Source organism: Dufourea novaeangliae, unplaced genomic scaffold, assembly GCF_001272555.1.
Source record: "Dufourea novaeangliae isolate 0120121106 unplaced genomic scaffold, ASM127255v1 scaffold254, whole genome shotgun sequence".
Lineage (NCBI taxonomy): Eukaryota > Metazoa > Arthropoda > Insecta > Hymenoptera > Halictidae > Dufourea > Dufourea novaeangliae.
Window position 1 is genome coordinate 181,637 of NW_015374127.1, and position 72,089 is coordinate 253,725.

A 72,089-nucleotide genomic window follows, 5' to 3' on the forward strand; every position below is an offset into this window, starting at 1 on the left:
GTTCCAGTCAGTCCGACTAGAAGACTCGGGAGGTTCCGACTCTGGCCTACACTCAATTTTCTACGACCCATTGGCAGACACTACTTCGCGGGTTATAGTGGCTCCTTTAGGTACTCCTTTACCCTGGTCTTCCTACCTTTCACACCATCCTACCTCAACCACCTTTCCTTAGCGGAACCTTCTGAGTCACCTAAAGACGTACCAACGTTCTTTCGTGGTCTCACCACTACTGTTGTAATTTTGTTATTAATAAATTACATTACAGAAAATCTCGATTTCTCTTTTTAACGAGTAACCACCATCCTTCTCGTTAGATATTTTTATAACGTTTCTTTTTCAATAACACTGTTGAACACGTAAAATTTTTTGCAATTGTCAATAAGCGTTTCTGATTGATCTTTATGAGCTAAATACGAGTCTGCAAACCGTTTCTTTTCAGCACATCCAGTTCTTGAAACAATAAAATTTGAAAAAAAGTGCAAATTTTCATCTTTGAAGCTGTGTTGTGCTTTTACAATAATAGTTCTTCAGTTTCTTTTTACACGAATTAATTCCCTAGACTCTTGCGAACAAAATGATATAAATTGTTATTAGATTATAGGCATCTAAATATGTTTAAATAGTGTTCAAAGTGAAAAGCACACCGAAAATGTACCACTTGACGCTGATGTTCTTTAATTTATTTAAAAAATTAAAAGTCTAGGAGAAAATCTAACCATAGCGCGCGATAGAGCAGACCTTTCTGCTCAGGAAAATGTTAACGAAAGTTACACAATCTATATTGTTTTAAATAGGGAAGCAAAATGGTTCAGCAAAACACGCGGCGGCGACAGTGGTACTCAATGACGGCAGTCGCCTTGCCTACCGCTCAGCGTAACGACAGCGCTAGGCGCGCATAGCTACCACTGTCGGCGCCGCGTGTTTTGCTGATCTCATTCGCTTCCCTATTACAGATTATATATATTTATTAATATATTGATATATATTGATACACATATTATTAAATTATGTTGTGGCCTTTTAATTCTACGATTACCGCGAAAAATTTGGAAAATTATGAATGGCCCTAATTTTTTGGCCAGGGAATGTAAGGTTACATTCAGTTTCGACTCTCACTGTATATTTTGCCCGCAACTATTCTAATCGTAAAATCGCGTGTGCTCGATCGCGCATCACTACCGATAGACTTTTTCTTCGTATTCATTCAGGCAGGTACTTCTACGACCATGAGTAGGATACTCGCAATCAATCGAACGAAAATCCTTTACTCCCACTCTATCCTGTCTGTGGGTATTCCTGTTCCCTCGATCACGAATTCAATCATTCGCGTCACAGCTAAAAAGCTCTCGAAGCTTTGCTCCGGAACCCGTGTGATCGACAGATTATAGAGAGCCCGTCCCGTAGCCGAGTGGCGTTCAACGGTGTGCCTTCAGTGTCAATGAGCTTCGACAGTGGTAGAAATCTCGTGGATCGAGTGAACCGGCCCGTGACAGCCCAACAGGTTCCCGAGTACCGAATGTCGGGGATTCTGTTTTCTACAAAGCCTGTTTTTGACAAAGACCGTTCATCACGCGCGTCGAGATCTATTATGGTCCGATTTATGCAACACCGCTCTGTTCCTTTCTCCTCTTAATGTTAACAATTTCGGGGTTAAGCCCTTCTAAAACATATAGTGTGCCTAAAATTTCCTGTCGAATAGATATATGAGGTTTTCGATGTAATGAAATCTTTATAAATACATTGTATTGAATCTGAAATACGTGAAGATAATCGAAGATATAAAATAATATATTAACGAAATTGTATTATATTTGAAACTGTATCTTTCAATATATTATTTGAAAAAGATATTTCAACAGATGAATACTTGAGAGAGATTAAAAGATACAAATTTAACACGTTTGCGTTGGAAGATACATATATGTGCGTCATGAAGATCTCCTATTGTGTGTCTAATCACGCAGATATATGCGTCATGGCTCCTTATAGTAAACATTTTTTTATTGGAGGAAGAGTTTTCCAGATAAAAAGCTGTGTTTTTGTACATGTCTTCAATACGAGATTTACGATCAGTAGGTTCAAGCCGTTTTCAATTTTGGCTTCATTTATTAATGTTAATTGCACTTTTTCTTATCTTATTACTACTGCTATCGATATTTTTAGCCACTTTCTTTATGAATATCACTAATATTATGTCATACATGATGATAATTTTGTATCAATTATGTATAAATTTCGACAACAATACTTATTTTATTATAAATTTATAATTGTTTCTTGTTAGATTCGAAAACTTCACCAACACAATTCAAACGACGTAAGAAGAACGACGTGAAGAGAATTGAATATAACCAGACGAAATTAAATGGAATTGTGGGCTTGCCAAACCAGATTTGTATCATGTACTTATCTAATGTTCGTTATGCCTTTTTGCCTATGAAAAACTGCTTATTTTCTTCTTTCAAATAGCATAAATGGATGCATTTTATAAAAAAAAATATTATTCAGTTAGCTGATGGCTGATTTCGATCAAGATACTTAGTTTGGTATAAGATCTTAGTGCTCGTAACATTTTCATCACACGCACGATAAACAATTATCATATCGCACTTTTCTCTGTTACTGAACATCTTGCGTTTACGTTTAGTGAGCTACTAAACAGCTACTAAACTTAGCTACATTTCGTATTGATGATGTCTAACATGTAATAATGAATGTGTTTACAAACATGAGTTGTCGTAAACGAAGTTGTGTTGTCACATTGACTGAACATTAGGAAATATTTACAAATACAAGAAGATTACTGATGTGAGAATATTGTGTATATATAATTGCTTGTGTGTGTGTGTGTATGTAATAGTTTATACATATATACAAATATATGTATAAACTATTACAAGTTTGAAACCAAATTTTTTATACTCGTAATAAGTGTATTAATAAATAGACAACACTTCATTTATGTCGAATATTTCGATCACTGAAAAAAAATTCCTAAAAACTGACAATTTTTCAGGGCCTCACAGTGGCAAGACAATGAATACTGTCGTAGGTAAATCACTCATCGAAATACTAAATGGAATACTAATAGATGCGTGACGTACCTATGTGCGTGCAGTAGTTTTTTTACGATAATTATATTTACATTGACGTGGTAATAACCGTGCGAGCATATGCTAGTCACGGATCGCAAATGGTGCAGTGTGTAGAATTAATTAGCACATTGGTTCATGCCGGTGCATTCCTCCCAGAGTTAATTATGCAGCGATGCTACGGACAATATTTCCTGCGTTATTACCCACTAGACGGCAAGAATAGAAATTGACATTAACACAGCCAAGTTATTGGAAAGCTCCATTTCTGCTTTTTCTCCTGCCTTCCAGCGCAGCTGTTTGCTAGAGTTACAAAGGTGGTACCTACAGCTGCTAATTAAAAGTGGACCTCGCTTAATTCCGGGTGCATTTTCTTGCAAAACTTTGAATCAATTCGACAAATTTGGAACAATTTGCAATAACTGTATATAGAAAAAGTAATTAACACATAGGATTAATCGGTTATCAACAAGGTATAAAACACAATGATTTTGATTTTTAAAGTACGATTTCTTTTTAAATGCGACTATAACATTTATTCTCTTTAACACTGTAAAGAAACTTGAGAGAAATTCAATGATACCAAATAATGTTACCTTTATTCATATATTTTGCTCTAAAAACATGTTTAAAAATCAGATGGTCTTCCATTGGAAAGATCTTTGGTAGTCAAACGTAAATGATTAAAAAAAAAAAATATACATAAACAGTGGAATGAATTAAATGTATTAAAAGTATATTATTTCATGATTAATGTTATGAATTGATGGGATAGGAAATGTAACAGTATTAGAAATGATCTAAAATGCATAATGTTAGATAGTTAAACATGAGTCTTCTTTTCTTTAAATGAAAAATAAATTTGATTGAAAAGTGTTAATTATTCTACGTTAGAATAAAAAAATTGATAATGTACTAACTGGAGAGGACGTATTTGTTAAAATTTAAAAGAAAACAACAACATTAATGTGGAAGTGAAAATACGTCCTTTCCACTCGGTACAGTATAAATACACAGAGTGTTACTTACAAACAGCAGAGAACAGTAACGTTATATCAAATCGATTCGTGCAATGAATCACCACCGGAGTTTAATTAGCAGCGAGTACGTTAAAACAAATAACACCGCTGTAATGGACACTGAATCAATAATTAGAAAATACATTAGGCACAGGAGGTAGTGAAATTAGTTACCAAACTGCAACTATGACACAAGTGTACAGAGCAATACCAATTTTGTGTTTTACGTGGAACGGAAATATCTGTCGAGCACATACATACTTTGATTGGATAGTGGTATATTTGATTACTTTTCTTATTATAATGCTATTGTAATCTAAATGAAATATGTGAAACAATAATAATAACAAACGATTCATCCGGTAACGCTCATTTTCCTCGTGGTGACTGTTTATAGTTCTGTAACTATTTTATATTTCCAATGAATAATACAAGTGACAATATACAAAATTATAACTATTTAGTGTAAATATATTATTTTCTCAGCTTCTGGCTCCCATCTCTGTTATTACGCGCATGTGAATATATGTACTCATTAACGACGTACTAGATCCTCCTACTAATTGTACTTTCTGTTGTATTATGTGTTGAAAAAAATTCTAGTTTCATTCGTGCAGTCTATAACCATCCACTGCCGAGGGATCATATTAGGGACGTAAAGTCAGAAGTGAAGTCTACGAGACTCCTGAACTTTATTTAACGTTATTTGTACATAAATACTAGGGATGTGTGGATCTCGATACTCCGGTAATACGTATTCCGCAGACTATCGACAGTGTACGAAACACGTACTAATACGTGTCCCGTGTTAAGAAGAATTTGCTTATTTTTCTATTGAAGTGATTTTGTAACGGCAATTCTTTCTTATTCTCGTCTAGTAGGATAAGTCTTCGGTGACACATGGACGGAAGTATAAATATAAGACTGCCACTGTATAAAGAACAATGTCTCCTTTGATGAAAGGCATCGCCTCCTCGGTACACGGATACGGCGATATCGATCACGAAACGGTTCGAAAACGGCGACCAGTTTCGTTTCGGAGATAGCCCCTTTCGTGTTTCTATTGTCACTGGTAAATAAATCCACGGAAAGTCCAGACGAAGTTCTCTTGCTTCGACGTAGGGCGATCGATGATCCTGTCGAGGATGTTTTTCTGACCCCCACGAATTAATCTCTCGTGCTTACCCCGCCAGTATCGTAAAATTCGGACGTGTTCGTGCCACGTGTACAGGTTTACTTTTTATTCCCCTATCCCCGTTCCATTCCGTTCACAGTTTGTTGCTTCTCCTGAATCGAGTCGAAAGGAACGTATCAGAAAATGAAATTCCGGGCGAAGTAATCGATAACTACGTCGATCTAATTATTGAAACTGTTTAATTGATTGTTCGATTGTTGTAAGAATTGTCATGCGTCGTATAATGCTTCGCTATCGAACTTGTAGAGAAAATTTTGCAAACTACAATATTAGGTGTGATTAAATTGAAAGAGAATTACACTTCAAATCTGAAGAATTATAATTAGTAAGGTCTTACCATCGATGTTCCATCATGATTTAATTTTATTATTCCGAAGAAATTTTTCTAAATATAATAGTTCTGAAACTAGTTATTTGGCCCGTACCTCCCTTGTGGGGGAGGGGGGGGGGGTGAGTGGGTTAGGTAGTGAGAATAAATGTGCCACTTAATTTTTGTATTGTTTTCGCAGTAAATATAGAAAAGTATATATTTATTGCCTACAAAGTGATAATACATGTACAGAGCTCTCGCGATTATAGACTCTTCGTGGATATGCGATTATTGTCCAGGCGTCAACCCCACTACTGGGGGGGGGGGGGGGGGGGGGGTAAAACTGGCAACCCACAACCTTTTTAGCGTGCCGAGACGGCTTCCCGTTTACGAGGCGACGACTGAACGTTGAGAGCCCACAAAAAAGTTACATTCCCGGGTGTCGAGGAGACAATACTAATGCAACGATAAAACTCTTTTATTTTTGGTTCTTTATTAATGAAACTTTTATGATCATATTGGTGAGATTTTTCTGATTCAAATGATACCAAACACGACACAACTTCGGTCATATTTACTTACGATTTATCAGAATCGCTAATGAACTAATATGAACTATTAACACTTCTACATAAGTAAATATGATCCAAATAATGTCATATTTGGTATCATTTTAATCAGAAAAATCTCACCAGCATACTAGTAAAAGTTTCATTAGCAAGGAATAAAAAAAAAACATGTTTCATCGTTGCATTAGCGTTGTCTCGCGTGCCGGACAACAATGTATGCGCTCGATGGACTCGACCAACGGAGCGGGGGAATGTACGATGTTCAGTCGAAGTGTTCAATCGTCAGCGACTGCCCAGAGAGCTGTCGACGAATAAAATGTAGCTGGATCACTTCCATTCACACGTATTTTTATTATTGGCCGAAACGGTGCGCACACATTCGGACTGTGTGGTCGGCTATAATGTAACCATTGGTCGGCGAGAGCGTTGCAGGCGGGCCACGCAGCAGAGTCGAGTGGGAAAAGAAGATTTCTCTCTGTTTTTTACTGGCTTGTCCTTTTCTACGTTCGGAATACTACAAAGGCGAGTGCCGAGGCTCGAGCTTCGGGCAAAAAACGTATCCACGGGGGTCAGAAGCGTGCGCATAGTCCACGATTATCGTCCCCTCGCGAACCGGTGTTAGGGACAATAATCGAGAGAGCTCTGTACATAGAAGTAATGAAATGAATAAATGAAATAGAGAGCTTGAAGGAATAACATAATAAACATAAAACAAAGACTGTGATGGAGTAACACAATATACATAAAGATATTGAAAACTGTTAACTGAATTTTTAACGCAGATTTTCAGAATTACTCAAGTTAATATCGAATTTAATAACATTCTGTGTTCTGCTCCTACTAACTACGTTATTTGGTTACTTCTGACACATACCTCCCGCGACCGAACGTTCATAGTAATGCACCTCTATTACCTAAACTACGTGTTTTAGGTTCTAATTTGTAATCTACAATATAATTGTTCCTGAGACACAAGGTCAACTATTACAATTTTTACCAACACGAGATATCTTACAGTGGCTGCCCGTTTATTACATATTTCGGGGCTGTAAAGGGCCAGAATTCCAGGAATTATGCAATAAACGTGCGCCAATTACCCGAGTGCTTTCCCCACCACTCAGCCGTTCAGTTGTGCGACAACATATACGGTAGGCTGGATATACTCACTTTATGGACATCTTAATTAACTCCGTTATTTTTAGAGATATCAGAAAAGTTTATTGACAGAAGTTGCTTAATATGGAAAAGACTATTACTTAGCAGTAGCAATTTTTTCGTAAGTGGCAGATCTTCATAGTTTTCAAGGTTAATTATGTTTTCTCTTTAATGATACTAAAACATTAGGTATAATATTTTACTTGTGACTCATAACCAGTCATTTTGATATACTCATTATTAAATTTTCATAATATGTTTGAGATATTCAGTCCTATTGTTCAATGACTTAATCATTGAGAACCATCTGTTAATGTTTTCAACTAGAGATCACTGGACAAAGAATAAAATATTTATTCACATTTTTATACATATGTTCAACAGTGTCTCAGAAGTAAAATATTTTAAATAACCAATTGAAGACAATACACTTAAAAAATTAATTGCTTCTTAAGCTAAAATAGTTGTAGAATTATAGACAGGTTAAATTTTTTAAATATTGCATATATGTAATATTTATAGGAATAATCATTTAAAACAGTATTATTGGTTCACTTTTACTTTGTACTATTTTAATAAGTCAAGTATTATCACACCCTGGACATGCTACGAAGTGTAGTTGATTATAACTGAAAATATCTATGTAAAAACATTGAAACCTTTTGTGAAAACAATATTCTATATACCACACATTCTGTGATGAAATATGCGAGTTAAACGTGACACCGTATGTATTCCATCCTGGCGACAGAGTGGGGTACGCGCACGTGTTTGGGAAATACGTGTGAGTCAGGGGCGTTGCCAATATCCAATAAGAAGGAATCCGATTAACGAGTGGCCACTGTATATGAACTTTATAGTAGGAATTTATTTCTGTTAGCAATTTGTATTATACTTACTATGAATATGTCTTTCTACAGAGTCCTCTCGATTATCGTCCCTAACACCGGTTCGCGAGGGGACGATAATCGTAGACTTTGCGAAACGCTTCTGACCCCCGTGAATACGTTTTTTGCTCGTAGCTCGAGCTTCGGCAACTCGCCTTTGTAGTATTCCGAACGTAGAAAAGGACAAGCCAGTAAAAAACAGAGAGAAAGCTTATTTTCCCACTCGACTCGGCTGCGTGGCTCGCCTGCGATGATCTCGCTGACCAATGGTTACATTGGTTCAGCTTTCCGGGCAGTCGCTGACGATTGAACACTTCGACTAATCATCGTACATTCCCCCGCTCCGTTGGTCGAGTCCATCGAGCGCATACATTGTTGCCCGGCACGCGAGACAACGCTAATGCAACGATGAAACATTTTCTTGTTTATTCATTGTTAATGAAACTTTTACTAGTATATTGGTGAGATTTTTCTCATTAAAATGATATCAAATATGACATAATTTGGATCATATGTACTCATGTAGAAAGTGTTAATAGTTCATATTAGTTCATTAGCGATTCTGATAAATCGTAAGTAAACATGACCCAAATTGTGTTCTGTTTCGTATCATTTGAATCAGAAAAGTCTCACCAATATGTTTATAAAAGTTTCATAAATAAAGAACCAAAAATAAAAAAGTTTTATCATTGCATTAGTATTGTCTCGCCGAATGTAGTCTCACCCGGGAATGTAATCTTTTTGTGGGCTCCTAATGTTCAGTCACGTTCAGTCGTCGGCTAGTGAACGGGAAGCCGTCTCTGCGCGTCGCGTCGCAGCAACGAAGTATGCGGTTGCAGAGTTCTACGACCTCCCCCTCCCCCCCCCCCCCAGCGATAACGTCTGCACAATAATCGCGTATCAAATAGAGTCAATAATCGCGAGAGCTCTGTATAACTTTGTTAACAGTTAATACGCTTTATAAGGGCGATTCGGGATGTTTCGATGTCATGAAAAAATCGATATTAAAATCACCAAAATATTAAAAGGAAAATAACGATCCCAGTATCGCAAACTGTGAAGTATCTATATGAAACAATTGAGGTAAATATTAAAGACTATGTATATATATCTTACGTATTGTACAGATAGACCAATAAAAGAAATTGTTATTGTACAAGCAATTTTCAATCGTTTGTTGACCTTCTTCGAATTAAAATGTGCCCGAATACAACAATTCCATATCGCGAAACATAAAAGTTTGTCTCTCCTGCAATTGCGGACGAGTCATTTCGCAATTCGATGTCGTTCATTGGACTCTTTGAACGAGCTGTTTCGCATTTCTGTTTACCAATATGTACAACACAAAGTACGTATTTATTAAATATCCTATCTACGACATCGCAAAATAGTACAATGGAAAGACTCGCGAGATATCTCGTCCATAGATGCAAAGGGGTTAATACGTATTGTAAAAAAGTTCATTTTCATTTTGTGTCACAAGTACCTACAATGTCCAATATTAATTTTTAACATTTTTCTTCCTTCTAACACTATCAAATAAATTTCAAATTTTGTCTGTTTTGTAGTACGTATTAAATGATTTTATCGTTTTAAAAACCAGGTCTGAAAACCTTTCTCTTCTGGTCTCCTATTTCCAGGATATTTACACTTTACATGCGCCATTTAAAGAAGTTCTGTTTATACCAAAACAGTCCGTAAGAGGAATGTAATTGATGTTACAAAACCAATATTTTATTGGATAGTATAATTATGTTTTCCTATAAACTAATTTGACTGAATTTTCATTGTAAGGAAGCATACTTCTAAAAAAGTTGTTTCCAATTGTTTTGAATAAATATTTACTAAAAATGGTTGTCCAAATGTGTTGTTCCCCAGATAGCACCATACATCCTAAGGACGTCCGTTTTATGTCCAGTTTATATCCGAATGTCCTACATCCATTTTGAACATCCCTAGGACGTTCGTAAGACTTAAATTTCGGATGTTCTAGAAACGTCCGTCCCAAAAATCCTACGGATGTTCTCAAGAGTTAAATTTTGGATGGTTTCGTTTAGTATTTTTGGCAATGTCATTCCGTGCAAGGTGATGGAACCCCATGAACAAGGTGTCAGTCTTTAAAGAATCAATAGAGAAATGTAACGACACTAGTGGTTTTGTGCGAAAACCTCAAGAAAGTTGAAAAAACATGTTTTTTCTAAAACTGTCTCTAACCAAGACCGAATCAGAGCTTTGCTGTGAAAATAGAATTAAACAAAATGTACTTGGAAATCATAATTCCCAGATCTATATTTTCATTATAATTCCTTATAGGAAATGTAACTTTTTATTTATTAATAGGAACTAACTAGATCTAATTTCTACTAAGTGCGGAAATCGCAGGAAAGTTAATCTTTTATTTGTTAAACACAAAACAACCTAACCTAACTCTTGTTACCTTGCACAGAATGCAACCTAACCGCAATTTTAAACATTTGGGAAACGTTTCTTATACGTCTTTTAAGACATTACCATAGCGTTTTTAAAATCTCTTTAAACGTTCTCAAAACGTACAGGCAAAGTTATTTTTACACATTCGGGAAACTTTCTGAGAATGTTGACACAGGACGTCCTCAGGACGTTTCACTTTGTAAATAGGACCTTCCTAGGACATTTAAAGATCTTAACGAGGACCTAACGGGGACATATGGACCCTTTCGGGACATCCTCCGAATGTACAGAACGTCCGGAACGTACGTCGATCAGACGTACATAGGACGTTTTTGTGGTATTTGGGTCGTTTAATAATGATTCGGAATTTGTAATAAATGATACTATCGACGAAAATTTATTTATTTGAAATAAGAATTTATATATTTATTCGCATAAAACCTTATTCAAAAAAAAAATTTGTATTCGCTAATAATGAATAAAATGTTGAATACAATTGTATTTAACTATGCTGCCTGCAAACTCAAAAATGTTAGATCAATACGATATCATAGCACCTGTACATACAGTATTATGTCCGGTTTAATTGTATACACGCTATTATTTATGTAATTATTGAATATGCAAATAAATGTTTCATATGAACGTTGTTTGATTTTATGGAATAAATTTAATAAAATATTTGAATTTTTTTTAATTGTTATTTACAGAGACCTTTCTCTAAATTCCAAAGAGATACTCCTCGACCACGACACAGTATAAGTTTAACCAGTATGGTCACTTCGTGTCGGGTCCTTTGATGTTAGCGCCGAAGAGCCACCATGTTGTTGGTTGTATAGCGCGCTAATATTTAAATTTTGAAAAAGCAGACAAGTACCTATGAATCGATACTTTCATATTATTAGACTACGGATTTTTATGCAAAATGACATTTTATGAAGTAATTTATTCAGACAAGAGCAAATGTAGGAACTTGTTTTCTCTCTTAAGTATCTTATTGTGTTCAGAATAAACCAGAAAACACATTGTATCTGATGTAACTTTTGTCCTTTATTGGATTTCGCAGAGCCCTATAGACTGTACGCTGTAAATGCATAAAATCAGCAGTCTACATATTATATATGTATATAAGTAACCGCAACTCATATTTTTGTAATGAAATATTACAAAGTTGCAAACATGGTTGTCTTGTAAATTCGTAACATTTTAAATTATTTATTTTTTATTATTTGAGTTTCTTTTAGTAAAAAATCATGAAATTGACTGACAGATCATTGTTTCTTCATATGAGTTTTCGGCATCTGCCAGTCAATTTCATGATTTTTTACCAAGAGAAGCTCAAATATTACAAAATGAACAATTAAAAGCACTACTAGCAGTAATATTGAAGTAAAGCTAGATGTCTACTTGATGGTTCTTTACGATAATTGCTCTCGAAAGTAAGGGATACACAATTTGAGCGTAAGTTCGAGAAGTTTTACAATCCAAGTGCCAGTATGTAATAAAAAAACTCGTCGAGAGCTTATTATCAACTAGAACTTTCAGAATCGTGTCCATTTCAGATTTAGCTATGATCACGTTCTGTAGTTCACTTTGATATAGAGGGAAAATAAGATGTAAGCATGTAAAAAGGTGAGGAAAATATATTACAATAATATATTTAAATATATACAATTCTCTCAATTCCATTGAGAATAGCGCCAAGCGATCCAAAAGTCACGTGACTGTCGCCATGTTCTTGATTGTATAGCCATAATGCGCAGACCGCATGTGCGTTAACACTTTTACAACGCGATTTTCGCAAAGTGACCATACTTATATTGTGACCAGGAGGTCCTTTCGTCGTCGTCAACAGAAAACTTCTCAAGGGTCCGTGGCTAATTTACGACGTCCGTGGCGTCGCGCTATCGGACCCCGTTCCTGCACTCGCCTTACTGTAAATATTGCAGCAGCCATCTGGGCGTTCGGTCGGCTCTATTCGATGTTTATAGGTACACCGACGAGCAAACTCGGCTTTCCGCTAGGGGAAAAGTTGATGTAGGAGAACAACCTACCATGCTCTTACCCATTGGTATTTGGAATTACTGAAATTTATGCCAAATTAATATTCAATTTAACATTTATTTCTGTACCTGGAATAAATTTACCAAGTGGTAGAAGACATTTATTCTACACCGCTTTTTCCCCTAGCGGAAGCCGAGTTTGCTCGTGGGTGTACATATATGCTGAAATTCCCAACACCGGCGCTGGACCCTCGGCAGCGCATTTATTCGCGCTGGAAAAAGTTATTCGAAGGTTTATTGGAAGTCTTCGATTAGAAACGATTATATGTATGTCTTAATATTGTAATTATTAAGTGTTAAATATACATGGGAGTCGTATAAAACAAGTTTTGTTCTTTCAATTTGTAAAATGTGCAGTTTTCAGAATTGTCTCTGTTTTATAACTTAAACATCATCTCTGCCTAATAAACAAAATGAACCAACTTAAAACATACAAAATCAAAGAAGTAAAATTTCGGACTTTAATTAATTCTTTTACAAGATTGGTTAAATACGCTTAAGCTAATATCTCGTCGAAGTGGCCTTAATTAAAAAAAAATGCATCGCTCTACGTTAATTTGTTGCACAGAAAACCTGAATTTTCCCGGGTCCGCCAGATAAAACGCACGAGATTAAAATAAAATACATACTGCAACTTTGGGATCTTTATGAGAAGCCACTGAATGGATTACATAAATCGAAAACTAAGGAACAGATAATTTAACTCTTCCTCCAAACTTTGTTCAAATTTCAACTCTTAATGTTAAAAATGGACGCCACAATGATGTAAACAAAAAATTATCGGGACTCCCGATTAAGTTAGAGTAAAATATTTTGTTTTAAAATTTGTGGACAAATAGCAGTTATCCAATGGTCAATACGGCAATTCGATGCAATCAAAAATGAAGATGTTATTCAAATTGTTTACAAGGAAAAAGGTACTTACTCTTTGAAGCGATTTTTCAGTGGTTTAATTTTAAAGATACATTTCGTCTGGAAGTCTATATGATAGTACAACTCTCAAAGAATAAAAAAAGAATCATGCTGTTTGCTGTTCGACTTGCCAAAGATGGAGAAATTAACATTTCCGGAGACGCGTTTGGGATAAATGAATGGCTTTTTGTAAAAACGAGCAAATTTTACTGGTGAAATTTGACACACTTTTTGATCATAATGGAGATCATATTTTCCTAAAATTTCGAAGCTCTATGTTCAAATCACTTCAAGTATGAAGCAATTGCAAGAAGAGCTTATTTTGAATTTTAATTCTTTTGCAACTGAACATGTGTACCGATTTAAACCTACTATATCCCACTTTGTATATATTAAAAATACCTCGTGTTTTATTTAAAAACATATTATTCATACACTTTCGAATTTTTTTAACAGTGTTTCCCAACAATTCAGGAGTCTCAAACGTATACATTTCATTACATAACCTTCCGAACCATTTCGTACAAATAGCTAATTAGATTTATTTTTTGTTCAAAGTCTAATTCGACTTGATCATTATGACCCATTTATACGCAATCGGACCTGCGTCCGATCCGGGTCCGGGGATCATTCCGAGATCTACCGAGAGATCATTCGAGACCAATCAGGGATAACTGACTGGGCGGACGCCAACTTTGCATATCAATGTACATACATACATACTCAATGTTTCATACATGTACATGCTGTAAATTTCTATGATAATATAATTTGATTTTTATGCAGATGATTTGATTTATGCGTGATACGTATATACATACATATATCACTAAAGACTACGACATATCCTACTTTGAAGAAAATCCATAATGTTACTCCAAAACATGACCGACTTCGCGTGGAATAAGCCACTTGCGTCCCGTCCCTGCATAAATCAATTTTGTAGATTTTTATAACGAAGAACAGTTGCCGTGGGAACTGCATATTGCAGTGCTATCCAGCGTGGGAGCCCGTCAGGCGCAGATTTGGGCATTATTCGAATTGTTTTGAATAGATATTTATCTTATAATTCTTTGCAGTCGAATATTTTATCTGAATAATAATTATTTATCATTCGCAACAAATTATTCCTTCTATTTATTCCAATAATTCATCATTATTTATTTGAGTTAGTTATTGGAATAGATTTTAACTTTCTAAAGAAAAAGAATCAACTTTCTAGCAGGGATATCAAACCGTGATATTTTTTTGCCTACAGGGGTTTAGAGTTGTCTGGACAGTCGTCCAGGCTTACGATTAGAGATGGGATAAAGTAGAATGCAAGCAGGTTCGAATCTAACTGGATAGTTTCGAACGATTGATAAATTCTTTGAAAAAGGGAAGCAATACTTTCAAGTAGACTCGAACCTAGATAAAAGAAGTTTGAACCAAGTATACAGGAACGCTGGCCGAGTAGTTTTGAACCTTTTATGAGTAGGTACTTCGATCAGAAGTTCTCCATTCTTTGCAATTATATGTAGTTTAGTGAAATTTATATATAAATGGTCTAAATTGCATTTATTTACCTATATTTTTTTGAACAGAATTAGTTTGTTAAATATTAAATGCCCGATACAACGAATGACAATGTTTCAATCAGTTATTCGCATTTCACTGAACACTTAGATTTCGAGTACTACTTCTAAAGAGTTCGAATCTTTCGAAGATCAAACTACTTACAAGTGCGTTTTCAAATCTCAAGGTATTCATTCTAGAGTTCGGACCCAAATCGTACAAAATGATTACATTTCAAGTATACTCACTGAAACTTTATTGTTTTTAAGAAGCAATCGAAACCCATGAAATGGAACTTGATTATTGAAATTGACTTGGATTCGTACATATATATTGAACTTGATGCCATCTCTACTTATGATACGGTAGCCAGGGATCTCGCCGTTTTTCAGTAATTTATTAGACCCATTGAAGACTTGGAATTTTCTCAACAGCCCGAGTACGACTGGTATTAATGGGCCTTTATTCAAGCTAGCAAAAATTATTCCAAGTTTCATTCGGTGCCTTCAAATGAAGATACAGATAAAAGATGAAATATGTATTCGACACTACGAATGAAATGCTCTTCGAATAGAAAAAGTATCTTTATCCAATGTTCTTTTTGCGTTAAATAAATATCTCAAACAGCAGATTGGTATAGTATTCAATTTTTTTTGTACATGAAACACTCGGAATATATATTGTGTCATTTTTACAATTTGTTTCTCGGAAATACCATTTCAAGTATTTCGTATATAATTTCATTGATTAAAAAATGTAAGCATCGTTGCAAGTACGAATAGAAAAGTTTTATCATTGCACACATTAGTATGTATTGTTCCATTCAGGAATCTTTTTCGCTCCCGCCGTTATTTTCCTACGTTCGGCGAGAATCGTAATCTCGCCTCTAGCCGTACTTATTGCATCGTTCTCGTGATGGGCAGAATTCTAATGGGTGATATGTGGCAACAACGTAAGAAAACTCTCGATATGGTCCATCAACAATGCTTTTGCGTAGCAGAATACTCAAACCCAACTTGATGGTGTGACGTCACCCGACGAATGGGTCCGCCGGTAAGTGCGGATGGCACTCGGAGGCCGATAAAGTGCGGGAAGCACGCGGCAGAGGTCTCTTCGTCGCGCCGCGTTTCTCACAAGTACTCCGTTCCTAATCCGTTCATATAAATACAAGTTCCAAAAATCATCCTGTGTCCCGCGTGTCTAGGGCAGATCCCACTAGTGTGAGTCCGAGTCTGACCGCCATTGGGAAAGGACGTAGAACCGACAACGCGAACAATATTTTGTAGATCAAGTTAATACTAGTGAACGCAATATCATTTAGTGCAATAATTATTAACTACAACAGTGCACGGTGTTGTGGGTATTAATCTACACCATGTTTATAGTGGGTTTTATACCGCCTTTCGTAGTTAAAAGTGGGTAAGATGGAATCATCGAGGGCACATGGTTCGAAGCGGTGCATATCGCCAGAATCTTCTGATACAGAAAACGAAGCTTCGACTTCTTCTATAAAATCAAGGGAACTGAAAGCGCCTAAGCTTCACTCTCTGCATCTAGACTGGCTATATAAACAATTTCTTAAGGAGAACAACGTTAGCAGCAAAAGTAAGGTTACCCCTAACCTGAAAACAGCACGGAAAAGTCAATCACTAACGCCCCTTGCGGAAGCGTCGCAAAACACACAGAAAAATGAGAATTCCGAAGCACGGACAGAACGATGGGAAATCCCTAAAAAACAAGCAAAGTTATCATCAAAGCTGATGAGTCACCGGCAGAGGACCCTTGCACTAGTCATAATACCTTTAATATTCTTTCCAATGAAGACGAGATGGAACTCGAGGAAAACGCACCAGCTCCAGGTAATACGGGCAGTAACAATCAAAAAACTCCAAAACCTCCACCAATATATGCAGTAAAGACAGACATCCAGGCAATTATAAAAATTATCAAATCCACGCAAATTCCTGAAACAGTATTTGCTGTTAAGGAGGTTAACAAAGAGAATCATACCATATACATCAACCAGCTAGAATACCACCAAGAAATAGTCAACAAACTGAGGGTATACAAAATACAACATTATACGTTCACCTCGAAACATATCAAACCCAAGTCAATAATAATAAAAGGAATTAAGGGAAATTTTAACACAGAAGAAATAAAAAACGAAATAGAAGAGTTTAAGATTCCAAACTTAAGAATTATCAAGTTAATTAAATTTAACTATAATATTCTAAAATTAACTAAAAATAACTATAAGATTCTGAAAAGTATCATTACCTGATTCAAGTCTCAGCGGAGAGTAAAACGGCGGATTTATTTAAAGTTAAAACCCTAGTTTATCAACGAGTTAGGTGGGAACACTTAAAGCGACAGATCATTTTTCAATGTAAAAATTGTCAAAGCTTGGGACACGCGAGCAGAAACTGCTCACTGAGCTATAGATGCGTGAAATGCGCACAATCCCATGAGCCAGGGAAATGCCCCATTACTGCTCTGGACAATACAGCAGCATTAAAATGTGCTAATTGCAACCAGACAGGTCACCCAGCTTCTTATAAGGGTTGCCAGTTTATCAAGTTTGCGTTAGATCAAAAAAAGCACACAGTACCAACCTGCACCGGAATACTATACATAAAGTTAGAAAGATAGCTACTTCAGTCAGGGAGAATATCACGTATGCTCATGCGGCATCAGGAATCCAGGCAGAATCCTCTTCCAATTATACTCTACCAGCAGAGAAGAGCAATGTTCACCATTACAGTGCTACAGCAAATAGGAGCGAGCCCCACTTCAACAATAATCAACAATCTTGTCAGCCTCCAAAATGGATTCAAGATTTCAAAAACGAAATAGCCTCGCTTTTCTCCAATCAGCTGCAGACGCTTGCAGCACAGATAGCATCCAATACTAGTAAAATAGAGTACATTCTAAACAGACTCTTCTCCAGCTGAAATGGATCATACCACAAACCAGGGAATTCGAATTAAAGTGGCGGCAATTAATGTCAATTCTATCATATCTAATGCCAGAAGAATAGAACTACTACAGTTTCTACAAGCGCATAATCATGATGTACTCCTACTATCTGAGACCAAGCTAAATGCAAAATTCAAGATTTCCTTTATGAACCACCACATTATAAGAACTGACCGGCCCAACGCAACGCAAGGTGGAGGGACAGCTATCATCATCAAGAGAGAAATACCGTATGAAAAGATTACCTACCCAACTTCTACGGTAAATGAGATTCTAGAGTATACTAGAATTAAAATAGCTTTAAATATAATAGGAGCCTATTTTTAGTAAGCGTTTATGCCAAGTTTGACGATAGAAAAGTTTTTTCTTGTGAATTATATAATCTATTTAGTAAGTTAAATTTACACGGTGAAAGTAATTATTATATTATAGCTGGAGATATTAATGCAAGGCGAAAAGCATGGGGAGATAGGTTACACAACCAACGGGGTAGGTACATGAGACAATGGGAAGATTCCTTCGGAATCACCTTTAAACTAAAAATAATTACATCCTCAGAGTCCACTTTCAAGCCACATAATTCATTTCTTGATATCTGTCTAGCAGACGCGAGGCTTAAATTAGATAATGCTTTAAATGGAAAAGCACAAACCCTACCATACGATAGTGAGCATGCTGCAATTTCAGTTACATTTGAGCTTTCAAATGACAACACTCCGCTTTGGAACCCGGTCCCTGAACAATATCGCTTTAATTTCAAAGCCACTAACTGGCGTAAATTTACTAAAAAGCTAGCCAAAAATTATAAAAATTATAACAATAATATTCCAGAAATAGACAGTAATCTGGAACACATCAATAACGTTATCCACAATACAATAATCAGTACTGTTCCTAAAATCAAACCTGGCAATAGCATTCATAGATATTTAAATCATAACATACGCAAACTTTTAAAGATAAAGAGTTATCCCGTTTCTCTGTTGCACGACCTCCATATAACAGATCCGCATTCATCTAGAACTATATCAGTAATTGCTAAAGAAGCTCTAAAAGACACTTCTAGAGCTATACAGTTAGAATTCAAAATCTCTACGGACAAATACTGGAACAACAAAATTAAGAAAATAGACTATAGTAATCGTGAAGCTTTTTTCTCCAAAATTAATGCAATTTTTAGAGCCAAGCAGATTTCTCATATTGAAAACCTTCATGTTAAACTCAATGATTCAGGTACCTTGTTAAGAAGCAAGTGCGACCTTAATAATGTTCATAAAACTGCAAATAGTTACATTTTTACAGCCCCACAAGATAAGTTAAATATAATAGGATCATTCTATGAAGCAATCAACTCACCTCGTTACCTCAATACTAACACACCTCTCAAACAAGTAGTAGACGCTACAGCTGAGGACATTAAAAACAGATTTAAGAATTCTAGAGACTCGGTTTCCACTATCACACTATTCAATAGAGACAATGTAGCCAGCAATCCTAATCCGCCAGATACTCAACCGCAGCCTTTTTGTAGCCTTGGGTCGATTGAACTCATCTTAAAGAGCCTTCCAAACAAAACGTCGAGTGGCCTCGATAACATACCTCCCATAGTATTAAAGCACTTGCCGAGAAATATGAAATTTGATCTAATCATACTATTCAACAACTCTATAAATCACCACTACTTCCCTAAAATTTGGAAAAGGGCTAAAGTCCTTCCTATCCTAAAAAAAAATAAGAATCCCAGCGACCCTTCCAGCTACCGTCCTATCAATCTAACACCCAGCCTAACCAAGGTTTTCGAATCAATTATTAACTCCAATATAAATGAATTTTGCAATATTAATAAAATCATACCAGATCATCAATTTGGTTTTAAACACCAGCATTCGACAACACACGCGATCCATAAATTCATGTCAGATCTCAACACACTAGTCGCTAAAAGCCAAATTGTAGGAGCAGCTTTTTTAGATATAGAGAAGGCGTTTGACTCAGTATGGTTGAACGGCCTTCTGTATAAATTGAATAAGAAGCAGTGTCCTACCTGGCTTATATACCAAATATGGGACATGATTAACAATAATACTTTCCTCACATGGGATGGTGAAAACCTATCTACCGAGGAATTTAGAATTACGGAGGGACTGCAACAGGGAACGGTCAACTCTCCCATATTATTTAATATACTCTTGAGTGACCTGCCCAGGCTATTTAATCTTAACGAAAATAGGAAATCATCTGCTCTAGCTTCTGCCGACGACTTAATTGTATATACTTATGGCAACAAGGTTAAAACGGTACGAGATAACCTTGAAGAGATAGTGGAAAAAATAAACCAATATTACGTGGCATGGAACTTGAGATTGAATCCCAGTAAATGTGAAACTATATTGTTCAGGAAACCTCTAGATAATTTATCTTCAAAAGTAAAAGCGGGAAGTAGAGAATTTCAAATTTGCACAACAATCCCCAGTACAATTAATAAAGAAAATATTCCTCATAAAAAGGTAGTTAAGTATTTAGGCATTCACATAGATTATCTGCTCAGAGGTAATAAGCATATTGACATTCAAATTAACAAAGCCAAAATAGCATTTCAATCTAATTGCAGAATTTTCTATAACAAATACCTATCCAATAAAACAAAAGTTATACTATATATGCTACTTGTCAGACCTATTTTAACTTACGCTGCACCCATATGGTGGAATTGTAACAACACAGTTGTGGAGAAAATACGAATGTTTGAGAGAAAATGCCTAAGAGCTTGCATACGAATTAACAGATCTCAGCAGTCAGATTGGCAACATTTCATTAATAATAAAACTATATACAACAAAGCTGGTATTCCAAGGATAGATTCATTTATCATAAAACTCACAAGAGATTACTTTAGCAAACTTCCGTTGATTAAGAACAGTATATTGCAGACCCTTTCAATACATGATCCCATTCTCTCACAACGACAAATCACCAATGGATATTTGTCGCCTCAGGCTTTTATACATTGTGATAAATTAGGTTTAATACAAAATGCGTATAATATAAATCTCATTTATCATTGGAGAAGAAACAAAGCGAATAAAAGAATTGCGTTTCACCATTCGGACTTTAATATAAATAATAATAACTTTAAGTTTTCATTGGCATTACCTGACATTGATATTATGGACTTTCATAGACTTAATTTTAAAAAGTATTGGTGGTTGTCGATCAATGATAATCATATAGCTGACCTTAGAGAACGTAGAATAAGTTCTCTAAGACTATATTAGTGTTAGGTACCATGAATGAGCTGTGAGCAATTATAGACGAAAATATCCCCATGTATGGAAATTAAAATTATTATGTATATAGTTGTATATATAAAACTCTCCTTCGCTCCTTTTTCTCGTTTTTCTCTCTTCCTTTCTTCCTTTCCCTTATTATTAAGTTAGTTATAAGGATTGTTATACCAAAGACTGAGATGAAGGGGGTTTTTTTTTCTCTTATGTTAATTTTCCCCGAATTCCGATTATACAAAGACTGTTTAGAGTTAATTAATAGTACTCTGATTATATTGTAAGTGGTATTAATAATATAAGGTAGATATAAACCAAAGATGATTATCTATAAGTTGCACAAACGAGTGTACAAATAGATATAAAATGCAATAACCGTCTGGTATTTTTTCTATGTTTGTTGTTACCAAACTAATTAAATGTACTAATCTTTTGCAATAAACATGTTTATTAAAAAAAAAGGTCCCACCAGTGTAGCCCTACTGATGAGTCTAGCTGGTGGTACCGAGACGAAACGCCACCTCTCTTTTTCGTCACCTATCCATTCCTCTCCTTTATTTTCCCCGGCCTGCTCCACAAACTCTGATGCTTTAGGGCCAGAGTCGGAGCAAGGACCCAAAAAGTTGCGTCAAACCGGGATACTTGGTCCGGGACAGTAACACTGAGGTAAGAGGAACAAAAATTTATTTGTAGGTACTGCTGTTAGATGTCGTATCGACGAGCCGTCACAGTTATCGATTATGTGTTTTTGCTAGCGTCCGTTTGTTTACAAATGCGCTTCGATCGAGATTCAGAGTTGGCCCCAAAGAGTCTCCCCCTTAAGGGTCGATTGGGCACGAATAAAACATACCGTTAGTCTTGTACTGAAGCACTCTATAAATCCACAAAGTTTCATTCTAATCAGCGAGTCAGCGTTCGAGGTGTTCCTTTGTGCGCATAACCCCTTAAGGGGTTATATACCTTTAAGCTGTTAAATAAGAAGGAAGATGACAAATTTTTGTCTATATGCGAAATTATTGTTTATTAAAAATTCAATGTATATATTAAAAATTTCTATCGATGCCTGGATTTTTAACGAGAACCGTATTCCTCAGAGATTCTGAGGTAAGTGCCGATGCCGTGCGGTCACTCACAGCCCTCTTACCAAAAGGCATCGCTGCGTTCCCCACTCCGTGGCCAGATTCTCTAGGAACAATATCCTTATTCTTAAGGCAATGCATCGTCGGTCTGCTTGCTATCTCTAACTTTCACTTATCTGTTTTGCATAAACAACCTTCTTCGTCGCTGATAGCCGAAGGACTCAGCGTGGCATTCCGCTACCATGCGACGCCAGATCTGTTTAATCTCAAGCACCCTCTTCCACAACCGCACGCGTTCTAGAAACCCTAGTCCATAAATTCTCCAACGGTCTATGAGCGACAGGCCATCCGCCTTCAACTCCGCTTAAAACTTGTTGACACTAGTATACAGGGTGTAACAAAAATGTTGTCCGACCCCGAAATGGGGCACTCGGGGGGTGAATTGGAACAAGATTTTCCTTAGCAACAATGTAATCTGAGGCTTCGTTACCGAGATATTAACGAAAAACCCCGACCAATCAGAACGCGAGTTTGCCAGCCGAGTTCTCGCGGTAGCGTTGACTACAAATCGCAGCGCGTAGCCACCGCTAGCGCGGGAACTCGGCTGGCAAACTCGCGCTCCGATTGGTCGCGGCTTTTCGTTAATATTTCGGTAACGAAGCCTCGGATTACATTGTTGCTAAGGAAAAACTTGTTCCAATTCACCCTCCGAGTGCCCCATTTCCGGGTCGGACAACATTTATGTTACACCCTGTATACATCTTATTATGTGTTATTTCCTTAGTAATTTCGGAAAAATCGAGCTATACATCTATCAACAGAAGAAAACGGATGCCATGTATAAACGTTTTACTCGAAATGCAGTTTTCAAAATCGGTACTAGAAATATTTGAAAGACTATTGGACCAATTTGGATGACACTTTGTAGTAATGTTCTTGAGACTAAAATCAAGTACTTGAAGCGAATTTTTTTATTCGTGCTAGTTTTCTTTTTTTAGTAACAAAGGAAGTTGACAATTTATGTCGGAAACTATAAGTTTAAGTTCAAACAGCTGCCATTTTGTACAATATTGATATTTTCAAAATCTGCTGCGACAAGTACTGGTCCCTTTTGTCTACTTTAATATAAAATTAAAAAGACTTGTATGATAAGATAAAAACCCACTGAGATATTATCTCGTTACCGCACACGGTGTTTCGATGAGAGGTTATAATTAAATGACAGCCATTTTCAACCGTTGATAGATATATAGCTCAATTTTTCAGAAATTATTAAGCAAATAACATATAATATGACGTAGACGTCGAATTTTTAGTAAACAATAATTCTGCATATACAAAAAAATTGTTTAGTTTTCACCTCTTATTTAATAGCTCAAAGGTACGTAACCCTTTAAAAGACACGTAAATACTTTCCGTAATAATTACGTCGACACGTCTGATGAAGATGTTTGCTATAAGGGCCAGTATTCATCACTTCGGCACTCGTCCGACTTCGCTTTGTCCGGTAAAATTGCACAGAAACCAAATTCAAGGACACGCGCTCCTCATAAATCTGTCCTTCCCCGAACGGAATTTCCCGGCTGGTTTTCCGTGCAAACCCGATTGAACGCCGTTACGTGGAAACTGGCCGAACCCGGGCGATTTGATCGCGTGAAATGACGAACACCGGTTTACGGGATCCCGGGGCCCATTCGGGTTGAAATGTGAACGCGCGATGACCGCCATGAAAATCGAATCGATGTTGTCCCGTTCGCGACGGATTCAACCGGCCGGAAGACGAACTCCGTCGCCGTGACGCGTAATAATTCCTGTCGCGTCAGGCTATCACCATAGCCGTTCGTCGCGCAACTTTTTCTGTGTCTGTGGTCGAGAGACGAAGGAAACTATAGTTAACCAGAACCAAAGACCAGGAAATCTTCTTTATTATATGTTCTTTGCATTGTTTAAAAGAATTCATAAATGTCAACTTCTTTCGGCCCGCTAAAGGGGAAAGAGGCCTTAATTATTCACATTTGGATCATCGCATTTTCGAAACGAGAAAAAAAGTGTTTTTATTAAATGAAACGCGTCTGCACCATCGCTAGCTTCCTACATTGTTCACGTCAAACTTCACATTTCAGTCATTATCCAAACGTTATCTCGTGCGCATGTGTCTTTGCTCTCTTGGAGTGTGACGCGTGAACGTTCTGCCCTAGAAGAGGTGACAAAGCAGTAATGACAAAATGCAAAAAATGTAAAAAATGCGTTTGCAACAATCACTTCACTATTTACTGCAAAGAATGTGAAGACAGTGTCATCTTTGTTCATTCGATTAGTTCTTTTTGTAACAATTGATCTCGTCATACGGCTAAATACGATTACTTTATAGGACCTTTGTTTCCTTTCATTATTTCTTATGTTTAAATTTTATGTCAAGTTGTTTGTTCTTACGAATTTTAGTAACAATAAAATACTTCATTAATGGCCACAGTTTTATTTAATTATCCTCAAAAGAAAGGGAACAAAAACTTAATGGTAAATTGGGGTATCCTGAGACCTCATGCGGCCATTTATATAATTTTCTGAATGTGAGTACTTACAGATCAGTAATGAAACTCCTACGATCTACAGGGTATTAATATGTTAGCGTTAATGTATTTTAAGTAGAGTCGGAGGTGGATGGTTTGATGCTCATTGACACTTGGAGAATTTATGATAAGGTTTCGGAATGCGTGTGGTACCTTGAAAGAGGCTGGATGAGAGTAAACAGACTCTGGCGTCACAAGACAGCGGAAAACTACGTTAGATTATTCGGCTATCGGTGACGTAGAGGGTTGTTTATGTGAAATAGATCAGAGAATGTTAGATATGGCAAGCTACCCTACGTTACGATGCCTTAAAAATAAGGACATTGATTCTGGAGGATCTGGCCAAAGAGTGGGAAAGGCAATGGTGCCTGAGCTTTATGCAATTAATGAGATTGTTTGACAAGTCGTCGCCCGTGTTCTTAACTGTTCTAACTCCATTTTTCAAAAAAATTTAGTTCATCAATCTACGCGCCCCTCAGTAGTTTAACGAATACAAATTCATCACAATATAAAGAATGTTTATTCCAGAAAACAACAAATATTCTTGTCTATATCTTGTGAAATCAGCAAATTCTAACTCCGAAACTTTGAAAGTTTTTTTTCTTGATGGTTGTATCTCCAAATACTAATAACAATTAAAAATTTATGTCGATAACAAGATAAAATTTTGTTGAATATTGTAATAAATAGCTATTCAGTAGATGATGTTATAGTGTGTTTGATTCTTTCACTACTTTCCTGCTTTTATTATAACAAACTTCGTAAACTTTAACCATTTCGGTACTATGAGCGTCTATAGACGTTTTATGAATTGGTCGGTACGAGCGCTGTAGACACGATTATACGACAGTGCAATAATTTTTGGGTCAGTACCTTACCATCTAATCCATCTTATTGATTATTACTCACGATCTTGTTTTCAAAGTATTCCATACGTAATACTGCTTATACTAGTCTGACACATACATATAATGAACCCTCGAAAATGAACAAAGAGAAAAAACAGTAAAGTAGTAAGTGCTAGTAGTAGTGCTATAAACTATAAGTATGCCGCACCGAAAGGGTTAAACTAATTGTAAGTTTTCTCAGTTTAGAAGTTAGTGGAGATAGAACAATTAATAACTAGAGCGACGAAATGTTTACTCATTTACGAAGTATTATTTCATTATAAAAATTGGAATTTTAAAATTTAATCAATTAAAAATAATGAAGTACTTTATCTTTTATTTGTTATTCAAAACTCTTTATCCAAATAATGAATTTGCCCGTCCCTGAATACAAGTTAATATTACAGATAAAAAAAGCTTCATTACAATACACCGTGAAATTCATTATAAAAAGTAAGAAGACAATTAATCGAACTGGGTTTGACATATGAGGCAATCATCGTAAACGTAGTATGTACTTGCGAGAGACAGATCGGTTGTGAACGACGATAATAAGTACCTACCGAATCTCGCTCGATTCACCGTTTGACGATTCAAGTGATGAATTGATAGAGAGTGACGGACAGACAATCGGTCAGATAAATGGAATAGACGGACAAGTGGATAAAGTGATCGATACACAAATTGATGAACCGAACGAGCGACAGGTCGTTAGATATCGAATCTCTCTATTCGAATCTCGTAAAATCGTGAATAGAGTTTTTCGCTAATAATTGAACTAATAGGTTCGTCACATTCCTCAATTGGGACAAATAATTCTTCATTGCTTGTTAATACTGTTGATTAAAACATACGTTTTGTGTGTCGACATTTACAAACGACACGTTTAACTTCGACGATACAATTTTACGTTCAATTTTTGTTGTGGCTTCTTTACACTTTTGTATTGTTATTAAAATTACTATTTTTGTGAATATACAATTTTATAGATGTGCACCGTGCATTGTCCTTTTGCAGAATCGAATAAAGATTTTTTAAATAATATACTAAAAATACTAACGTACATACTTGAAGCGTTCTTGTAAATTACATTATAATATGTTTCGAGAAAATGTTTACTATAAGTAGACTATGTGTTAGTGAGTAAATGAAATATACATTTATTCATTTAAGCAACTAGTACAATACAATTTAACACATTTGGAATATAATGATCAGATTAACAATCTCACGCGCGCTACTACGTATTCACAAGCTAAGACGAGAGAGAATAGAACATCCAATGTGCTCGCACATTTCATGCGCTATTCACCAGCAGCGCCAACTGTCACGAATCTCCATCACTATGGATTTGTGTATAAAATATAACAAAATAAATACTTTAATGTAGAATCGATGAGGGTTTTGTTTTATTTTTAACCATTCAATAGCTGAGAAAATATTTTCCTTAGTTATACCTTCTGTTTAATTCTCATTTCTCTAAAATAATCTAGACAAGTCTAATAAGTAGTTATTTTACTAATACATTTATTAATCACCAGTAATCAGACACATATGAAGAACATCATTTTCGTAATCGCACGAATGAAATCGATTATAAAACTTATTTCTTCATAATCCTCAGGAGTGTCTCTAATTCTTTTAGAAGGCATAAAAATAATACATTAAGTTCATAACTATTTAATTACTAGATCATAGTTTCTTATGGATTCCTTTTATTTTGAAATTATTTTGCCACAAAAACAGAATGACGTTATTATGTAAATTTGTAAATAACGAGGTTTAGATAAATATGGTGTAGATTGCGTTTCACCTTTTTATTAAATTCCAATAATTCTCTTTACAGACGACAATTCTCATTATGACAGAACGACGGCTAGGAGAGGTTTACGGATCTTTAATCGGACCAACGAACCAAGGAAGCCAATAGTCACTTCATGCTCTGTCTTCTTTAACTCTAAAGGACTGACAACTTCTGTCCTCCACCTGTAACTCTCTTCCTTTGATGCGGACGTGTGAACTCTCTCAAGGGGTAGAAACAGTACCAACTACGTCTTCGTCAAAATACCAAACCACTTTGGTAAAGATAATACGTTTCACAGGTATACTTGGTTTTTCTTTAATTTTTAGATAGACTTTAAAGTTGAATTGAATTAATTAAACTTTAAAAATGTAAATTGATTTTATGTTAAACTTTAGTTGGTTTAAGAGTAGGTTAAGTTATAGACTAATTTGAATATTTTACAGGACACTTATTTATTTCTACGATGAAACTATTCAAACATTTATTACAATATATTCAAACAGACGTTAGATACAAATGATATTCTGCTGAAATTCCGTATGTATACATTCACGTATGAAGATTACATTTTAACAAAGAAGTCATTCACCAAACGGATTACAATTAGTACTATCTCTGGAATATTGGTTACAAATTAAAAAATTTAGTTCCATGAATTCAGGTCACTCTTTGTTGAGAAGCGTGGATAATTTTACTTTATCGATATAATACTTATTGCTAAGCAATATCTTGTAGTTAAACAATTTACTTACGATATAAATTTACTTCGTATTTTCTAAAATTTCGTAATATGCGGCTTTATTTTTAAGAATATGGAATTTGAAAATTTATCAGATGCACAAACTTTCCATTATGTATACAGCACTGGTAACGTGTCTGACCATTATCAACCGTTTCTACTTAGAGAAAACATTCAACGTATGGAAACGACTTGAAAAGAAATATTCTAAATTATTCTAATTTTAAATGTAAGAATAATATATACATATGTGTTAACATATTTCATTCTTGATTATAATTTCAAAAACTCTTTTCTTCGATATTTTATCTAACACTGTTGTCACCACACTGATGCGTGACTTAGCACAGACAAAACAGTTTCCTACAAAGGGTGGGCCGAAATTCGTGGCGCAAATGAGGTAAAAAAAAATAAAATAAAAATCAAGATTAACGAAATTGTGTTAGAGGCTTCGTTTTCGAGAAAGTCGAATTTGAAAATTAATCTAAAACGCGTGTATTCGTCATGATAGTAAGTAGAAACGGAGTGCAAAGCCACGCTTACCAAGTCCTGTTCAATTACACGCGTATCGAACTGATTTTCAAATTCGATTATTTCGAAAACGAAACCTCAAACGCAATTTCGTTATTCTTGATTTTCCTCTTCTTTTCAGCTGTATCATCTCCCTGACCTCATTTATACCACAAATTTTGGTCCATCCTGTATATGTCAGACTATTCAATTCTTTTGACACCTTATCTGATGCAAAATTAAAACTTTGCTTTTAATAAAGTTAATATAATTTTCGGTATTAAAATCATATTTATTTGACTGAATTGCATTATCAAAGAAGGTCAATGAACAGCAATGGCAATTGAAAACTGAGAACAATACAGAATAATCCATACTCTAAAAACGATTATCACAGTTTGAAACGTGGAATATTGTCGTATCTACAAATAAAGTAATCGAGTAGTTTAATTGATGGAAAAACAAATACTAAAATTAATAAATAATAGATACAACAAACGGCTCTCTACTGCCATTTTTTATCGTAACTTAATTCTCTTGTACAGATCCCAGTAATTCCAATCCCAAGCAGAATAATGGCATTAAAACTTTTTAAGATAGCATATTATTGCTTCAATTCATCATTATCATATTATATTTCGTCGTTAACTTCTTTATTACCTACGTTCACTAAACACGAAATGTTATTAATGAACGGTGGAATCTTCTTTAATCACTTTCGCGCGTCAGTTTTCTTAAGTAGTTCAGTAATAAACTTCTAACTCCGATTGAAGTATAATATATCGGAACGCCGTCTTCCCGCGGCAGAGGATACAAAATCAGACGTTGAAATTTCACTTTAATCCGTGGATGAGATGAACGCAACACTTTGTAAACCTCTTCACGCCGGATAAAACTTTCTTCCCCGAACTGTCTTCCGAACTCCTGGACGTTATTGACGTCTTCATCGTCCTTGGAGTAATTTTCACCGGACCCTCATTACACGAAACCGCTTCTATACTAATCATAGAAGTTCCGACCGAAGTTCCCGACTCCTTGTTATCAGCCACGAAACATTAATCGAAAGGATAGAAGACGTTACGAGTGCTGAGTGGTGTGCTCTACAGGTATACTGGGCCCGAGGCGTGCCGTTAAGGATAAATACTTCAGACCCACGTTTACAAGATGGATGTGATTTCTGTGCTACTGTCGAAATAAAGACTTTCAGTATATGTATTATAGTTGTAAAGGTACGGCAAGGTTTTTCGCCGATGTCAGAAAATATTACACCAGGAAGTGTCGTTTTAAAACTCGAAGGACCACCCTCTAAGAACTAATGAATTTAATTATATTCACGAACTATAGTACAACTGTTCAACTGGAAGAGTGTGATTGCTCTTACAAGCTTAATTACTTGGTTTATAAATTTCTATTCTTAATTTCTATCATTTAGATGTTTCTGTAATTTTGCTCAATTGTTTATGAGACCAACGTAAGAATTTTACCGTACTAGGTTCGTGCTACTTTTAGTCTTTAAGGAAGTAACCACCCTTTCTATCCAAAGCGCCCGTTTTACTTATTCGCTGGTAACTCGTAAACTACAAAAGATATCGACAGAAGGTTAGATAATTTTTATATCGTTTTTCTTTGTCCATATATCAGTAGGAAAACATCTTTTAAAAATGGGAACAACTAATCATTAAAATTTTTTTTTGATATGTGGACAATTACTATGATATATAAATGAGTAATAATGTATTTTAGGGAATTGCTTTATATGTATGTAGTTATGGGTAGACTGGGGATGTTTATGGAAATTCACGTTTTAAGACATTAATATATATGTAAATATCAAAATGAGATAGAAATTTATTTCTTATATTCGGCGTCTTAATATGTTTAAAATAATATGTAAATATCGATAAGTTTCATTGAAGTCGGTATTTTACTGCATGTTGCATGTTAAAATTTGTGCAAAATGTATAAATATCCGCAATCTACTTATGGGATACAAGATCTCTCGAAGACCCATCATTCTTTCGCTGGTAAATTTCGACACTTTCCAGTGAATTTTTCTATCATTGTAATATCGACTTCTTTATAAATTATGCTTGGTTTTGTTAGCATATCTTCTCGAAAACTTTCTTATCATTGCTGCTGTATATAACAAACATTTCGAATCACTTCAAATTCCATTTGAAGGCATGTAAATCTTGAAAATAAGTTTAGTAGTTGAATAGTTTTAAAAAAATTTAACAATTCTCAAAGTGTTAAGTATCTTGGACGTTTTCACAGTACTAAAGAGTTTGGAAGCATTAAAGGTCTTGAAAGTTTTACAAGGCTTATACTAGTTTTGATAAATGTAACAATTTTGGAAGTCTTGCATATCTTGAACGTCTTGGAAGTTTTGAAAAGTTTTGAAAAGCTTACTAACGGAGCCGATTTATTCACTAAATATACATAATGTATCGCGATGAACTTATTATGAAAGCATATGAGCATATTTGGAAAATATTTTTTGCTGAACCCCACTCATATTACATTATAATTTACATATATTGTTTTGAAAATATTACCATTTTTCACAATAATCACCTATAACAACAATGCACGTAGGCCAACAATATTCCAAAGGTTATAAATCAACGCTCTAAACACTTTTGAGAAGCTTGCATTCGAATTCGCTTCAATTGTTACTTTTTTCTGATCAATTGTACATACTACTGTCACTTTTGTTTAAACAGCTGTATACAAAATATATACTAAGCAGTATATTGACGTAACCCATTACCGGCCAAGTATTAAAATAAAAACTTGAGGGGTATGTATATTATGCATTTTCAATGAAAATACAAAAATTAAGACATATAAATTGAAGTCGTGAAGTCAGAATATGTAAACTGTATGCATCATTTTTTACCATTCCAAAATATTTTTTTCTTTTAAACTTACATACGCCAATTCAGCACAACATGTTTTATTTATTTTACACAAGTTCGTGAAGGAATAATAAAAACGACAGAATACAAAACAAAATAACCTAGACCGAGTAAGATAGCAATAATTACCTACAATATTACAGATATAATACAATTATTGCAGATACAAAGTAAATTTTGTCTTTACCGCAATTAAAAAACATTAAAGCTAATGGATTAATACGTTGTAGTTGTTCACACAACAAATGATGAACTAGAAATTTTCAGAACTACCGATGTCATCTACACATACAGTGACCATACGTCCTTTATTTAAGAGAACAACTAACAATCTTTTATTTAAGAGGACAGTCCTTCATTTCACTGTTCTTTCCTTTAGACTTATTTTGTTTCCTAAAATGGCCATTTTGTCCTTTATTGTGTGAATTGCAATAGTAAATTAAATATTAGCACATAGAATACGATCCATTAAAAAAATGCAGATAAAGGCTGATGCCCCCAATGAACGAGTATTTTCATTAATGAACAAAATGTGGACTAGTGAAAAAAACCCAAACAAAAAATGAAACATTAAAAGCATGCTTCTATAACAAATGCAACTTTCACATGGTTTGTATACAGTTTTATGAATGTTTAAAACACAAATTGTGCCGTATTAGAAACAGTTCATTCTCGTGAAAAGTATCAAAACTAAATTTCTTTAAACGTGGAACAATTTCCGGTTCGTCCTTTATCTTTTCCAAAAAAATACGGTCACCGTATCTATACACTTCATCCCGAGAACTTTTCAAACAGTCCACGTATTTTCTATAGGATCATAATGATATTTTTATCGCGACACGAACGTAGAGTAGTTCAGACTGCACGGGGGCAATCAATCCGCCTGTCGTTTTCGTTTGAAGCGTGTGTTTGTTCGTTCGCGTGTAAAATGTCGCAAGTTTCCGCGACGGAAACGGTGTCGCTCGTGTTTCAAAGTTACGAAACCTCGAGTTCTTGAATGCCGGGACATGCTTTCCGCGACGAAATAAACAAGTTTACTCGAATGGAAGGAACGCTCGATGAAAAAAGTCGGGAAAATAAACACATTATCTGAACAGATGAATTGACACAATGGGTGTTTCCTTTTCATGGAGAAACGTAGCATTCAAGCTATTGTTACGTACGAAGACACTCTCGTGACCTCTTAACCCTATCGGGAGTTGGAATGCATCCGGCCGGATTACGTGATTACCCACGGGGTGTTACGGCGTGGCCAGATTTTCTTGGAAAACTGTTTCCGTTGAGAACAGGCGTGTCCCCCACTACTTTTAGACTCGATTTTCGGGATATAAAAAGGGACGCGTACAGCTCATCCGGGGATCATACTCATATCAGAAGTCTAGCTAGTGAGATCGGGTATTAAAGTCCTTGTCAAGCATTTCTAAAAGTAAGTTAAACTCTGCATAACAAATCCCCGCATTTCTCAGTGCGTGAAAACCGAGAACGTTGTAATTAGCTTCCGAGACTACACTTTATAGTACCATTTGTAAAACCTTTACTTTATTGAATATACTTTTATACGTTCATATATTTATAATTCAGTGTTGTTTATTTCAACTCTAGAATAACATCTAAATTCCCAGCTAGAAGCGAACCCACAAAGGCACACTTTTACCGCTCGAAGTGTACCGAATTCTTAAAAGTTACGAGGCTCATACTAACAATCCTAGTGGCTCCCTAAGATGAAATAAGCTCGGGATCGTCCACGAAAATCTTTCCTAGTGGCTCCCTGTGCTGAAATAGGTACAGGTTCGTCCACGACTACCAACCTTCTAGTGGCTTCCTATGATGAAATAGGCACAGGTTCGTCCACGTAACAAACTCTAAAAAACCGAACTCGCCATTTCCTCGGCTTTCGCAGCCGCTTAGCCCTGGCTCGTAACACTATTTACGAAGTTGTTCACCTTGAGCTGTTCTACAATTTTCATATTTCTTTAAGGTAATCGATCTACGCGATCATCTTCCCTTGAGCTTTGGATGATGGATACTGGGCCCATTTGTACCCATCCGTGTATACCATCGACCGTATAACATAATACGCCGTGCACAATATCGCATTACAAATAACACAAAGAAATATCGATGACCTTGAAATAAACTCCAAGATGACCTTAGGGTGATTGCTTCTTATCATCGTCAAACAGACATCTTGAAACTATATGTGTAAATTCCTCTTACAAGGGAACATCGGGGACTGATAAACCCCGATTTTGATGAAACTTTGCATAAACATTTATTAGACCTATCTAAGAAGATAGCTGCAATTCGTTCGTGTCCGTTTTCACTTTGAGGGAGACATCAACCCCTTTATTCGAATCGCCCTTTCATACATATACGTGCTTATAAGTCGTAAACAACAAAAGATATTTCTTCAGATCTATAAATTGAATTCCCCCCCCCCCCCTTCCTTTTTGAAGAACATTATTTTTTTTTCAATCGATAAAAATAGCTTTATAGATCTCATGAAATGGTATAACTTTTATTTCAATCATTTTTTGATATCTTTTGTTATTTACGACTTATAAGCACGTATATAGAAAGGACGGTTCGGATAAAAGGGTTGATATCTCCTTGAAAGTGAACAACGGGCATGAACGAATTACAGCTCTTATTAATTAGGTATAATAAATATTTATGCAAAGTTTCATGAAAATCGTAGTGTATCAGTTCCCGATGTTTCCCTTGTTAGTCAGTTTTCTTTATCCTCAATGCAAAAGCAGAAATAATTCACATATTTGTTATAAGTGAGACACCCGGTATAATATACAAATATATATGCCTTCGACGTAGTTATAATCATTACAGAGTGCATTAATAACAATTAATAATACGTATTATGACAAAACTGTACTTTTTCATTGTTTTAAAATCAAATATGTTACGAGCCAGGGTCGCGAGAGACCGGCGCAGTAGGTTTTCCAATGAATATGGTTTATCAGTTTGTTAATGAGATGCGCGGAGGAATCTGATGCGAAATCAGAGAACCTCAAGGAATGGAGTCACTTGCGGACGAACCTGATGCGAAATCAGGGAGCCGAAGGAAGGTGAAACTCGTGAACGAACCTGATGTGAAATCGGGGATTCACTAGGATGAGATTGTGCAGACGAACTCAGCGCGTAGCTGAGGAGCTGCGAGGAAGGTGGAAAATCTTTACACGCGAACCTGATGCGAAATCGGGGAGCCGCTGGATAGGTCAAGTTTCGTGGACGAATCCGATGTGAAGTCGGGGAGCCACTAGATTGGAATACTCTTAGAAAAGTAAGACGTGCGGACTAACCTGATGCGAAATCAAGGAGCCGCAGGAAATATTAGTTAAGCCTCGTAACTCGTTTTATAAATGTAAATACAACTTGAGCTGTAAAGTTTTATCGTGTGGGAAAGGTCAACTACGATTATAATGATTACCAAACCAATGAATTTTAATAATAAAATTACTCACGTTCATTAACCCTCCGAGCACGGAAACAACACCGGTCCCTATGTCATTTCTGACCCCACACTGATATTCTACTACTACACAGCGACGACGAGGCTCGAGCTCGAGGCCTTCACCGACACTGTACTAACACAGTGCCAGTATGGCTCGAGCTCGAGACCCTCACCGATATTACTACGCAGTGGCGGTTGCTCGAGCTCGAACTCGAGCCACCATTGTGGTTCCATATTACATGTGTACTTTCGTGGTTCTTATTACACTAACTAGAATAAAAATCTCGTGAATTATAAAACAAATTATATTTATTAGTCAATACGTTCGCATGTAAACAAACATCGGTCGCTATGCTATTTACGCGACAGCCCGTCACTGCGTGCGTGTCCCCACTCCTGACTCTGTCACTGTTTGCATGTCGCTCTCGCGAACGCGTGACCCAGGGACCGTACTCGGAGGGTTAAAGAATATTATTTGGATACTATACAAGCAGTCTTTGGTGCAACTGTATGTAGTGTAGTGTTGTCGCGGTAAAGTGTAATATAACCGGTTAAATGTTCGGTGTTAACGCACTGACAATGCGGGGAATGAGAGTTGACTGATGAGTCGAAAGGGAACTTAAACCCGATCTTACTGGATACCACCGACTCTTTACCGGATATAATACGCCGTGACTCTACAAGTGACTGTACTATTCTGGCCCACGAGGGTTAAAATCAGAGGGTTTATATAGTCCCAAAACTGGGTGGGGTTTCATTAGAATTTCTTTATAAGGGAATCTTAACGGTCGCGAGTAAATCATGATTCTGTCTCTAGGTTGCTATCCAGTTGCTCGAGATTACGCTCCCCTATTACTTGAGGAATAAACAGACGGAGTTTTAGGGCGTTTTCTGTTGCCAGACGCGCGGTAGAATACGATTGAAAATGAAATTATTCTCCATACGTAACAAATAAAATGCATATTATTTTCTGTCATAATAAGAAACTCTTTTCGTGCAACGTAAAACGTATCTTTCACGTTATAGGGGGTCCTACTGCATTCGTATAGAAGAATAATAAACTTCGTTTATTTATACTTCATTAGTTTAATGCATTTACTTTATCGCCACACCTTTATTAATCAGAATTGAGCTCTTTGTCGAGAGATGAAGTATAATAATAAATGTAACATTTGTCATTCTTTAACTTGCATCGAAGCATACAATCGATTATAAGATGTGTCTCTTCGTCTATGAAAATTTTATCGCATTCGAGATTGATTCTTTTAAACGATGAACTTAGTAGTGCAATAGTACGAATTACAATACACTCAAGTATGAAGGAACAAAATAAGTTAAGAATAGTTTTGAAAATGAGTTATACCGGGTGATTCGCCTAACGCTGCCACCTAATTTACTTGTAAACAGTTTGTTGTATGAAAAATTGTTTCAAACAAACGTTGTAAGGTATCAAGAGGGACACATAATGTAATAATTAATTTTTTGGTATTTTGCTTTCTTATCGAGATACGAAGGTCACCTTCAGTTTTTGTACTGTAATGTCTCAAATTTGACACTGCAGTCGGAAAATGTGGAACGCTGAATAAAAAAACTATTTGGGTACATGGGTCCAGAAACCGATAATTACAGAGATATTCTTTAAAAGATATTTAATGTAAGTAATGCTCAAAAGTTTGCCCATGCCCATTACAATCAATGAAACAATAGAAGTGTGTAGTCGTTCAATGAGTGCAAATAATACATATTGAAGTGTCTCTTGAGTTATAGCATTACATGCTCTAATGTTGCGATTTTTCGTATCTTCGATAAATCAAGTACAATCGAGTAATACCTCTGTAATTATTAGTTTGTAGACCTATATACCCCAAAAGTTTTTTACTCGGTGTTGTACAACTTAAGTTGACTTCATAATATATCGATAATAAAGCAAAATAGCAGAAAACTAATTATTCCATTGTGTGCCCCCTCCATTGAATAATATACAACTTTTGTTTGAAACATTTGTTCATATAAAAGTTAACAAGTAATTTAGGTGGCAGCGTTAGGTGAATCACCCTGTATAGATCCATTAGTCCTTTACAACCAGCTTATATGTCCCAGTGGTTACAATGCTGGTAGAAAAAATGATAACAAATTGGGAAATAATTTTGCTCATTGAAATGTTTTCCAAAATTGTTAGCACAGCCAAACGGTTAACAGAATAAGATAATTATAATACTATGAATGGTAAGGCATAAAACATTTAACACACAGTCCAACTTTACAATTTGAACATACAGTTTTAGTCCGTTTTTCCAACTCGGTTACTGATCTTCTAATACATCTTTCCGTTTATAAATTTTGTGTATAAAGATAAATGACTGGATCTGGGAGCATATATCTGAGCAGACATTGTAAAATTTGCCTTGGGACGTATTACCCCGTCAGTTACGGAAGAGTTATATCAATAAATCAGTAATCGTTCTAGGGGTTTCTAATTTTCCTTAAAGTTGTGGCGATGGTTAACAATGACGATACGATGGTTGGCGACTCTACGGTTGTCTGTTTCGACAGTAGTTTCTATGATAGGATCGCATAGTAATTATTATTATTATTAGGTTAAGTACCAATGTATTGTTTATATCTATTTGAATTCTATTCTTATAATTGTTATATCTCACCATACCTCATTTGATGATTTATTGTATTAGTGTGCCGCAACGTTTTAAATCACATATTGTAAAAATGGGTTTTCACCCGTATGAATTGAATTGAACTGAATTAAATGACCGTGGGAAGTATTAACGTGGTTACGAAATTCTGGTTTGTCAACAACAGTGGCGCTCGTTCGAAAACTTCGACTATTAAATTTCACGCGCGAGATTAATTTAACGACCCCACGCACGTAACTGATATACATACATACAATGGAGTTTCACCAAAGAAAACAACAAACGTGCGAAATTAACGGCCGAGGAAGTTCATTGCCGATTATCGAACTGTTAAAATATTCGTTAGATTTGACGGGAAAATATGGACGGAATATTCAACTAAATTCATCGACGAGACAATATGCGACAAAAGCAGTGGATAATTTATTACTTTGTCCGTGCAGAGAAATTGGTAAGAAATTATTTGATAAAATATTCTATGCACAGAAATGGAACGGTGAAATGTTTGTGTATTATCCAATGTTTCAACGCTCCTTGAAAGTTTTAGTATTTAATTTATTTCTGTTATGACTTTTTATGTTATTAACTTCCTGGCATAAAAATCACCATTAATACTATGCTCACATTACAATAATCATATTTCACAAAATTCACGTACAACACTGGACAGTTTGACAATTTGTGGCTTTTAGTTGGAGTTCCATTTTTCTGTAGGTACTGAGCTCATAAAGCTAATCGAATTAGTGTCACTATCGTATTTGTATTTTTCGTTTAAATCAGGCGGCATACAAGTACCAGACGATTTGAAAGTTCTAACAATCTTGATGCGATAGTTTCCCTATTTCTTGCGTTCAAATGATTTAAAATTTTCCCAAATTTAAATGACACATGGGAAACACGGGACATAGCTAAACGATCCAACGATCAAAAACCCCGCCGTTGAGAGGTGTCGCGATTCAACGCGCCCGTTACATGTTCAACGCACCTATCGCCGCGACAAAAGGTACACTTTTAATCGGTTTTACAGGATGAAAGCCGCGTGTCCGGGAGGGAAAGGGGTTAAAAACGCTGTCGAGTCGACATTATGTCCACCCGTATTCAATGGAATCCCGTTCAATTAGCTCAATTAACCGTTCGAGAGCGTGTAGATGGGGTCCTCGAGTGCCCGCGTAAAACGCGAAATCGGATTAAGAGTCGGGTGAAAGGGTCATTAGCGGGGAGATATTAAAAGTTAGCGACGGCTTTAGTTACCAGTGTCGGGGGGTGTGAGCGCGGGCGTTTGAAAAAGGGTCGTTGGAAATGGCTGCCGCGGTTTCAAAGCCGCGAAAACCGGGACCGGAAATGCGTCCGGAGCTCGACGATAATGAAACTCTCCCAGAAATGCCACTAACACCTTTTTATTCTTTAATTTTAGCTTATTGCAGTCCTACCTGGGTAAAATGAATAATTTAGTTCGGCGATGAAGCGAAGAACGAATGTCCGTATGAGGATGGCTGACTATGATGATACAGAGTCTGAGAAATGGTTCTTCTCTTCTACTGAACCGACTGCCAACTTACCTGAAACAAGAAAAGTAATCGATTAAGGAAACGATACATGAAAGTAGATTGTATGCAGGTTTGGGCATTATCCAAATAAACTATTCAAAAACTAATCCGGTCAAGTGACTAAGATTATTTCGTTATTTGGATTTCAAACGAAATAATTTTTCATTTCATTTTGATTTCATCAAATATTTATTCAAATAATTTCTCAAATACTCTCTAATTCTATCATGTCAGCATTATTAACTCTTGTACGTCAAATTATTCATTATTATATTCAAGTGAAGTAACTGAAATCACAAATTATTCAAATAAAAAATTATTTGAAAATAATTTCTTTGAATTAAACATGAAATAAAATTAGTTTTCTTATGTTATTTGTAAAATAAAAATACTAAAGTATTTGAAATAGTTCATTATTTCAAATCATCGTTTGTTATGTTATTTCAAATATAATCTGCCCAGCCTTGAATGTATGTTACTTAAAAAAAGATTGTTTCTTTACGGTTGTCACTATTTCAACTCTTTCACTGTGGCAAATTCAAACCTGAACCGTAGCAAACAGCAGATGTCTACCTGTCGTCGACGTTAGGAGTAGCAAAGCTTTTCGTCAGCGAGAACGATTGCAGACAATTTTAAGCTACACGGTGATAATAGTCGCAATGTTTTGCTGTTGCAAATCATGGAAACAATAAACATTTTGTAGTAGTCGTTATTGAGAACATATCACTACCATTTGTTGGTGAACGATATCGGTTGGACGCTTACAGACGCCAATAGCATACTACTCTGGACGAAACTTCAAAACGTTTACAGGCGCCAATCGCAACGAAAGGGTGAACAGCACCGACAAGTGAACGAAAACGTTCAGTTGATTACGCGTCGGTGCTGTTTGCCGCACATATTACTGCACGTATCGGCATCATTACGACATCAATACCGCATCAGCAACGTATCAACTCGTATATGTACAGTCAACCCTCCTATAACGCGGTACTCTCAGAACGCGGTTTCCATATAACGCGGAGCTGAAAATGCGACAGCCCTCCTATAACACGATACTCTTACAGCGCGGTTTCCGTCAACAGCATCCCATAAGTTCCTTCCGCGTAGCCTAAGAATGTTTAGCCTATGTTTAGTTCGTTAGGGCCTATTTGAATTATAAGGGAACAGATGGCGCCAGTTTCATGTAGGTCCAGGCAGTCGGATCGCGACATAGTAACTAGATATGTTTATATAAAGATTATCTCCGGCTTATCTGATAGCCGTCTACGACATCGGTTTTAGTCTTCTCAGAGCTCTTTCACAGTGTACACGTTTTGTTGGTGACCAAGTCTTTCTAAAAAATTTTCTGCACCGTCCGTTCGTTCAGCTTTTTGCTGCTTAATTTGTGGTTTATAATTGGACAACATTACACAATACTGTAAGTAATATTCTTCATTTGTTCTAATATAATAATAATAAAGTAATTATTAACCCTAGATTTGCATCATGTCAAACACGAAAGAAACAAGGAAAGGGTTAAAAAGAAAGTTTATATCTCTTGAAGATAAAATCGAAATTCTAAATCGTTTAGAAGGTGGGGAAAATCTATCGTCGGTTGCAAAATCAACCAAGTTGAATGAATCTACAATTCGAACCCTAAAGAAAAATGCAGACAATATAAGGAAAACTGTGGCAGATGGCTGTCCGTTAGGTGCGAAACGTGTCACTCGCACACGAAATTCTAATATGGTTAAAATGGAACGGGCGTTAATGATCTGGTTGGAAGACTGTATAGCCAAAAAGATTCCTATCAGTGGAAATCTTATCAAGCAGAAAGCACTTAAAATCTATGAACATTTAAGGAATATTGGGCATTCTTCTGCAGAGCTAGAAAATCATTCGTTTGTCGCGAGTAAAGGGTGGTTTGAAAAACTAAAAAAAAGGTACTCATTACACAATATTAAGTTTCAAGGAGAACAGGCCTCAGCAGATGCTGAGGCTGCCGAGAATTATAAGCTGGAATTAGCTAGAATTATCAATGAAGGAGGCTATTCACCTCATCAGATTTTTAACGCCGATGAGACGGCATTATATTGGAAAAAACTACCATCTAGGACCTTCATTTTGAAAAATCAAAGGCGTGCTCAGGGGTTTAAACCTTCAAAAGAACGTGTCACCCTTCATATGTGCAGCAATCTATCAGGGAGCCTGATGATAAAACCTATGATAATAAATCGTTCTTCAACTCCCCGTGTTATGAAAAACATTAATAAGACCGAATTGCCTGTATTCTGGCGATCTAATAAGAAAGCTTGGATGACCCAAGATTTATTTAAGGATTGGTTTTATAATTGTTTTATCCCGGCAGTGGAAACCCATACGATGGAAAAAAATTTGTATTTCAAAGTTTTATTGGTTCTTGATAACGCTGGTTGCCACAACATACAACTGGATCATCCAAATGTAAAAATTGTCTTCCTTCCTCCTAACTGCACGTCATTAATACAACCTTTGGACCAAGGAGTCATTCAAACTTTAAAAATGTATTACACACGCCAAGTTTTCCAAACCATTTTCGACAGATTAGAAAGTAGTGAAAATAAAACCCTTACTCAAGTTTGGATGGAATTTTCTATTTTAGATTGTATTAGAACCGTGTCATCGGCTTGCGCGGAAATTAAACCATCAACGCTTAATGCGTGTTGGAAACCCCTTTTACCTGAAATGGTTCAAACAATACAAGATGATTCTACAATTTCACTCCCAGTTACAGAAATAGTAAACATTGCTTCTCGTTTAGGCGATGAAGAATTTACAACAAACCATCAGGATGTAAGAGAACTCGTACTCGGGGAAGAAACTTTAGATGAGGATGAACTGATGGATTTAATTGATGCACCCACCTCAAATCCATTGGTAAACGAAAATAAGGAAAACGAATGGGTGCCAAATGTCGATTTACAAGATGTGAAAAAAGGGCTAAATTTGGCTAAAGAATTAGAACTCCATTTCATTCAAACTGATCATTCAACGGTGCGTAGCGCAAAGTTTAAAAGAGAGTTAAGAAATTGCTTAGCTCCCTATAGAGAGGTTTTAGTGGAGTTAGAAAAAAAAGCTACAATCGAAAACCAATGTGAAGATGAGCCAAGTGAGGAAGACATTTTGCCTATTAAAAGAAGACGAGTTAGGCGACTCATATTATCTGACAGCGAGGATGAGTGTTGAAAGATTAAATTTTACAAAAGTCTTTCTTGTTTTTGTTGGAAAACAGTTTTTCAGTTTAGTTTTGGTATCATTTCTTTATATAAACTCTTCAATTCAATAAAAATAATTTATAATTTATCTTGTCCTTATTGGTCTCCATATAACGCGGTACGAATAATGTGATTTGTACTAATTCTGCGTTTCTTATAGCGCGGTTTCCATACAACGCGGTAGACGGTTTCCATAGAACGCGCTACGAATTAGCCTGGTTTGTACGGTTAAATCCGAGTTTCTTATAGCGCGGTTTCCATATAACGCGGTACGCACTCACCGCGTTATAGGAGGGTTGACTGTACTTCATAAACGAGAATCGAAAGAGAAAATGTCGGAATTTACTATTGAATATCATATACAAGATACATGTACCTACCAAGGGTGTACGAGTACTCGTAATTTACAAGCTGAGCCGAACTCGGTTCGATTGCTCGAGTCGAGTCGAGCGTTTGCATTTTCCGAACTACTTGAAATCAACGAACTGTTTGAAAAAAATGCGAGCTACTTGAGAAATTCAAACGGCTCAAATATCCGAGCTATCGTAAAGACTTCGATTTACTTGAAAATGGATTTTCAGCCCGAAAATGTTCGGATTACTCGAATGTATTCGAACATACCTCTTACTTTCGAGTTACTCGTAAATATTCGAACTGTTCGAATTACACGGAGCAGATAAAAGAATATTCGTTGGATAATTCTCATCGAGTAAATTGATTCATTCGACGCTAGTCGAAAAATGATACTTTTTTTATTCGAACATCGAATGACAAATAAAATTTTTCCATCTTTTATTCATTATTCGAAATTTTTATTTAGATACAAATTTTGCCCGTACAAAATTATTAACTGATTACGTAGAGAATGTGTGTTTTCTTGTTGAAAACATGAAAATAAATCAGAAGTATTCAAGTAGCCTCTTATATTTTTCTTCCTAACAATTAGATTAGTATTTGATAGTAAATAGCTAAATATTCGAGTAATTCGAGCAATTCGAATATTTACAGGTAACTCGAAAGTTAAAGATCTGTTCGAATGTATCGAGTAATTCAACAATTTTCGAGCTGAAAATTCATTTTCAAGTAAATCGAAGTTTTACGAGTTCTCGAATATTCGAACCGTTTGAATTTTACAATTAGCTCGCACTTTTTTCGAATAGCTCGTCGATTTCAAGTAGCTTGAAGAATTCGAATGCTCGACTAGGTTCGACCGACCGATCATTATTTGACTCGAGATTCGAGATATTCGAATACTTCGAGTATGCGCACACCCCTAGTACCTTCCGATATTAATACTGTAGTTTTCAATATTATAGTTTTGTTACTAGACGAAGATGAAAATGGTAAAAAAAAAAAATATTAGAGGGGAAACTGAAATTATCATCTAACAGTGTCTTAACAGTGTATTTCCTGAAATTCTTCGCAACTTTGATTAGAATATATAGGGTGTTCACGCTATTACTAGCCGGCCGTTTTCTTGCAAATAGTAAGTATTAGAACAAAATGAAAGAGGAGTAGTTTTTACAGTTTTCTGAGACTAATATAATAGCACATTGCAATTTTTTATGTTTGCAATATTTTCAAGAAACGAAGGTGACCTTTAATTTTTTAAATGGAATACTGTATGCTTGTTTATTTTAGAGAAATGAATATTTAGAGAAATGAAAATGTATTTTGAATATTTTCTCGTTGGTACGGTCTGACTCGTTAAATGTGACTGATTTTTTGTTTTCATTCACTATCAGAGCGTTTGTTTCTACTTCGACACGTCTGGATTGCTTGTTATGCGGTAGTGTTAAAGATATGGTTACGATACACCGCCCAAAGATATAAACGATTTGAAAAGCAAAATGCTGAAATCATGTGCATTAATATCTTGGACAACATTAGCAGATGCTACCAAAAATGTAATACATAGAGCTGAAAGTGCATTGATGCATAAGTCATATTGAACATTTACCGTAGCCTTGTTAATAAAGAATATTTGTAAATTGTAAACACACTGGAACAAAATATTCAAAATACTTCTTACATTTCTGAACATCTATGACAGCGGTGGGCAAAGTTGGCTTCCGAGAACTAAAACTTGTCCCCACCACCGTTCACCGTTACCATAGAGTGACAGAGATAAGAGTCTGGGCTTCTTTGTTTCTACGAAGGCACACGGTGTGAAAGGAAGGTTGGAAAGGGAAACAGGCGCGTGAGGTGCCCCTACGCTGCTCAGCGTTGATCTATGACCTTCAAGGTAATTCTATAAGACATTGATAAATTCGTCTTGACACATACTTTCACACGACATAAAAAATATACAGTATTTCGTTTAAAAAATTCAAAAACAATCTGTTAATATGTGATTTTATTTAGTAGGTGAACAAAGGGTTTTTGTTCCTAATGAAAACTATTTTTAATTCACGAAAACGAAAAAGTTTAAGCATCGACAAACCCTATTTCTGCGTTAAACAGATGCCATTCTGTCCACAATTAATTTTTTTGAAAAACCCTTCGTTCGCCTACTAAATAAAATGTGTAACTTTGCAATAAAGCAAGTAACTATGGTATGTAATAATTTGCATTCGTCGCGCATTTTGGCAAAGCGAAGGGTGGCGAAACGAAGAAACTTGTTTCAACGCTCATTTAGCCGCATATCGTATGCGAAATTTCTAGACGACAGTTTAGTCAATATGGATTTTTCAGACAAGGAGGTTGTATTTATTGCTCTGCTGTGCGAAATAGCTGAAAAAGAAAGGAAAAGGCATCATTGGATTCATCCAATTTTAAAATACAGAAAAACCGATGTTGAATTCCGTACACTGTTTTCCAAAATTAATGGAAAACTCCATTAAATTTGATCAGTATTTTCGAATGAACTATGAACAGTTTGTTAATTTATTGGAAATATTCAAACCAGATATTGAGAAAAAAAATACGACTTTTCGGCAAGCAATATCAGCGGAGGAACGATTAAGATGTCTTGAGCAATTTCCGACCAACAATTATCTTGAATTTCTTGATTATTATAGTTTCTGTGAGAGAGATCATAGAACTCTTTGTGTTGTTGAACTCAAGGCACCAAGGACTCTTCTTGTGTGGACATTTTAAAGTTATTTGTATCGCGAATATTCCTTCTAACACACAGGTTGCCAAGCATCGCTCATTTGACAGAACCGCAACGAAGCGACACGACTCGACGCGAAAAATATTCTCAACGAACAATTCGCATCGGTCGCCGCGCCGTGCGTTTCAGGTTAGTATGCGCGGTTCCATAAGAATCAGTTGTTTACAAAATTTTCGCTTCGCCAAAATGCGCGACAGCCTCTTATAGTAACGTCAAATACACATATCACTAAATCGCCCGTATTACGTGCAATGACTTAATAGAAATAAACAATGAAATTTTCACACAAAATTTGTCCAGTTTCGTTCGATGAAAAGAATTTGCACGATTTCAAGCGTTGCAGACTGTTGGCCGCCCTCCTGCATAAACTAACATCCCAGGCGTAAGAACACAAGACAGATGCTCTTAAGCGGCCCGCCAACCAAATGCTATCAGTCTGCGTCTTTTGATAGAATAATGAATGTGCTTGAAGATAAAGAGATCGTTTCACGAGCAAATATCGGGTGCAAAAGGGAGTACGCGACCCGGTCCGATCTCTGTGCGGCATGCTACCTATGTAAACGCGTGTAAAAGCTTGTAAGCTCTTAAGCAAGCAAGCCCGGAACACGGTTCTCCTCCTGGAGGAAAATCCGGCGATGATGTCGTTGGAAGATTCGTCTTTTGGTCGTCGGGCAAATCCGGTTCCAACCCTCGATTTTCTTGATTTCTTCATCATTCTCGGTTAAAAAAAAGAACGTTGACACAGCGGTAGATCCGTTTCTACAATGGAACCTCATTATCTGTACACCAATTATACGAACAATCGTTTAACCCTTAGCCCTCAAGCACACAGACCGTGAATCCGCCATTCCTGTTTTTCGTAATTTTAACTCCTTCATTCCTGAATTATTTAAAAATTACCAACGAAATGTTTTATTATACTTCTGCGTATATTACATAACATATAAATGATTCGCTAGAACATTTTAACACTTTGAAATCGTTTAATGTCATTTGACAACTTTTTCACTTTTATTACAGTTATATGTAATAATTCTCATTATGATGTTATTATACAGAATAAAAACTAATTTTTCTTTCCTTCAATCAATAAACTCTCTCAAGATGTTTGAAAGAAATTAGACTTTTGTAAGTTTTTATTGTATTTGTAAGAAATCTTCGACATTCGAATGCCATCAAATGAAAAAAACAAAAGATCAATAATTATTTATTTATCCGACAAGCTTTTAAATGCACGTTCAAATTTGTGTGATACGATCTGTACGAGACTAGAAGAAACTATTACATATACACGGTGTAACATAAATGTTGTCCGACCCGGAAATGGGGCACTCGGGGGTGAATTGGAACAACTTTTCCTTAGCAACAAGAGATATTAACGAAAAACACCGACCAATCAGAGCGCGAGTTTGCCAGCCGAGTTCCCGCGCTAGCGGTGGCTACGCGCTGCGCTTGTACTACGAAGTTCCGAACAAGTAGGTCAGCATGCATCGCAGGATACTGCGTATGTTATTTAAAGAGATTACTAAATGAAGCATAAATATAGGAAAATTATGTGTAACGTAAAAAGACGAATGCACAGTTACTTTTTTGTAAATTTCCTTTTCAAATAACTTGTGAACGAAAAGGTAATGTAACAGAGAATAAACCATGAGAAGTGATCGTAGTTCGTTATTGGTATAAAAATTCGTAGTTTAATAACGGGCAACAATGTCACTGATAATGAATGTCTCTTTGAAAAGCCCGCAGAAAATTGCAGGTACAGAAACTTGCAAAATTATCACCGGGAAAAAGTCATAGCTTGCGTTAAATTAAGAAAATAATAATTAATGTCTTCGGGCTTTTTGAAGAAACTTATTCATTATCAATAACATTGTTGCCCGTTATTAAACTACGCATTTTTATACCAATACCGAATTACGATCACTTCTCGTTCATTATCTGTTACATTACCTTTTCGTTCACAAGTTATTTGAAAAGGAATTTACAAAAAAGTAAATGTGCAGTCGTCTTTTTACGTTACACATAATTTGCCTACATTTACGTTTAATTCATGTCTTTAAATAACAGACGACAGATGATAAAAAGTATGATATTATTTATTACGTCTTTTTTATTTGCTATTATACGCAGTTTCCTGCGATGCATGCTGACCTACTTGTTTGGAGCTTCGTAGTACAAGCGTAGCGCGTAACGACCGCTAGCGCGGGAACTCGGCTGACAAACTCGCGCTCCGATTGGTCGGGGTTTTTCGTTAATATCTCGGTAACGAAGCCTCAGATTACATTGTTGCTAAGGAAAAAGTTGTTCCAATTCACCCCCCGAGTGCCCCATTTCCGGGTCGCACAACATTTATGTTACACCCTGTATATGTAATAGTTTCTTCTAGTCTCGTACAGATGGTATCACACAAATTTGAACGTGCACTTAAAAGCTTGTCGGATAAATAAATAATTATTGATCTTTTGTCATTTTCATTTGATGGCATTCGAATGTCGAAGATTTGTTACAAATCCAATAAAAACTTACAAAAGTCTAATTTCTTTCAAACATCTTAAGAGAGTTTACTGATTGAAGGGAAAAAAATTGGTTTTTATTCTGTGTAATAACATCATAATGGGAATTATTACATATAACTGTAATAAAAGTGAAAAAGTTGTCAAATGACATTAAACTATTTCAAAGTGATAAAATGTTCTAACGAATCATTTGTATATTATGTAATATACGCAGAAGTATGTATACATATATTTGTATATGGTTGTGTTTTAGTGGCTACGCATTCACATGTTATGCACATTTATGCACTCACATTGAAATTGTTTAAAACTTACGGTGATTAAGAGAAGTTCTTTACAATTCCGTGATTAGTGTCTAAGAATGCATGAAAAACATGAATCATTATACGTACAGAAAGTGGATACCAATTAGATTGTATGTATCATCGGTGTCAATCCCGTAATGGCTGCGTTGCTGCAAAACGCCGCACACACGTTCCCGATAGATATTTTCTCGACTTCTCCGAATACGAAACCGTTCCGATACTTTTTCTGGATGATTTCTTCTTTAGAAATGTCTGCAGAATTCAATGCTGTGTAGCCAATTCGTGCTGGATGGAGAACTTTTCGTAAAAATGCAAAAATATTGCCCAGAAAGTACGCGCAGCGACTCTTTTATAGAGTTTGACGTCTATTTATAACTATTCAAAATTACTAAATTTAGTAACTGTATACACTAATATATTCAGGAAACTGTCCTCTATCTTTTAAGAATTATACTGAACTTTCCAGCGTTTTTAGTTTCCATGTACTACTCCATTTCTGCCCGAAACCGTCCGTTTTGAAAAAATTCGTGTGTTTAGAAAACTGAGAGTGATAGAGCAATTCTGCATATGGATTCGTGTGTGGGACGAGAAATTCTACAAGGATCACCCAGCGGATATTGCAAAACAGAACTAAAGTTGAAATTTGTCGGACAGTGTTATTAGAGCTTTATAATTTTCCATTTTTATACGAATTCTTATATGCTTCAGAAAAGTCACTCGAAGAGCTTCTAAAGGATTTGTTTACGAGGGTTTTACGTTTGTTTTCAGTGCTGCCAGCGAGCAGCTTTTAGCGGTACTTTTGTAGTAAAAATTGTATATTCAACGAAGTCAATATCCGCTTTTTAGTGTTAGAATTACATTTGTATTAATGAGGATGCGTTGTTAACCCATTAAGTCCCAAGAAGTGAAATAAGGCCGTTTTTACACACACAGGGTGTGACAATAACTATGTCCACTTTGAATCTTGACGTTATTTGTAATAATATGAAAAAATGTTATATACAAAACTTACACGGTACAGAGGGGGGCATATTGTGACACAAACATTTTCTGCGTGGGTGAATGCAAAGTTGCAATCTTCGTATCGCTGCATCACATGTCTTATCGTTTCTGAACTTATTCTAGCACATGCTGCAATTATCCGTTGTTTCGTATTTTCTAGTGTAGTGGATACTAGTGGGCACGTTCGCCAAATTATGTGGTTGCAGCACGACGGGTGTCCAGCGCATTATGCTCGGAGAGTAAGAGATGCACTGAAGGAACTTTACCCAAATAAATTGATAGGACGTGGAGGATTAATTTCTTGGCCACCTCATTCTCCAGATTTAACCCCATTAGATTTTTTTCTCTGAGCAGCATTGAAAAATGCTGTTTATCACGAAGTACTCACTACACCAGAAAATATGAAACAACGGATAATTGCAGCATGTGCTGGAATAAGTTCAGAAACGTTAAGACATGCACGTGATGCAGCGATACGAAGATTGCAACTTTGCATTGACGCAAACGGTCACCACATCGAGCATCTCCTGTAATGTAAAAAAGTTTATTTTACTACTAAATTTGACCTTGCATGACCTTCAATGATAGCTCGCTGAAGTCGTCTCAACATCGGCTATCACATCACAATAAAAAAGATCTAGTACTTCATTTAAAAAAATAGAGATGACCTTGAAATCTCCTCTCTGTCTTCACCCACGCAGAAAATGTTTCCGTCACAATATGCCCCCCTCTATACCGTGTAAGTTTTGTATATAACATTTTTTCATACTACTACAAATAACGGCAATATTCAAAGTGGACATAGTTATTGTCCCACCCTGTACAAGTATTTATTACTTATGAAAGTGTATTAGAAAGAGTAGAGATGCTATGAAAACAATTTTTAGATCGGTACTGTTTGTGTAAAGAAAATGTAGCGTCTATGCAACTTTGGGCAATTTTTCATTGAAAAACATAAACAACATAACGTACATATTATTTTCCCGAAATATGAAAAATGCATTTAAGACTAGACACCGTATAGAAACCCACTATACATGAGAAAGGGACACCACAAAATTTCCGTAATGTAAGAAAAAATTCGTTTATCATAGTGCTATAAATACTTCGATTTCTTTAAATTTCAAAAAGTCGTAAGATCTACGTGGAAGAAGAAATAGTGATGTTAGAATATTAATCAAATCTTTGGAATCCTCTTCCATGACTGGAAACATGAAAAACAGAGTTCAATAATGTTAATTTAATGAACAAAAATTACGAGTGAAATGTTACGTTAACTTTTTTAACTTCAGTGAATAACCCTGACGACTGAAGGAAGAAAATACGAATATTTCATGACCTGATCCTAATAACTGTATCCTAATAATCTGATCTGAACAATACATTGTCGAACAACGCTTCGATCGATTCTTGCCCCAAGCAAATTTCCTTTCGAATCAGGGGTTAAACGTGTATACGGTATCACGTCGTCGTCGCAAAGGTGAAATTCGACAACAGAGGAAAGTGAAAGAGCAAGGATGGTCCTCGAGCTTTCTCGTTTATCAGAAAGCTGCTGTGTCATGGCTTTACAATAACATCCCTTCCCCATCGTCCCCCCTCCCTCAACCCGACCACCGTCTGCTTTTTGGCCGCGGGAGAGCCTCTCCACGTTTTCTCCCCCGTGTCGCCACAGGCTGCACTCTCGAATGCACTCGTGGAAACGCAAGAAGTTTCATCTGTATGCACGCACGCCACGCTGCACCCACCCCTTCCACCCTCTCCGCGCACCCCGTGAATATATCCCCGTCGAGAAGGTGGTGGTGCACAGCCCACTTCTCGAGAGAGTTCTCGTAGAGACGGTGCCAGAGGGCGTGCCTAGGCAAGGGCAAGGGCACCCAAACAAAAGATATCAAAGGGAGAGTGCCATCGAGACTCTTGAATAAAGAATGCACAACCAGAGACGCGGTGAGGACAGGTGGGAGACGCCCGAGAGACATCGGAGGAAGCCTTCCTTGGTAAGCCAAGGCAAAGACGCGTCAGAATTTCCACCTCCTTTCTTCCGAACGTTGCCTCCTTTTACGAAGATTTGGTAGTCTGGCCACCGGTTGCCCTATACCGTACACGGCTCGCTGCTTCGAGGTTTATCTTTGATCACGAGATCTTTGGATTTTCGTGGAAAGAATTCTTCACGGTTCCATCATCTATTATAATTAGTGGACTGCGGATGTTTATGCGAGTGTATATTTTTAGAGAAGGCAGGTAAAGTAATGGGATCTTAACAGGCATTTCTTTTGCCGTTAGAGGGTTATAAAAATATATTTTTTGTTTTGCATATTTTGCACAATATTTTACATATTGCATATTCTTTGTATATTGTGTGCACATTTCGTGGACGTGTCTCGTATATTTCGTTTATAGTCGGAAGATTAGTACGATTATTTCTAACAGAATCAATAGATTTAATGACTACCGTTGTGGACATTTTTTCATGGAAAAGTGAAGAATATTTTAGTTTTTAAATGTATAAAAATACAAAGTTGCTTCTATGTAGATTTCACCGCTGTCGTCGCAGCGGCGACATCGGAGTGCAAAAGGTTAAATATGACCGTATAACATCATGTGATGTAGGTAGAACGTTCTTTTTTGGCTTATAAATTAATTTTATCGGATAAGACGCATCAATTTATAGTCGATAACATAGGAAAATTATTGAAGTATAGCGTAATATGTAAATTATAATAAATAAATAATAAAATGATTAAGATTTCGTCGATATGTAAACATCTCCTACATATTCCTTGCATATATTTTACATAGGTATGTATATGTCACATATACTTTGCATGTTTCGACTTATTATATCTATATAAACATCTGCAGTTTAATGATCAGAAAAGTGTTACTAAAAATTCAGCGTTACGAATAATTGTATACCAACAACTTACACATACACTTACTTTAATTTTTAGACAACGTATCAAATGTTCTTGTTCTTAAAAGCTTGAATCGTTTTGTTTCTCTATATGTTTATGAATATCCTTGAAAAAAGAGATTACGTCGAACTAAGAGGTACATACATGGGTTAAAAAACTAACTTTTCTTCTTTAAGGGAATGTTCTGGCGTCTTAAATTCAAATTATCGACGAACTTGTCTGTAACGATCGTTAATCTTTCATTTCTCGTCACGTGCAAGGGATATATCATGCATGCACTTGCTGATTTACATTTCGCAACGTTCTTTTGGCGTGATTTATGTATCAATATTACAAGATCTTCAGGCAATTTTGACAGAAATATCGGCAATTTTAATAATTATTTTCTTTATTTGCATGTTTAATGTTGTAACAATGATTTGTAATCATGCTAGTTGTAAATTATTACGTTGCAGTGACTTTCAAATAAAATTAATTCATACACTTTAGTTGTATGTTGGTGGGTGGTCAATGTATCCAACGTGGTCTCCCGCCACCATGCCACGCCAGGTCTGTTTAGTCTCATGCACCCTCATTCAAGACCGCACGCATTCTAGAAACTCCATCATAAATTCTCCTATGGTCAATGAACGATAGGCCATCCGCCTCCGACCCCACTTAAAACACGTTGATGCTAACATGTATATTAATTATTTGCTACTGTTGAATTTGTATTTCTAAAAACTGTTTAGAATTTATAAAATGTTAGAATATAAAGTTAAAGCCATGAAGTTAATAAAATATTTAACACCAATTTCTACAACGTATTTCGTATAAGACGCACCATATTGTAAGACTCTCGAAATTACATGCGTTACTAAGCTACGGATGTTTATGCATATTTCTAAATATGAAATTAAACGGAATTGTAAAATTAAATACAAGAAGAGTTCGTTAAATCAGACAATGGTGGAATTTTGGTTTGGAAATGTGTATCTGTGTGCGTGATTAAAATCAAACCCTGACAAGTACACGAGTCACACGCAGAGTAAATGCACCTACTAAAACTTTAAATTAAATTATATTAACATACATAGCAAATATCATTTGATTCTTTTATTCTAATAAAAGAAATACATTTTTCAATTCTTACTCAAATTTCAATTTTTATAGCAAAAGCTATTTAATTTTTTCAATTGACGAGTATATTCGTCAATCACTGTTAAAGGGTTAAATAGCAAACATTAATAAAATACTAGAACTCACTATATAATAACAATAAACTGTGACATTAATATTTCTTACATAAAAATCAAAATGGTGGGAATTCATAGAAAAATAGTATTGGTCATGGTATGGTGATGGTAATAGCCTCTCTAACTATTGTTAACACAAAGCTTTCAATATTGCATTAGCCTTTACCTTATTCCACTGTTCATTAAAAGAGAACTCCAATTTCATGTTCTAATGATCGGAATTACATTTCCATAGTTTTTTTTTACCCGAACCACATTACTCGATCATTAAAATCAAGTGCCAATCTAACATTATCCCCCGATAAGAGCTGGGATCGAAGGTTGTCACCGAATTTATTAAGGCGTGTTGAATTCGCGGAGATTCACGAGTCGTTGTGTAATCGACGAATCCTAATTACTGACACGAGAGCTCGAGGGCTCGAAGGACGAATGCGGGAAATCGCGACGCCGTTCGAATTTCCTGAGGCGTTCTAAGAGGCGCCGCGACGCTGTCTGAACTTTATTAGGCCATTTGCGTGATCGCTTAACGAGTTCGTCTCAACGTTCCGATTCGATTCCACGCGGAAGTTGTTCTTGCCCGTCTGACTTGCCCCGAATCTTCGTTTTCATTGCAAACATTCTAGGAACTTAAGACGCGTTTGAAATAGCAACTATTATACAGGGTTACTGATAAAAGAATAGGACATTTCCGACGCTATACAAGGTGATTCATGCAACTGTACCAAACCAAATTTTGTTTTTAGTTGAAGTAAGATAAAAATGTTATGATTTTTACGTAGAATGACGAAAGGGTTATTTTGATGTATGCAAAAGAAGGGGTTACCATTTTAAAAAAATTGTACAATACTTATCATGTATATGTATAAAAAATATGTACAAAAAATATGACTGTAAATACCTATGTAGTCCGTGAATATTTTTTTCTAATTTCAACCAATAAAAAATATACGGTTTGTTACAGTTGCGTGAATCATCCCATGCAGTAAATCCTCGGTGAGTCTTTAAAGGATCCTAGGCATTGACAAAGAGAGGTCCCCAGGTGTAACGTTGACTTTGTAATGAGGTTTAGCACGGTGATAGAGCTTGCATTTCTGAAGCCAATGATATTTGTTTCAACCATATATGGCCATTAATTTATAAAGAATTTAATGTTCAGTGTCGAGGAGCCTTCGAATATTTATTGATGATTTACTGGATAGTTAAGTACCGGCCCAGTTGAAATTATCAAAAAAATACGAAACGAGACCGGGCAACGTTGAACTTAACAACTAGTATTCTATGTTTTATATACATATACAGGTGTCATTTTTGTTCATAATGGCATTGCTATATTAACCACGACCTCTTCTAAAATTAGTGTCATCATTTTTACCGCATTACAGGTAGGAGTCCTATAATCCGACATATTCGATAATCCGGCAGTATCGTATTGTAATATTACGATAAAAATATCATTTCATCCCATAGATTACGCTGTCTTTCTCACTTACTTTGAATAACAGGCAAGGAACCAATTTTAAAGAAAATTTTTAGAAAAGATTTAGATGTAGAATACGGTCATATAACGAAATGGTCATAACATCTATAAATAAATTTTGTCATGATTAAAATTTATTTTACAAACATGATCGATAAGATGGTCTGAATTTTTTGTGATTTCGTTCTAAAGAAGCTTTGACCTAAAAATCGTAAAAGAATTTTTTAAATTAGAAAAACTTGCTTCGCTTAGACCAGGCCTGACCGAACAGTCGCCCGTGGAGCCGCATAAACAATAACACTAGAGGTGCGCGCGCATGCTGACTGTCCCCTCTTTCGGCACTCCCGAAGTGCCTACTCATCGAATTTTGGCGACACACGTTGACACAGTAACTGTGTGTTGGAAGTGGGGTAGTCACAGCATGCGTGCGCACCTCTGGCCCGAGGATGACAACACAACAGAAGCGAGTGGTGGGGGCTGATTTTATTGTTTATGTGGCTTCACGGGCGAATGTTTGGTCAGGCCTGAATTACAATTATACTATACTAAGGGCTTGTTTTTAACGATTTTTAAGAGATCGATGGGATAATTTTCGTAAATAGTTCTATTGAATTTATTAATACTATATAAACATAAGTAATGGAGTAGCAAATTTTAAAGCAAAGAAAAATTTTAAATGTTGTTTACGTCGTACGTATGTGCCTATACAAGAGATGTTATCCTAACCTAAATACGAATTTCCGCAAAAACTTAATGCAACATACGTAGTTAGTAACTCAAGGCCTCGTAGTTGTCTGAAAAGTCACAAAAACATCGGATTTTGCCACCAACCTAACTCCCGTTGTAAGTATATGTAGATTATACGACGAGGCTATAGAAAACAAACAGAGGGGGAATTAGAAAATATTATGGCAGGGAAGCAAAGGGCCGAGATAAGTTTCCAACAATACTCTGTAATTCTTGCCATTTTTCCGACTCGACGTGATTTTTCACGGCGACTACTGTGCGCGAATCACACCGTGCGTACCCTGCGGTTGTTAAAAAGCAGGGTAATTTTGATCCATTTGTTATAGCTGTATTCTTTGTAGTTAAGGTACTGAACAAATGTTTTCGGGCAAACACATTCGCTGTAGTATTTTAAATAGAAATATCATTGTTGTTACAATAAGTAAGGCAACAAGGTAATGAAAGGCCGAAAAGGCAGCAAAAGAAGTTACAAATTTACAAACCACCAAAATAATCCTAGTCTTACATCATGCCCTCATAAACTCAATAAACAGACATATGAAACAAATGGAATTAACCAAAGTCGAGCAATATGTAATCTACATAATTACAAAATCTAAATTACAATTACAATATAACTTTTATTGTAAATTAAGTATAGTTAATTTCAATGTAATTGTAATTGTAATTGTCTTGCAATTATATTGTAAATACGATTTGAATTTTGTAATTAGATTACATTTTGCCCAACTCTGAATGGAAAAAAATATACCCTACAAATTAGGCGACCTCACGGACGATTTCTAGAAACAACACACGAAAGGCGGATTGGACAGAAAAGAATAAACAATACCAAATAGATTTATACATAACTAAACATACCAAAGTTACTCATGAATACATCCTAAACAAGACAACCGCCCCATACTGCGAGGACTGCCAACAATTAACCACTACACATATTCTACTGGATTCTAAAAATACAGCAGACATCAGAAAACATTTACAGCTACCAAACAACACCAAAGAAATCTTAGAAACAGAAAAAACAACAAGAAAAAACGATTGAGTTACTGCGGAATGTCAATTTATATCTAGAAGTTTGAACCAAATACAGATTACAATCGCTAATACCTAACAGTTGATGCGACCATAAACTTTAAATAAAGAAAATAAATCTGGCCTAATGATTGTTTTCTTAGGTTGGCCACACTTTAATATATTTTCTAGGTCACCTTGTCGAACGAAGTGTATTTTTTTTCTAAATATATCGTCTGTTTCAGGATGGCTACGCGTCGAGAATACTCGGTCAATGATTTTTTGTTTTAAAATTTTTTGAAAATTTTTGCCTCGTGCCACCCTAGAATGCATAAAATAAAGATATAATATCGGTGTGTGTTACAAAAAGTAACACGTTTCGTATGTCTCAAAGAATAGCACGTTTCAGTGTGCCACGTAAAGAAGCATATTTCATCGTTTCTTATGAATATTGGCACGTTTGGTCTTCCGCCGTGAAAACTAACATATTGTACTGTTCCGTCGTGAATAATGGCACATTTGAATTTTGCAGCGAAAACTATGTATCACGTTTCGTTGTGTTATCAGTTCAAATTGTTGACATAGATTTTGCATCGAAAAATCCAATCTCTGAAAATAGTGTTTAATAAGTATTAATAGTGTTTTATAAAAACCATTCAAACATGCTACTTTTTGCGGCAAAACACGAAAGGTGATATTTTTCGCAACAACAAAGACAAGCGTGCTGTTCTTCGTAAGAAAAACGAAACTTGTTACTTTTCATAATGCACGGCGATATGATGTTCTCATGGAACTTATGTTTCAGGTCATAGTTTATAGTTGTACATGAAACGTCCGAATACTCTTGTCGAGCTAAATACCTATAGATAAATCATATTTTATATTTTTTAACACTAGAATTACCAAAACGCTGAAAATAACTTGTTAGTACTTTCTTATAACGATGATTAAAATAATGCATTTTCTGAGACTTTTCAAAACTTATATTACAACATATAACTGAAGAAATTAGTTAATTTATCAATTTGCATATTTTCAAAAGTTTTTTATGTTATAATCAGTCTGAATTAACTTTATCCCAAAGTTAGAAAATGATCAGTTTCGATTTTGCAGGTATTTTTACCTAAAAAACCTTTCCACATAAAAATCAACTTAATTTACCAATTTCCAGAATTGCAACAACAAAAATCATCATTTTTCGACTTGGGACAAAGTTACCCTAATTGAGTTAAATTTACCCTAACGTACGGTACGTTTATCGTCGGTAGTTCTAGAGTCAATATGTACAGTAAATTCTCAACGAGTGTTCGAAGTCTCCTTGGCACTAAACATTAAATATTTCATAAACGGATCACAGGCGACTGAAACAAATATTATTGGATTCGGAATTCCAAGCTTTATTACTGTGTTAAACCTCATTAAAAAGTCAGCATTATATCTGGGGACCTCTCCTTGTCAATGCCGAGGAGCCTTCGAACACTCATCGAGGATTTACTGTATGTATCTCCATATAACTTTTATGAAAGTTAGTATCAGACCAATAGTAAACCCTCCGTAGGGCAGACCTTTTGTTACATCGTCATAACAACAAACAAAAAGAGAATCGTCTGTGTCCGAATTGGTTTGTCCGTTACATACTGTACGTGTAAATGTAAAATATGGACTGGAAAATATACGTGTATAAAATTTTATGCACAATTCCGTCTTGAAACTAGCGGTATAATGGAAATTCTACCACTGGTCAAAATGGCTCCACATTCGTCTGTCGAGTCCGTCCCGGACCACTACACCCCTTTGGAGGGTTGAAAGAGAAATTTCAACGACCAAACAATTTTCCCGGGGGTCGGCTGCCGCCACTTTCGCGACGTTTTCAACAGCCGGTTATGGATGTTCCCCGGTTACAATGGCGCGAGAAGGCAAATGAAACACAGCCAACGATTATTATTCAGAATCCTCCCCGCGAATAATATTATAAATTCCAGAAATTTCGACGGTGTAACTCGCTCGGTTTAGACGGTTTTCGGGACGGGGCCCATTAAATTGCAGCTAACCCGCGTCGACGTTTCATAATAATGTTAGTTCTGCTGCTTTTACTGTCGCCGGCCACCCCGTTGTCGTTTGTGGGTAGGCATGAATTATTTTCTGCCATTAAAACGGGTAAAATTTTCGGAACGGTAATTCTTACCGTTCCCGACGGAGATTATTTCTGATTAATTCGAGTGTCCCGGAAACGCCTGTGCTCCGATTTAGTAGGGTTGGGTAGTTTAAATTTACCGCATGGTAGTTTACAACCGTTTGTATTAGGCTGTATAATTTTTAGAAACAAATAGAAATTTTCGAAAGTGTTGGAATATTATTATTTAGCAAATTTAGAGTACTGTATCACGTAGGGGAAATTGGGTAAAGATTGGTAGATGGGCTAAAATAGCGGATGTTATTTTTAGCTTCTATTGCCAGTACATGTCGACTTTCTTTGCATATCAGTCGGCAATATAATTCAATATGGTAAAGTGGACATTAGATGATGCAATAGAAAGTTAGAACGTAATTAAATAAAGGCACGTTTTGCATGGGAAGTTTTCGACGTTTATAGGAGTGTAACTCTGAATATTTCATAGTGGTTTAAAATAAAGGTAACAGTTACGTTTAGGGGATGCAGCTCCGATGAGCTTGACCTTGACATATATTGTTAAGGACACTCTTCTGGTGGTTTTACTGATAAACACTAGATATTTTGTACTACTTTTTGGTTTTAAGAATATCCATGAAAGAAGAAAGTGCAATAAAATCAACCTGAAATATGTACTTTCTGCAATTAAAACAGGTAAAATGTTAGAAATGGTAATGCTTGTCATTCTTAAAGGAGAACGGTTGTAATTAATGGGAGTGCCGTCGAAGTTTTAAAGTGTTCAATATAATGGTATTAAATAACTGATCGTGTAAAGAAATTTTCAATACAGTAGAACCTCGGTTATCGGAACGCTAATTCATGAATACAATTTATTTGTGTCATTTTTATAATTATACAATAACAATTTTATTGTAAGTGTTAATTTATTATGCTTGAATTGAACATTTTTTTTTTCGAAGTCAGTATGTGTTTTTTGCCATTTTCAGAAATAAAAATACTTTCTTAAATAAACAGCGGATATAGTCTCAAGTGAACGTATCGTAATTCAAAGTGTATTATTTAAGAATTATAATAATGTACAGTAGAATTGTTAATTTTGACTTGCACGATAATTAAATGTGTAAATTACAGATGAGGTGACGACACGTGGAAACAAAGAAAAAAAGATTTACTGCACGGGATATAAAAAATTTTGTTTCATTGAATTCCAGGTAAACAGGAAATTGAAGTTATCAAAAGTGTAACGTTGCGGATCATTGACACGAGCTACGGTTAATTTAAATTACCAGCTAGCCGACAAAGGCGTAAATTCCTTGTGTGGCGTTTAACCACGCGGTCATTATCGTATATTGCATCCAATTTCTCTTGTAATCACGTCAATGCAGAGACACACACGGAATCTAATTTGGGAGAGGTAGAGTAGGTCTGATAACGCATCAGAGCACAAACAAGGCGATTGAGTAGTTGGACCAAGTCGATATATGATTTATGTAACTGAAAACAGAATCCAATGGCCGGGGACACGACATCAAACTGTTTGTGAAAGTATAGTCCGGGGTCTCAGTCGTTGGAAGAGGGTAGAAACAGCGAGAGCTCCAGAAACAGAAAGATGACAGAGATATGGCAAATGGGTACCAGAGGAGGAAGAGAGGTAAGTGACTAAGAAGCAGAAGAACAAATAGTTAAAAAGAAAGATCTGAAGACAACACCACAAGGGGTAGAAAAGAAAAGAGAGGAGAGAAGAGAAGAGTGAGGAGCAAATGCAAGGTGTTGTAGATACAATAGTAAGTAGGATAGAAAATATAAAAACGAAAATAATGTGGGGAAGGGAAGGATTAGAAAAGGAAATAAAGAAGAAAATATGGGGATTAGCTCACAGAATAGGAACTATTGAAGATGGATGGAGAAATAAAGGGGAAGAATTATGCAACAAGATGGAAGAAATATTACAAACAATGGAGGAAAATGAAAGGAAAGAAAAGCTGTGAAGGGAGGAAGAAAAAGAGAGTATACTAGCAGAAGTTTTAGAAATGGTGGTGAAAAGAATAAAGATAAGTGGAAAAAGAAGCGAAGAAGTAACAAAGGAGGAGGCAAAAGAGGTATGGGAAGAGGTGAAAAAAATTAAAAGGAAAATGGAAAGTCAGGAAAAAAAGGAGAGGAGAAACAAAAGGCGAAAGAAAAGATCAAGCAGTTTCTAAATGAGGAATTCGGAGCAGTAGAAGGTGTGGGGACAATGGGGCCAAGGGGAGGAGCCGAGGAAGTCAATATGGTTATTGCGGAAATGGATAGCTGGGAAGCAAAAGAAGAAATAATCAGAGAGAAAAGAAAATTAGGAAATAAGAAAATATATATAGACCACGACATGACAGTGGAAGAGAGAACGGTGCAGAGAATCGTAAGAGAAAAAGCCAGGAAAGGAGGAATACATAGCAGGAAACGAGATAAGAGTGGGTTACAGAAAAACAAGAGTTCAAGGACAATGGTACAACTGGAACGATGAGGAAGAGAGGATAGAAAAAAAGAGAGAATTTTCAGAAGTAGCCTCACAAAATAAGAAAAATAAGACAGTGGATACGACATAAGGAGTGAAAAGGGGAACGGCAAGAGAAATAATTTTTAGAAGTGTAGAAAACGTAGACTATTGTTCTGGAATGTAGCAGGGGTTGAAAGAAAAGACAAAGGATTCTGGGAATATATACAGAAATTTGACTTTGTAGGACTGACAGAAACATGGGTGGAACAAAAGAGATGGGTGGGGTTGAAGAAGAAACTACCAAAAGGGTGTACCTAGAATTGTCAGGCAGTACAAAAAGAGAAGAAGAAAGGAAGAGCAAGTGGTGGGATTATAATTGGGATCAGGGAGGGCTGGAGGTAACAGGAGAAAGTAATGAAATAGAAGGCTGGTAGAAGTAACATTAAAATAGAAGAAGAGGTATGGAGTATTTGGACGATCTACAGCAATAGTGAAATGGACAGAATAACAAATGCTATAAACGAAAAAGTAGAGCAAGTGGAAAGAGAGGTGACAGTATTGTGGGGAGACGTTAATGCAAGGACAGGAGAGGAAGGGGACATAGTGGAGAAATGGAGGTGGAACAAGTAAAACGAAAATCCAAAGATAAGATAAAAAACGGAGAGGGTGCAAAACTGCTGAGAATGATAGAGAAAAGAGGGCTGTATATAATGAACGGCAACGTGGAGGGGAGCGGTGAACAGGGTGAATACACATACACAGGAAAAAGAGGATAATCGGTCTTGCGGTAATCAATGCAATAGGTAAGGACTGGATAGATAAGTTCTGCATAGGAAAGAGGATAAAGTCTGATCACCAACCCTTGAAGTTGATACTAACGGTGTAAGTTGGAAAAGAAATAGAAAAAGAGACAAACAAATGGACAAAGCCTTAATATGTTGGAACCCAAAAACGATAAAGAGGTACAAAAATGCAACAAGAGAAATGGTGTTTGAAGAAGAGGAAGAAGTGGAGGAAGAGTAGAAGAAATTGAAAATGGTAGTGAAGGGAAATATAGAAGTGAGAAGAGTAATACTGAAAGGTAGACTAATGTAAAAAAGGAAGGTTGGCAAGTACGAAAAGTGGGGGAAGCAGGAAGGCAGAGAAAGGCAGAGTTCAAGAGGTTATATGAAGATAACGAAAGGTGGAAGAAACAAAAAGAAGAAATAGAGATTATGAAGGCAAGGACAGAGGGCCAAATATGGACATATATTAACAGAGAGAGAAAAAGAAAAACAAAGAATGCAAACATGGAGGAACACTTCAAGAATCTACTGGGAAGAGCGAAGAAATCCGAACCAGAAGTATCAGAAGAGGAAATAGAATGGCAGATAAAAGTTAAGAAAAAGGGGGGCAGCGGGAGGGTATAAGGTACGGAACGAAGCGTGGATGTACAGTGAAGGAAACACAAGGAATGAACTGAAGAAAATTATAAGGAAGGTCTGGGCGGGGAACAGTTTCCCAGAGGATTGCAGGAAAGCGGTGATAACCCATTGTACAAAAAACAGGACCTACGGGATCCAGGCAATTATAGAGGTATAAAGCTCTTCAGCGTATAAGATATATGCATCTGTATTAAACGGAAGACTGAAAAATGATATTGAGGCAAAGGGCATACTTCGAGACTCGTAGGCAGGCTTTCGGAAGAATAAAGTAGTAACAGATAACGCATATATTTTAAAGACCTCGTAGAGAGAGAGAGACAAGAAAGAAAAAAGGAAAGGTGTATACAATATTTGTAAATTTGAGAGCAGCCTTTGATACAGTGAAAAGAGAAAAGTTAGGAAAAGACATGGAGAAATGTGGAGTACGGGAGGGATTAGTAGAATGCCATGGTGGGGGGCGAGGGGTCGTGGAAGGCAATGTCCTCCTTCTGCGAGACAGTGGTCTCGCGGAAGGAGGACGACGAGCGGGGTCGGGAGATAACCGATCCCGCTCGGATCGAGAGGAAGAGGGCGAGACGCGCCGGTGGTCGGCGGCCTGCCGCCGCCCCGGCTGCGGGGGGGCCTGGTGCCCCCTGAGCCCTCCCTCCTCTCGGCCGGTCGCTGGGCGATCGGCGCGGCGCGGTGGCCCTGCACAATAGGCATCGGCGGGCCCTCGGGCACGCCGCCTATGCGGGGTCGCGGGGCCTGGGGGTGGGGTGCCAGCTGGTGCCCCACCTCCCGGCTCGGCGTCGGTGCTGCCGCCGGGGCGGTGAGGGGGGGTACCCCCCCCCCTCACGCCCCAGTAGGCGCACACCGTGCATCCTTGTGGACCGGGGAATAGAATACGGTCACGGTATTCCCTGCCTGTCGTAAGAGGCGACTAAAAGGGACCGTTGGGATCGCGGGACTGTAGCACCCGCGGTCCGGTGGGGGAGGGGGGGAGCTCACCGCTTCCCCCACCACAGAGAGGGCGCTCTGCCGTTCCTGGCGGAGCGGGCGCTGGGGAGGGACCGGTTGTGTTCGCAAGAGATCCCGGTGCCTCCCCGTATAGCGCCGAGCCCGGCCACCGTGAGAGGTTTAGTGGGAATTTCCCATGGGCACATAGCCCTATTGGGGAAGAGTCCCACACTACCCCCGCCCACTCCTCCCACACGGAGGAGGGCGGGGGGGTGCGTAAACAGCATTCCCTCACGTTAATAAAAAAAAAAAAAAAAAAAAGGAACAGAAAAGTTCTAGTCCCTGGCCAACTCTCAAACAGAAGAAAATATTTTGTTGCATATGGGCACACGAGCGCTTCTAGAGGAATCCCGAGAACTTGCGAACATTTGAATAGCGACTAACCGCGTCTTTTACCGCGCCGAACATTTGCGCACAATTACAGGGCCGTAACGAGCGTGAGGCGACACCCGACTTCGGAACCGTTCTCCCCCGCCCTGACCTGGATCCGCCATTCGTTATTGGAAATCGGCCGATCATTGGGATCATTGGGATAAGGGCCTCCCGCCCTACGAGAGGACCACACCGCCAAACAACGGTGGAGGAGCCGACCTCGTGAGGTGGCCGGTCGAGTGCGGAGTCGCCCAACATCTGCACCTACGGAGGGACCATTTGGGCAGTGACCGGCGCGTTCCTCTGAATAGGACTGCCAACAGAGGTGGCTGCGGGAGAGACCCATCATCGGGGAGTACAGGCGCGTCCAGGGGACCGAAGGCCGTACTCCAACCCAGCTCCAGGGAAGTCGGAATTATTGGCGGAGAAACCCTCAGGGCCCGAGGAGTCTCCGGAAACGCGGCGTACCTGAAGACCGGCGGGTACTCCAGGGTAGATTCGCGGCGGGGGCACGGGGAACGAAACGGTAGAGCAACGGGGAAAGGGGGGTACCGCCGAATGTTACGGCCGATTACCGTAATCGGCGCTAGATCATTCGGTTGCGAGCGATTAACGAGAACAGTTTGCCTTGTTTGATATCGAATGCCGAATAATTGTATCGCGAATGCGAGCGAGGGGCGTAGATATCCCGAACGAGAATATCAGTAGCGGTAAGCCATCTCTTCTATCTCGAGTGCATCTGTAATTGATCGTGGTAAAGTAGAGTCAAATTAACGCGAGTTCGCAGGCGCGACCGTGAGTAGCGGGCGGGCGAATTTTCTCAACTATGGTCTGTTTTTCGAAAGATGATGCCTGGGAGGTAGGCCCGAGTTTTCGCGGTGTTGCCGCGATCGCGAGACACCTACGGTACTTGTGTCTCTCTCACTCTTCGCGTCTTGACCAACGACGTCCGACCGTCGACGTGAGTCCTCGCTTACGGTCGTCTGTCTCTATCACACGTATTACAAACCTCTCGAGGACCTATCTACAATCTCAAGGAGTGGGGACTGCATTCGGCACGCGCCTGTCAATCATCCATTGTCTGGAAATGGCGGAGAATGTTGACGAGACGCAGAACGTTTTGACACGTCAAAAGTTAAAATACATGAATAAGAAAAAGTTAATTTCTTTTGAAAGAATGTATTGTACCCAAATATTGAGCAACATATTAAAAGGGGATTAAATTAATACGTAGGTTATTAAACGTTACACGTGGAAATTGCAGGGTAAAGAAGGAAGTTGGTTTACCGAGCGTCTGAGCGAGAGGCTCTCGTGCCGAAGTGCTGAAGGTTGGAAAGAGACACACAGTGACAATGAGACCGCCACAACGTCGCACGAAATACGTAGCTCACGTTGGATCCCCGCCAGGCCACGCGCCGAGGCAGGCCAACCTCCCAGGCATCATCTTTCGAAAAACAGACCATAGTAGCGTACCGCGCATATCATCTCGCGGAGGCGCTGTAGCCGAATCACTTATTACGAAGTTTGTATTGCGACGTGTACCGAATTTTCGGACGAAATTGTTATCGCATTTGTTATCGTTGGCTACCTATTGTGAGCGTTGCCCTCAAGGGTAGACGCGTGGTGTTAATAAACGTCTAAATTAACGCAGAACGATTTCGATTCTTTCACGAACCGCCTCCTGCTGTGGGGACGCTCTCCGCAACCTACTTGCGAACCTCGACCCTTGTGCGTGCTAGCCGGTAACGGCCACTCTCTCGTGGTCTCCACTCTACGTATATTTCGGAGGTATCGGAAGTCCTACCCGATACCGGCACTGGGGGAGTGCCGGGCGTTCAACTGGTGGAGGCGCGAATAGTCGCAGAGACCGAGAGAGGGGCTTTATTCGCGGCGGACCACGGTCACATGGCTGACCGGGGCCCGAAAGCTAAATTCCGTGTAACAAACAATATTTGTTCGTATAATTCTTCGTTTCCGAGGTAATCGAATCTAAAAATTTATCTAACATGCACAGGTATACAGGATATCCCCAAAACCGTGACACAACCGGTCAGTTAATGATTCTACATGTAAAAACAAGCCGAGAAAAAGAATAATATATTTTCATTTAAGTCTTCTTTTTTAAAAAAAATGAGTTTGAAAATTCATCTAAATCACGCGTAAGTACTACTTGGGCTAGTAATAAGTAGAAACAGCCTGAAATGAACAGACGCGGTAGCCAAGCCTATGCTATTGTCCGTGTATCCAACATACAGTGGACTCGAACTATATTGCCACTAAACATATTGCCACGCGAGGCACTTCCCCTTCACACGTACTTTCGAGCACACGAATTCGTTCTCCCATCACGTTGCGTACACCGGCGCAACAGTACGATCCAGTTTGTGCGCAGGCGCTGAGGCCCAGGCTATGACGATGGAATTTAACATGGAAGGGGCTCTGATCTCATGCCATTTTACTGTTCACTGTATTTTCAAGTTCGATTATCTCGAAAACAAAGTACCATACAAAAAATTTTAGTTTTCTTTTCGATTTATTTTTCTATGTAGAATCATCACCCATCCGCTTGTACCATAATTTTGAGGACATCTCGTATACATATGTCTTGATAATAAGTACCAGTCAAATCCTATTCAACTGCACGAGTAACCAGCTGAGTTTCAAATTCAATTATCTCAGAAACGAATCATTATACGGAAAAAGTTTATTCTACATTTTCAACTTATTTTGGAATGTATAATACCCTCCTGTTCGGTTATACCATCCGGGCTGGCCCGCCGTGTACATTTTCGTATGTCTTTAGTGCTTCTCAACGGAGCTACAACTCGTAAAGCAATCCGAACTTTTACTTCTGTATCTACCATCTTTAACTCGTTTAGAACTTTCCAGCGGAACTTGATATAAAGAAGAAGCTGATATAGTAGTACGGAACACACATAGTTTATATGTACAACTACTAACTCCATGAGTTCTATTAAATCGTTGCCAAACAAAGCAGCTGTTTATTTTGAAACTGGTGCAAGCCAACTTCGAGAAAATCGATAATATTGTGGCTATAAATAAATACGAACAAATTACAAATAAACGATTAAAAAAAAGTGAACTTACGCCACTTTGAAAATAAACGGAAAAATGTTTTACTTTCTCAACAATTTTGAAAACTGATCTCATAAGCACGAGATTACTAAATTAAAATGTTAACGTTGCTACAAATATTATCACATGTCCGGTGTCAGAACACAGAGATTACATGCAATTGTTTGAATTTGCGGTTAGCTCTGAAATAACGGTAACTTGTTTACGGAAACTTATTTGATTTCAAGAAAACAGATACAAGATATATTTTATTCAATAAATCGTAAATATAATGGAAGTTTTTGTTTCGTATGAAAAGAAAAGAATTAGTTAAACAGAAACTTTTAAACATTGAAATTGCAATAGATGGGAAAATATAATAAATGAGAAAAAATTTACCAGTTCCTCGATTTGTTTTGTTTTTATTATTTTTTAACATCTGACAGAGAATTAAGAGCTGTATAAAATTCAGTATATTACGATTTTACGTTGATATTAAGAAATAATAGAAATATGAAGAATCAGAAAAATGGTAACTTTTTTATCCGCTACTTGAGAATATTTGAGAATACATGTAATGATCAAATACACTGATTATTGATTACAGCATAATATATGTAATTTATAAATAAATGTTCCAAAAACTTTCGTTTAATTTTCAACTTATTGTTAGTAGAATAAAACAGTTATACAAAAGTATAACCTGTTTTCTCTTGTATATCATGTCTATCCTGTTGTTCATTTGTTAAGTGATAGTTACTACGACAAAATTATGGAAACTTTTATATACTAGCTTAAAGCGACTATTAAGGAAGACATGTTCTATTAGAACTTTGTTGAATAGGACAAGGCTAACATGTCTGTTTATCACATTTCATATCTACTTATCACCAAGAATACCCGCATACTCGATGAAATTTACAAATGGTTTTTTTTCGAAAACGAAATCTTGTATGAAAAAAATTTATTCTTTTTTTTCGAGTCACTTGTTTCTTATAAAATCACATCCTGCCGGTTGTATTACTTAACCTCAGACACCCTGTATAGTTATCTCTTTATTATATTTATCTCTTTATCTCTTATTTATTTATCTCTTTATTATATTTATTTGTTACCATTATGACAATTTGACACCGAGGGACAAATTAACACTTTATTGACCGATAGTCCATTACAATAATGTCTCGATGATTGCGACGAACTCGGGTCCGCTTCGGAGCATTCGTGGCAAGGCGGAAAGGTTTTCGGACCCTCATAAATTTGTTTTTTGTACGAAGCTGAGCCTCTGCTTAGCTTCTGATTACTCTGTTTTGATTGGTTCCAGAAAGGAAGTCCCACGTCGTGGAAATAACGCCGGTGTTCGTGTCGCATTCATAAAGGAATTACTGTAATAGGCTTTTAAGTATCAGTGCTTATAGATAAAAACGCTATTGATATTACCCATAGATCAGGGTTACAGAAGAAATTGTTACGTTATTCTATTAGAGTTTTTCCATGGATATAATTTGCTATTATGATTAAACTGTTTAATAATAGTTCCTTTATCCGCTATTGGTGGATAGATCTACGCAACCCATTAAACAGCAACCGGTAGGTAATGTGTCAAACTGGGAAAATGAGGGACGGGTTAGGGTTACGACAATTATTTGTAAAGTTCAAGGAACATCCTGAAATTTCGTGACGAGACTCACGTGAGACACCTTGTATTTACAAAACACATTCCCGAAAATTGTCCAGATCGTCGAAACAGTGGCCTATCAGCCACAGAAGCAAGTTCTCCCGGTAATTGCGTCCAATACCGATTGCTTGTTGAAACGAGCTTCGATGTCTGTCGTAAGTCATCGTCAGCCGTCATTGAATAGAGTGTCGTCAATTGGCTGGATCGATCGGCCTCGAACCCTCCGGCTCCTGACGTTTCGGCGCCAGCCGGCTACTGGAATTGCCAATTTACTCCGGACACGTGATTTCTAATTTTTCCCTACCCTCCCCTTTCGATACTTGACTCGACGTACAGCTATACTGCGGGTTATAAATTCCAAATGTCTTTCATTGATTTTAAATCGAGAGCAGGCCGGTCGTCGGGCTCCAGATGAGAGCTCTTGTCTGTCGTGTGTCATGACTGCGACCCCATAACACGAACTCCGGCGGATTATTAATTCCAGAAGAGGGTAGGGTGGCGATATGAGTCTTCGCAACTGGCACGTTCTGATATTTTCCAGTCGATCGATACTTTCCGCAGAAACTTTTCCGAATTCTCCATCCGACTACGTTCTTTTAACGGAAACTTCTTTCACGTTTTGGAGAATGGCACCGAGTTAATTCTGAGTAATGAAAACCGTTCGATTGTGAAGGAGCTTCATTTACTAATGGTAAATTTAGTTAGCGCACTGTACTGACATATTTGTTAGGTGATTTTAATGTAATTTTGTAGAAGGCATATTTTGCATACACATACATTGTCGGTAACAAGTAGACTGCGGATGTTTATGCAAGTATGAAATTTTGTGGATTAACTTATCGAAACTGATTCAACTGAACCCTTTCATTCCCAAATGATTTGAAAATTACCAAAGAAATATTTTGTTGTAATTTTGTGTATATTAAATGACATATAAATGATTTACAAGAACATTTTAACATTTGAAACAGTTTAATGCAATTTTTCATTCGTTGCAATTTGACTTTATTATTTTTATCACAGTTATATGTAATAATCCTCATTATAATGTTATGATTCATACTAAAACCCAATTTTAAAAGAAATTACAGTTTCTTAAGTTTCTATTGCATTTGTAATAATGCTCAACACTTGTATTCCATCAAATGAATGAGACAAAGGACAAGAAATCTTTTATTTCACTGATAGGTTTTTAAATGCACATTCAAATTTGTGCCATGCCATCTATACTAGACTAGATGAGAATTATTACACAGGGTATTACGGTGGAGATAATTTGATGTCGATAGTTTCTTTTTGTTGGAAACAGAATAAGAAACGATAAGACATGCACATGATGCAGCGATACGACGATTGCAACTTTGCATTGATGCAAACGGTCACCACTTCGAGACTCTCCTGTAATATAAAAAGTTTATTTTACTACCCCATTTGACCTTGCATGACCTTCAATGATAGCTCGATGAAGTCGTCTCAACAACGGCTATCACATCGCGATAAAAAAAACAGCATTCCATTAAAAAAAATAGAGATGACCTGGAAATCTCCTCTATGCCTTCACCCACGCAGAAAATATTTGTGCAACAATATGCCCCCCTCTATACCGCGTAAGTTTTGTATAAAATATTTTTTCACATTATTACAAATAACGGCAATATTCAAAGTGGACATAGTTATTGCCCCACCCTGTATTTGAGGATACATCTTGTTTCAGAATTTCTGAACAAGAAATTTGGAGATCGTTGGATTGGTCGATCAGGAAGTAACAAATGGCCGGCACGTTCCCCAGACCTGACACCCTTAGATTTTTATTTGTGAGGAAAATTAAAGGAACAAGTGTGCCGCGGAAAACCAATAACCAAAGTTAACATGCATGAACGTATAAGAAAAGATTGCTCTATAATAGATACAAATGAAATTTGTCACGCAGTATCATCAGTATTGCAACGTTTTAGACTATACATCCATGATCAAGGTCGCCATTTTGAACATTTGTACTAGCAGTGAGTACGTAAATAACATGTTACATGTAAATCGTTTAAGTGTTGGAAGAGTGCTTTGAGATAATCTGTTTTCTCTTGCAGTTTACTTTGAGTGACCTTGAATGACCTTCATAATACCTATTATATGACATTTTATTCGTCTTGAAACACTCTATCAGAATTTAAGTAAGAAACCATACCGCGTTCCATTCAAAAGAACAGAGTTGACCTTTATATCTCCTTGATGCCTCCACCTATCAAAAAACGAGTAACATCAGCTTATGAGCCTATCGATACCAAATAAGTTTGGTCTGATGCATTTTCTTCTATCTTGTCGTAGATCCCGATCGTCCCAACGTTCGTTCTGTTGACACACTCTTACATACAGTCTCTAGTCACAACCGTCGTACTTCCTGTTTTTACAGCACAAATGTAATAGTTGAACCTATTACTCGTCTTGTTCGAAAATAGGAAGTAGGTACATGTTTTTTACAGTACTACATTTGCAATTGAATTAAAAAAAATCCTTACGTATTGGGTCAAAATTAAGATCACCATGGTATTCAGCAATGAAAAATCAAGTAAATAGAACCAGTTTTACATCATCATTTCAGAATTTTCCAAATCTTGTTGAACAGTGTTATCGAATATGCAATGATAAACTTTATTTTGTCAATTCCTGACTCTAAGAACAGCAAAAAACAGTAAATGCCCCAGATGTCTCTCGCTAGGCTTCGAAATTCTCGGTAAATTTTTACCAATTGTTACGCGCT

The 72,089-nt window shown here is 36.9% G+C and overlaps 2 protein-coding genes across 2 annotated transcripts; both read left to right on the plus strand.

Annotated features, from left to right (window-relative positions):
* Nucleotides 1–17,014: 17,014 nt before the first annotated feature.
* Nucleotides 17,015–21,440, plus strand: LOC107191230 (RNA-directed DNA polymerase from mobile element jockey-like). The gene is made up of 4 exons (XM_015580220.1): nt 17,015–17,248; nt 17,892–18,099; nt 18,598–18,939; nt 18,997–21,440. The coding sequence occupies exons 1-4, from the start codon at nt 17,015–17,017 to the stop codon at nt 21,438–21,440; spliced, it is 3,228 nt and encodes a 1,075-aa protein (XP_015435706.1).
* A 19,668-nt stretch (nt 21,441–41,108) lies between these two features.
* LOC107191231 (tigger transposable element-derived protein 1-like) lies at nt 41,109–42,827 on the plus strand. The gene has a single exon (XM_015580221.1). The coding sequence runs from the start codon at nt 41,109–41,111 to the stop codon at nt 42,825–42,827; it is 1,719 nt and encodes a 572-aa protein (XP_015435707.1).
* The last annotated feature ends 29,262 nt before the right edge of the window (nt 42,828–72,089 follow it).

What these genes read in the sequence shown, in the direction of transcription:
- LOC107191230 (XM_015580220.1), top strand. Translation starts at nt 17,015, where the DNA reads ATGGAACTCGAGGAAAACGCACCAGCTCCAGGTAATACGGGCAGTAAC. An exon ending in AAATAGTCAACAAACTGAGG is followed by an intron (nt 17,249 to 17,891) that starts GTATACAAAATA and finishes TCAGGAATCCAG; the next exon opens with GCAGAATCCTCTTCCAATTA. An exon ending in ACAGATAGCATCCAATACTA is followed by an intron (nt 18,100 to 18,597) that starts GTAAAATAGAGT and finishes ATTATATTATAG; the next exon opens with CTGGAGATATTAATGCAAGG.
- LOC107191231 (XM_015580221.1), top strand. Translation starts at nt 41,109, where the DNA reads ATGTCAAACACGAAAGAAACAAGGAAAGGGTTAAAAAGAAAGTTTATA.